Below are 71,818 nucleotides of genomic sequence, written 5' to 3'. Positions count from 1 at the left end.
TGAAAAGCCGGAGGCACGGAGGGTGAGCAGCCCTCGCCTTGGTGCGCTGAGGGGCTGCTCATACCATAGCGCCGGAGCCGTTGCAAATATCTCTTGATAGGGAACCAAATTCTGCCCATTTCATATGGTTGTTTAAAATAAGTAGGCCACTTATTAAAAAAAACTGTCAAAGTTACGTCAAAAGAAGTCGAAAATCTAACCTATAATACGAATTTTATTTATTCAATAACTAAAAAACTACTAATTTTCGCAACTTTTAACTTTGGCTAGTAAGCCCTTAGATATAACTCTTTTCGTCATAAATGTTCAAGCCGCCGACTTGCTTATTCCTGATCTAAAGTTTTACGTTTATTTTGTGATTAATAAAACTGATTTTCATTTTAAACATTGTTTCATTTTGTAAGTATGGTAACCCTAGAGATTAAGTATTAGTAAGATGCGGCTAAACGTGGGCCGCCTTATTGAAGAACGATCGGAATGTCAATCCGGCTACTCATTGAACGGCCGCATTACGAAACGCCCCTGTTTTTGATAACAGCTAGCCGTAATGTGAAACGGCGGATTATACAATGTGCCTGCGACATTTATACTGAACTCTAGTAGTCAAGCCTTTATTAAATACCCATGTTGAGGGTCTGATGCAAAATAACTCGTCCGTCATTTTCTGACCGCGGCCATCTCCTATTTACAATGACAATGAATGGAAAAAAATTATATTTTCGTCGGGCCTAAAAGTGTATACCAAATTTTATCGAAAATATATCTAAGGGAAGTCTTACTTTTCGTCTAAAGACCAGTATACCTGTTGGCCGAAGCTTGCCGAGTGAAGGCGAATACCAACGTATTGGCAGTACAAACGCATTGCTTGCTTATGCTCGGCATCGCACGCGCCAACATTTGCGCGCTCAAGCACATGCACAAGCGTCAACGTATATAGCTTATTTGGCGTAGCTTATCCCGACTCACAGGTGCTCGGGACCACTTGCCTCACTTCAGAGCGGTATCGGTTTTATTGCACAAATCAAAGGTGCTAGCTCTTGGCCAATGGTGTCTACACGTTTGTCCGTGCTCCAGTAGAAATTAATCACTTATCTAAATTGGTAACTTGCATTGGTGTTTGATAGACTTGCCAAATGTATATACAGTAGTATTTGACTTGTAGTAATTTGTCTACTCTCGCGTTGGCCCTCACTCGGCAAGCTCGACCAATATGTATAGTCGGCTTAATAGAGTAACTGAATAAGACAATACACATTTTGAAGGGTCGATTAAATAATAATAAAGTACGATAAAATAATAAATTAGTTAAATATTATTTAACTATAGTTTAAGTACAATTTGAAATATGTTATATTGGTCCTTTGCATTTCAAGAAATCATTTATATTCATAACTATGGATTGCCTCAAAATAAATGTAAGTAAACAAAGAAACATTCCCATAATATTCATAATACTATGGTATATCAGTTTTATTGTACATTTACAATCTCACATCTAAAGATTTCTTAAGATATTTGCTAAAATGAATCAATAAATTCTTTTATAGGAGATTTAAATAACACATTTAAAAGTAACACACAGGTACAGTTTAATCGATAATATTCATACTGGAAGAAAACATTAACTTGTTCATTACTCGTATACAGAAATCAAAATGTGTTTTGGATTGGAATCTAGTATGGCACCATACCAAAACCTTAACCATAGTTTTTCTGTGTAATGATTTACAGATTTTGTAAATGTTTGATTATTATAATGAAAAAGATAATATCGTGTGTAACAAGTAACGCCTATGAAGTACGGAATTAATTTGTATGATGATTAATATCGTACTTAATGGAAGGGTGTCATAGTGTCGCACCGTACGCGACTAACGAACAACTATGAACTATCGAGCATCTGTCTTGTAATAAAATTAATCGAAAAAATAAGTTATGTAATTTAAGTATATTTCTATATAACAGTTACTCATATTTTCCAAAATCACAACACTTTATCTCACATTTACCAAAATAACAAAAAAAAAAGACAGATATCGTAATGGCCGCTACGTACGGAAACGGGATGTGCCTCAGGCGTGGGCACTGATTCAACGAAGTTGTTGAATCAACCCTTAATCACTCTTCAACGATCCAACCGTGGACCTTTTTTTTATTTAAATAGTTCAACGCAAATTTACGAATAAATCAATGATCGTTTTTTTTTCTCCGCCAGTCTTCAAGTCTTTATTTATTGGATGTACGATTAACTAGTTGACGAAAACAACTAGTTTTTCGTCGAGTTGCAAAAAGCAATTTAATTTTTTCGTTTCGTTGGCATCAAAATTGTCAACGACCCGTCCCTAGTGCCTCCGTTTAAAGTTTGACCAAAAATATAACAACCCTATGATGAGGGCGCCACAATCTTCATTGATATTGTAACACTTCTATCTACGTCAATACGTTTAATGAAATAATATCATTTAAAAATTAAAACCAGTATAAAATACTGGATTGAACTTGTCTTCCGTTAATTGTCTATATATTTTGTCTCCGCGGCTATTAATACTTTGCAGCATACATATTAACAGGTCAAATTATCACGAATTCAAAAATTACACCACTATTATACTGTGTCTATTTAAGGTTGATTAGTTTGACAAATGACGCCTATGAAATATCGAATTAATTTTGTATGAGTATCTTGTTCATAATGAACGGTTGTCGTAGTATAGACCCGTACACCCTAACGAACAACTATGAACTGTCGAGTATAGGTCTTGTAAGAAAATTAATCGAACAAATAAGTACTATAACATAGGTATCTTTTACATTTAGTAGGTAATTATTTTCTTTTTTTTTTTATTCTATATTATACTGTTATTGCAAGTTAAAATTATTGTTAACCTTGTATTTACACTGCTTAAACTTTCATAAGTTGTACTATGATTTTCCTTTTTTTTTTTGGTTATTAATGTAAGTTACCCTACCACTACCACCTCAGTGCAGATGGTGTGAGAACAAAGGGACCTGCTAAAAACCAGCGCAGGGAGGGCCGTGGTCGTCCCTGTATCAGCTGAGCTGGCCACCTTTTGCCACATTCTTAATTTTTTTGTAATCATATTTGTTCATAAGTTAATTTATTATTTTCTTTTGTGTAGCAATAAACGATTATTCTATTCTTATTACAGTCATTATAGATTAAAATTATAAGTTAAAAAAAGCATTAAATAGTGAACACCTCAATTTTTGGTTTAATGTTTTATTTATTTATGTATTTTTGAAGAATAAAGTAAGAATAAAAAAAAACAATGTTGTATTTTAAAACCAGTAATCCCGAAATTTCGAATGCAAGTTCTATGAGAACAGCCATCTAAAATCAAAAGATTCATAACCAGTTTTACACAGCCCATCTCTAGTGAATTGTCAAACTAATCATCCTTAAATAGATTCACTATACAATTGTATACAAATACTTTGACAATTGCCCGTCAATCAACAATGTCAATGCCAGGGCAACAAATTTATATTTTAAATCAATTTTCTGTTGCCATTAAAAAAATAAGAGTTTTGTGGGTTTCTGCAACATAAAGAGTTTCTATTTCTCGGGTTAGGTTATACTTAATTTAGACTTTCAATTGAAACGAATGATATGATTTTAATATTTCAAAAACGTATCGTAAATTTTCCAATTAATAATAGTGTATTAAAGTTTTATTAAAGCTACAAAAAGTCCTTACCAAAGAAGTTAATTTAAATGGTGCCGTTTTATATTAGTCAAATATCAATATTGAATAAAATTTTATTTTATTCCGGCCATTTTTTAATTATTTATAAAGTAAATGCAACAATTAGATTTTAATTATTTAGTAAATCGATATCAAGATTTACGTTGCGGTTCAATACTCAATGTATTGTGACAGGTAACCTCAAAGTTGATAATTTTGTCCAATTTTCAGTATATTCCGCATAAAGACGTGAAAACAAATACATATATCTCTTTACTTATTAATCACTGTTTATTTGTGGGCCTAACTACCATACAAAAGAAATTCTCTCCTTTGAAGACACCTTTTATTATGTAAAATAAAAATCTAACCCCCAATTTTCTATTTTTTATTGAATTATACAAATTCCTTTAAAATCTTTTACATCAGATAGGCAAGTAAACTGTAGCAGCTATGGGGGCCGTCCATTAATCACGTGATGTTATTTTGACCCTACCCCTCTTTAATAAATGGTGAGGCTTAAACCAACCCTTTAGACCCTATACCTAAAATCACGTGTTTTTTTAATACAAAATTATTTTGGAAATTTTAGAATGATTAATTAAAGTAATCAGTTTTAATTAAATGAAAATAAATTTATTAATAATTAATCAGAAAAAGAGGACAGGTGCTTTATTAGAACCCCCGCGTGAAGTTTCGTGACCACACCCAGCGTAATTAATGGACGATTCCTATTAGAAACAAATGATTGTCGCTTAAATTAACAGTTATCTGAAATTCTGAAAGTTTAGGGTAGGTTTCCACTATCGAAACAAACATTTGTATATCATATATAACAAATAACATGTAGAATTTTTTGAAGATGAAGAATTTAGATGAAGAAATATTTCTACAGAACAAAATAAAAGAAAAAAAAGTTTTGCTTGTAATACATTTATTCTTGACTAGAAAAAAGGTAATAAAAATAAACAACAATATAAATAATAAAAACACTTTATAGGTAAATTCAACTACAACAACAACAAATTCATCTAAAACTAAATACAACATTCATTTACGACCTACATATTTTATATGCCTACCTGTAGCGACTAGCTCGTCGTTATCCTTGTTGCGGATCTGCACCTCGAGGAAAGCCACCTTGTTCCCCACCTTCTTGGTAACAGACTCTATCTCCAACTTGTCGCCTTCCGAAACCGTAGACAGGTAACTGAAATAACAATAATTTATCATAGATATTGGTTCCGATTAGAAAAAAAAATGTCTTTATTAGTAGAATACAGAAGACTTTAAATAAATCCAAGATGGACGACGCGAAAAAATGGCGGTGACATATTAGGATTTGATCGTTTCTTCCAGAATCCTAACGGAGATAAAGATTTTTTTTCTATCACTAAGTAATGTAGACTGTAATTGGTTGTAATTTTAAATTTTTTATAAATTCTACTTAGCATTTTACAAAGTAATTTATTGAAGCCTCTTTCAATGTCAAACAACTGCCTCTACTAGATGATAAAAGTATGTTATCACTAGAAGTCACTTTCTTTATTGCATCTTTTAGACTTATATGTATTGCTGCACATACTTGTATAAATTTTCATTATGGCACAGAAAGAAAGCAGAAGTACTGTCAATTCTTTTTGCAAAAATTAAAGAGTAGCTTTAAATTAAAAAAAAAATACCATACCTAACACTGAGATCAACGGACAGTCCACGCCCAACTGCTTGATCGCTGGCCAGCAGGGCAAAGGTTGACAGCGTGTCAACCATATGAGCAATGAACCCTCCATGCAGGGTTCCGCTCTCGTTCAGATGTTCAGAACCCACTTGGAGCTCCGATATCACAACTCCATCGCCGCATGACACCAACTTAATCTGAGAAACAATGAAAATATTTTTAATGAAAATGAAATACTAAAATAAAGGCAATCTTCATTTGTTTTCATCATTGCATATTTGCACTGTTGAATTCAAATTGTTAATAATGATCCTAAATATGTTCCTCGGTTACTTTAATTTAGATTACTTTTTTTAATGTTTGATATAGTAGACTAGAGAAGAACAAGGGCCTAGGCTTTACTAACTTAAGAGTAACTCAGAGGAAACACTGATTCGGAAACTTAAGCCCAGGACTCGGGGAGACTCGCCTCATGCTCTTATCGTACTAAGACATGTAATTTTACTAAATAGGCACCGAGTCTTCCAAATAAAGAATACTAAAGAAGTCTGAGCTTTAGCTTTATCTGTGGCTCTTATCGGATTAAATTGAAAGAATCATAGCCATCCCTAAGTCTATGTTTTCAAACTCAAAACATTTTTCAATATTTTACAACTAAATACTACTTTTTGACATCCTGCTAGATCCCTTTGCATAATCTTTGATCAATTGCTAAACTACCTTTTAACTTTACTTATATTAATACATATTGCCTAATATCATTATCTCCCTATAGTTACCAGCCACGCCCTATTTTTTCTATTGATTTTATAATTTAACTATTCTTTATTTTTGTTAAAACTTGGGAAAAAGGTTGGATAAGCATTGCTTTACTGTATGATTCCAGTGTAAAAACACCCATACAAAAATATACTGTCATCACAAATTCTTCAAATAGAATAAATGGTGCGGCAATATGCTTTTAAGGTGATTTATCACTGGAAGCGCAATGTGGGTTTTGGACTTTAAAAGCAAAGCTTTTAAAACAAAGCAAAGCAGTTTACATTATTCTTATGTCCATTACCTTCAACTGGACAATAGGATTTCTCTAATTTGCCGAAGATAAATCGGCACAAAGTTAAGGTTTCCTGTATTGATTTTTTATCCGTTCTTTGTGAAAATTAAGACTATCTGGCAAATAATTTCCATTATCACAAGCGATGACTGCACCCGATCAACATTCACAATTTGCCGATGACTTACAATTCTCTGTATGTAAATTGCGAAGTAATTCCCCTTTATTGACAAAAACTGTTCCTTTATAAAATAATCAAGCTAACTGATGTTTTAGTTGTTTGGATCAAAACTCTCAACAGTTTGGTTCTGGTCCGAACAGTTGAACCAAAGTAAATGAGTCGACTGAATCTTGTATGCCCTCGTATCTTATCTTATTAGAAAACATATACTATCTCACACTAAACCTACAATATAGTATAACAAACAAAGCCACACCCTTATAGCTTTGAAAAAAAATTAGAGCAAATGATGATTTTCCACTTCAAAGAATTTCAGTTGTATTTAAAATCATAAATCTCAGATGTCTAAGCAAGAATCATTTAATTCTGAACAAAAATGTTCTTCAAAATGGAGATCCATGTTACAGCCACGCCCTATAATGGTACACCACATCTTCCATTTGGATACATATAAATTTAATGTATAGATTAGGGTATAAGTAATTATTTAATATTCTTATTAAAGGGATGTTGAAAGATGAAACTTAAATGAAATTAGGAAATCTTTAACACAAAGACATTCATAGTGGACATTGCGCTTGTCCAAAATATGAAAAATCAATAACGGTAGAGTGCAAAAGCTATGTATATTTTAGATACACCTAGGTATATAATTGATTTTTTTGTTCATAGAATTCTACACCAGAGATTCTAGTAATGTTATAACATACAATTTTAGACAGTTTTAACATATTTTAATGAAGTAATTACATAGAATAGAAATAGAAAATATATTAATACGTACATTGCGAAGGTTTCGATCGAAGCGCTTCGAATTGACGACAGTTCTTATGAAGAGCTCGGTAATTCTTGCAAGTTTGCTACACATTTTGGCAGCAATTCAATGCAATTAAAACAGAGAATTAAATACTTTGTAGTACCCCAGGAGACAACAGGAACGAAAGAATCCCAGCCGCCAGTCGAAGCCTGGAGCAAAGTGGGAAAGTATTGATTGAATTTATAAACGGGGGATGGGGTACTTGCTACAGATATTGACAACACGCAACAAGTGTAGAATATAGATTATATAAAACGATGAAATGATTTAATATAATTCCCTGAACAGACTGGTTAAGATATATATTTAATCTCTTAAGATTTTTCTACTGTCTATATTAAAAAAAATTGTGACAAACTTCTCTGGCCCGGTGTGAGGGCGCTGCTATCGCGCTAGTTCTGTCACACGAGAAGCGCCTACTCTTTTAAAGTCAGTTATAAATGTAATAAAAAATTAGCTATAATATATGATACACAAGCTAAAACTGCTTTATTATTTTCGCACTTTAGTCCGCTAGACCAGATAAGCAGTTTGTAGTACTATTTTTCATTTTGAATTTCAATTTGCTTATAAACTATAATGTTTCGTCTTAAGGCAAAAAAAACCTAGAGCGCCTGTTGGAAATTAAAGAGCGTTTATCATAACCTGATTTTGTTCATTACTTAATACATACTAGCTTTTACCCGCGACTCCGTCCGCGCGGAATAAAAAAAATGCACACAAGATAAAAAAGTTCCTATGTCCGTCTCCTAGTTCTAAGCTAGCTCCCCATCAATTTTCAACTAAATCAGTTCGACCGATCTTGAGTTATAAATAGTGTAACTAACACGACTTTCTTTTATATATATAAGATTGATAGATAATCACTTAGATTATTGTGTTCTATTTTGCAGGTATATCTTCATTTTCAGGTTTATTAAATGGTTATTGCTTGCCATATTTAGCATTTAATAATGATCGACAACAATTTCTGATTGTAGGTAAAAAAAGTTAAAGTGTATTCTTGAATCGACACTATGTATTTTATTACAAAAACAAAATACGTATTTTCTCTTATAATGTCATATTTTTAACTCTTGCACTTGATGCACTTGGTGATCTGTCTAAAGGTATTATTTAATATTCAATTCACATTGGGCACTGCGTATTATATTACTGCGGCATTGACCGGCTCCAAATTTGAAAGTGGGTTTTTGTTTTCGTTTTGGTCCGGTCTCACGTAACACTATCCTGAATGCATTGTGCGAATCGATCGTCCAAACATAACTCACGTAATACTAGACATATGACATTTGTACCGAAGATTTTTTTTTCACAGAATACTGATGCAGATGCTTACTAGCCGCAATAATATGCATCTCTTTTTGAAATCTATTTCTACATATCCTTTCATCAAACTAGGAATAATTAATTGTCTAACCCTGTATTTTTATTTTTTTAAAAGTTTGATTAAGTTGATTGTTACATGTTTTGCTTAAACAAAGCATTCTAAGGGAAAGTATCTCACAAATGATCGGGCTATTTTCAAGTTCTGACAACAAGTACTTATGGCAGGTGGGCGTTGTTAGCGAAAGCCAGACCCGTTTGTAGAAGAGTTCATTTCCGTAAAAAGTACGCTAACCATACTTTCTACATTGCCTGGACTAATTCCAACTTCAACTTTTTACCAGGAATAGGTAAGTGTAAAGAGTTCACACACAGAAAAGGATGGGATCTCTTTCTAATGCCTTCCGTGATTTATTTTTCGAAAGAAGATAAGGAATAGGAACCACCTAGGGAATAGGGAATAGGAATAGGAACCACCTGCTCCTATTCCTATTCCCTATTCCCTATTCCCTATTCCGCAGGAAGATAGGACCATATATCTATGAATCACAGGCAAATCCATCATAGGGTAATAACCAATATCCAAATAGGATTTAAGTATCTCTTCATAAACTGCTAGCTATGTTAAAATCAAGGGAAGGTAAAGAATAATATGTCGAATAAGGATACTTTCCTCCGCAAAAAATCTAACTTATCTTTGGTTTCCAAGACCAAAATCACTGTATAAAATATATCCCTCTAATTATTTTTTACGTAACAGATATAACAATATGTTTTATTTAGAGATTTCGCTCTCAGAAACCACGGAGTAGTTGTTTATAACCTTCCCTTGTTCAACCTACCTTATGAATTGACCAATTTGGAAAATAAGAAGAAACAGAATATCAATTTCTCTTGGTTCTAAATCCACATTCTTCATTTCTAAGGAAAGTGTGTTATTCAAAGTTGCGTGTATTACGCAAACTATTATCTTAATGATAGTTATCCTGTGCTAGTAAAATAAAATGATGGCCGTAACCAAACTTGCCTGAGTCTTGGTGTACTACCTTTTATAGAGTCCAATGACGGACTTAGGGTATTGCGATTGTGTATTATTACCAAAATAGAACATATATTTGTTATTTCATTTGAAATTTGCAAGGGGAATTGATGGAGGAGGCATATTCTTTTTCTGCGCGTCTCCTCCGCAATGTCAAATGTCTATGGGCAGAGGTCGCGTCGTCATTTCGGTGAATTCAGTTGGCCGTATTTATTTTTTACCAAATCATATAAAAAAATATAATTTTTCCCATTTTAATGAATCCGAATTGAAATGTTTGTAATTTTCAGTCTAATTTACTTGAATAGTTTCTATATCTGAAATGACCTACAATTTCCATCGATGTAATCCAATGACATTAACTTACCGGTATTTAATTTCCGGCCAGACACTCATACCGTCCGACAACCCTGTCAGAAATCAGAGCGACCCGAGTCGATACCGGTTTAATTCCTGTGCAGAGACACTTCCTGACGCCACAACATCACATGGAAAATTACGCAATTTGAACTTAAGCGATCAATTCATATATATTGTCATAATCGACAAAGAAAAAAAACTTTTTCTTGACATTACATACAGACACTCCATGTTCCAATCGTCCACCACGAATTCAAAAAAGTAATTGTACGTTATGAAAGAGAAGTATTTTATAAATAAAAATTTTAAGAAAGATTATCATCAACCTGCCCTTATAAATATGGAGGGACGGCACAGTATGTACTACTCCTCCATACATCTCTATCAGCCGTCATATCTGAATTTAACCCCTTCTTCCTTCCTTCCTTCACGAATAAAAAAAAAAAAGGTATAACCAAAAGAGAAAAATCACGTTCATTTCATGATTCAAAATTACAAGTTGAAGCAATGTCGTTTATTAGAATAATTAAAGCTGTAATTAGATGTAGACTTTCATGAATGGAGTACCAAATTTATAAATAGTCAGAGGTCCTTTTTCATTATAAGGTCGTTAAATAGCAACCTAAAATAGTTTAGTATCGGGTGACGTTAATTATTATAAAAAAAAAACTAGTCTGCTTTGTAGTCTTGGAAGACAATTAGTGCACCCTTCGTCAGTAACGTGAAGTCAAAATGAATTGGGATTTTTCAGAAAAAACGATTTCTTTATTTAGATAAATAATTAGAAAATGCAAAAAAATAAGTATTTTCTGTAAATATTTTAGCACCTAAAGTGAGCAATCTTAGACGATTACTCTGGTAAAATAAGTTAAAACGCCATATTTTTGACCCATAAAATTTTGTATATATTTTAATTTTCTTTGTGTATAATTTAATTTAATTTTAAAATTACTTTTATTCAGTCAGCTAAGTACATGTTGATTATTTTTCAATTTGGTAAATTTCACCATATGAGGCCTTACTAAAGGTGTCAATTGGGTATTTCATCAAATATACAGTTTTGTGATATAAATTTCATTTTGTAACAAAACACAACTTGCATGATAAAATACATAAATAAAATGATTACATAAACTTCGGCTTTCTTACATTGTATGTTACGATAACAAGCTGATAATATTACTGGTACACGGTGTAGATCTCCAACTGCGAAAACGATGAGCCTGCAAATTTTAGTTACGCAAGTTACCTAGTTGTTTGCAGTAATTTACACCTGTGAGGGTCGCAGAGTTATATATGTGTATTGAATCTAATATTTTAGAGAAACTACGCTTTCCTTTTCATCATTTCATGATTTTTTGCTAATAAGAAAGTCTAGTTTATGTTCTTACAACAAAGGAATTTGTCGAAGGAACAATTATTCTTATCTTTTTACTATGAGAACCAAAGATATGTTTAAGTAATACGGTTGATTATTATAAATAAGAATTAATCCATCTAAATATTGCTTGAATTTTAATATAGTAGGGTAGTGGGGTATCTGTAGGGTTTAGACTAGCAGAACCAGTGAGCATCAAACTAAATTATGACAACTCACTAGCGAACCCCTGGCAACGTTAAAAATCTCACAAGATCCTCTTTTTACTATACCTTTTTTATTTTGTAATTTTTTCTAGGTCTAAGTATTCTGATAGAACCAACGGCGGTAACAACGCATGTCTCACCTGTTCAGATATTCTTATTTGCGTATATAAATGGATTACGTCAAACGGTGACATAAACAAGAGGCAAATGTCAAATGAAATAACGATTTTTTTGGTAAACCTGTCGTACCAATCTATATACTCGTATATAAAAGAAAGTCGTGTTAGTTACACTATTTATAACTCAAGATCGGTCGAACTGATTTAGCTGTAAATTGATGGGGAGGTAGCTTAGAGCTAGGAGACGGACATAGGAACTTTTTTATCTTGTGTGCATTTTTTTATTCCGCGCGGACGGAGTCGCGGGTAAAAGCTAGTCCTACATAAAGTGAGATACGGACAAAAGAAATTTATCTCTAAAAGTAAATAACCCGCGCAATGCTGTCAAAATTTCATGACATTCTAGATAAAATAATAAATATTTATCCACGTCATGTAGTATTTATATCGTCAAGAATTTCGCTACATTATACCTTATACCACTTAAAATAAATCTCATAAATATTGGCTCATTACACAACGTATGTTGGCCAACAAGCGACCGGATGTGGCCGGCATAAGACAATAAGCAGCGAATTAATTTCATTTGGAGCTCTAAATGACTCGTGAATCCAAAACGAGCACTTATTACATAACAACGATCATTTTCATTTGTAATGGACATCGTACGGATGTTATTGTATTTTTAATGTATGATTACAATAACAACTTGACAATAAAATTAAAATATTTTTTTCCTAAAAAAAATGAAGATATCATTACATAATATTTCTTTGTTTTTAATAATTGCTTTCTATTGACGAACGAATCATTTAAAAATCTCTTATATTTTGATACTAAGGCGCTTTGATTGCCTGGTTTACATTATTGCATTAGGACAGTAATCCCATACAAGCCATGCCAAAATCATGGCTTGTATGGGATTACTGGCGCCAGTTAGTGTTCACATTAGGCCAGTTGTATATGCGCGACATTACTGGCATAATGTAAACCAGGCATGATTTATAAAAGTAGCTTATCGTTATCATATAGGTATATGGACAATGGAATAAATTGATATAAAATGAAGTGTAAATAAAAATAGAAAAAATTAATTATTTTCAGTACATATAAATTTCTTTCCGCTATTGTATGTATTTAATTTGACATTTTTGATTTTGATAAGGGAACGAGTACGGAAGTTAGTACACGATTACCGCACTCATTACGTAAGGCGACCGCAATACTTCCATACAGACAAACGTGCCTACATGTAGTACCATTATCAAAGGGCGGTTAGTCAAAGCCGTCAAAAGAGAAATCATTGCGTATGTAATTAGACAATAATTTACACTCAATAGTCACTTATAAGGATACTTATTTTCCTAACGAAGGAAGTCGCAGGCGACATTTAGTAATATTAACACATTAATTACTCCACAAATTCAAAATCTCTCAGTTAATAGTCTGCTTGTTACTAGCAAAAATGAGCGTTGTTTTGTAATAATGCTATCAAAGGAGGACATCTTATAAAATTCGACAAAAATAAATATATTATAATAGATCGTTGTCCCGCTTAGCGTGCTGGTTGGATAGACGAAATGATTACGTGATAAAAGTAAAAAGCGTGAAAGCTAAATTCGTATCACCTTTTTAGTCGTCCTGTATGACTCAATGATGTAATCCGCCTTCGAAAGTCAAATCCATTTAAATCCAAGAGAGTTCGAAAGGATTACACATATTTAATACTTTGTTATTTTTTCCATATGATCTCTAGAACTATGTAAATTGTTATACAATGTAATAAACGAAATCGCCCATCTTCTCTTTAGGCTCAATGACTTATGATTCATACTTTACTTATGCGATCTCATTACAACACCACAAAATAAGAAGTCTTAACAACTGCTCATTCTGTGGCGTTGTCCACCCCTATAATGTTAAAATGGCCTTAAAGGTAACGGATATCCATGGTCGTTTAAAATCGCTTCGGTGTTTCCGCTGCTCGTTTGCCATATTATTTTATTAAAAAAAAAACTTTATTTGATCGATTTTTTTTTTGGTTTTAAACCATCTTTTAGACAATGTGAAAGATCATTCAATTTAGAATTACTTGCAACTTATAAAGCAAATATAAATTGCTGAAAACTAGTTTAGTATCGTATCATATATGCTTGAAACATAACAAAATATAAATCAAAATGCATAACAACGCAAACATGACATTTAACATCAGAGAGTAAAACTTTCACAGAACCTCATGAACTTGCTCGTAATATCGACTTTATTTATTTGAAATATCCAGTTGTTGCCGGCGGCGATGTATAGTACATAATAAGTTGACTATTGTACAAACAAAAACCTGACTATTACGAGATAAAAGCGAAGCCACCGTTAGAAGGTTCTAGATTAACCTTAATAATTCAATTGACTTACTTACTTATACTTATGTGGTGTTATCCGCGGCATTTTAATAAATTAATTTAACGTGATGGTATAATTTTTTACTCCATTTCATACAAAGAAAACACATTTACACACACATTCACATTACATACAAAAAAATCTTGCTAACAAATTATCGATTATTGATTTCGGTAGTCCCTAAATAAATCGTGCTTGCTTTTTTTTCAATAAAAATATAGTAATTAAAATCAAGAGCAACTAATTTAAACTCTTATATTTAATTTATACGGCATTTAAACAATATAATAACATTTAATAAATATGAGCAAATGGTGTTCGTGATTCAAGCGCCGATCACCTGTACAATCATGCTTACAGAGACAACAAGCAGAAGGAATCAGAGTTTAAATGGCAGCTAGATTTATAGTCAATATATTAGACTCTTAAACAAAACACAAGTTCTCATTAAAGCAAGTGGATAAACGTTAATTAAGTATATCAGATTCGTTCCTATTAAAGGCTGTTTTCACGGTATGTGATTCTACATACGGACCGACATGTAACTTAGAAACGATTTTATTTGTTATTGAGATTCGATTCTGTATGTCGGATTAACGAGGCAATTTCGGTATTAGAATTTTTCACTTCTTTTAAAAAGTGAAATATATATTAATTTTGTATTGATTTAAATACGATATATGAATTCTTATATATTGCGTATATTGTATGTATCTAAACGTTTTACATAAAAATGCAACATCCAAATCCTTTGTAACGTTCAAATAAATGTACCTCGATTCACAAATTCTACGCAGTATACCTACACGTACATATTGATTAAATCGCATTTATTATGTATAAAAATAATTTGTTTCCCGAAAATATTTTTGATGTTTGAAATGTAATTCATTATTAAGATCACAAGATGTATGGCACCCTTATTGAATTGTATTATTTATAGTTATAATTTTTATTTATAATTATAATAGTATTTTTACATTAATCGACTTAGTATTTTCTACGTATAAATATTTGAATTATGTAATAATCAAATTAACAACAAATTTACATTGATTTTTAGAACGAACCTCTTTAAACTTCATATTTTATTACCTTTTTATTATTAGAATTAGACACTTGTAAAATAACAAGAAGACCCTATATTTGTATACAGTATAAATCCGGTATTAAGTAATACCTATATATGTTACAATAATAAAACCCACGACAATGACCATAAATATAAGAGAGAGTTCCTATATCTACTTATAAAAGAAACAGATTCAATACTTTTTAATGAAAAAATAATTGATGACCCCAATCCAAATAAGCTCGAAGTAAAAACCTCTGACAACAAAAGACGAGATTCAATCCCACGTCCACAAGATCGATAGAAAACATCATATTGATGTTTCTTAAAGATAGATTTATAAATACACAAATATTTGTCATGACAATACCAGGGTTAAGGTCAAAGACTCAAACTACAAGCAAGATTTAATAGAAAGAATGAAAATTCCCTTAACTATGACATTATGAGGAAGGATAAATGATATCCTTAAAGTTAAAAAGAGCCGCAAATTAGAATCATTTATAATTTCTGAAAGAAGTTTACATTTAAACATATGCATATACAGATGTAATTAAAGTCAAGGTGGAAAAGAACGTATATGCAGATTTCTCATGCAGATTTTCACAGCATATTAAGCACTTCGAAAACAAAGGTTTTCATTCTGTTATTAAAATCCTAATCTTGATTATAAAGGACCTGTCACTTGACACTTAGTAATGTTTTTCTTGCTTTTTTGTATAAAATAATTTGTTGATATTAGTTTACTTAAAAATGTACAATACAAATTACATTTGCTATTGTTACGTTTTTTTTTTTGGATCTGTATCGTAATCTGTAATATGTATTCCTTTTTTATCAATAAACTAGCTGTAGCCCGTAACTCCGTCCGTGCGGAATTTAAAAAAAGGTGCCACATCTGTGCCAAATTTCATCGAGATCCGTTAAGCCGTTCTGAAGATACCTTCAAAAAAACATCCATTCATCCATCTAAACATTTGCATTTATAATATTAAGTACTACTCAACTATTTAGTATGTACTCTGAATATTTTTTTTTGTATATTATTCTAATATTAAATTTGATAATAAGTGTAGTGTTGACAAAGTAATTATTTCTGTTAACGGCTTGTCTTGTGATAATTAAATAATTAAAATTTAACATTTTACCGCTTTGTATCATTGATTAAGGATTTTTATTTTGTTAAAACGCCTGTAAATTGCGGAGCAGACTATGAATTGTACAGTAAATATTAGTACAGCTTAGGCATTATGTGTTCTACTAAGTCCACTGCATTCTATTAATATAAAAAATGCGTATTTATATCTATAGAGGGCAGTGAATACGTCGCTTTTCGACATAGAATTAAAATTGCAAATCATTGTAAATACAAATCTATATTTGGGTTTTTGAATAATGATTTTAATTCTTTTCTTGTAAGTAGGCAACATATGTATTTTGATACAGGGATCTGATAACTCATGGTTTCCTGTGAACAACAATCACCAGACATGTGTTTTTACGATGGGCTTCCACTGTTGAATAATTAAACTGATCTTTTGTTACCAAAATTGTTATCTCTGTCTTTTCAGAAAAAATAAGAGGAATGGTAATATTATTTTGTATAAATGCTTCAGTGATGGAAGCCTACGGTTAAGCTAGGCATTGTTCTAGGTTCTTAAGTTTAATTACTTCAGATGCGTATTGTAAAGTTATTTGATTGTTAGTAAACTTCATTTTTGAAGTTTCGTTGAAGAATAAGTCGTGATTTAATGAAAAGAATTCATGTAATTATCTTTTTACGTAACTTTAGATGTCATATACAGTATTAGTATTAACTAGTATTTTATTATTATTATTATTCTTTAGGTACCTATATTGAATAGCATATATATTCTTAATTTAATGATCATATTTGATGTTTGAATTTAAGTACATGAATGTAAAGTAAATCAATACCTAAATACTTAAAGCTATAAGGAAAGTAAGACAACCTTTAGGTATACTTCTTTTTGTTCAATTTTATTCAAGCCAATCGATCCGATTTCGTATCCCTAATTATTTCTATCAAAATTTCAGAAGTTCAATCGCTAGACTCAAGGTCGCCTGTAATTTATCTATCATATTGAATATGATATGATTGACGGACCTAAACACATCTATGGTTTTTGATGTTTATAATAATTATACGAGGTGTTCAATAACTCAAAGGTACATACGGGAGAGCATCATAGTTCCTGTTTTCCCAAGTACATATAGTATATACTAGAACTTCTTATCCAGCGAAAGTGAATGCCTCGCCGCGCCCCACCTGACCGCCTATGGGGTGGGCTTGAATATATATAAACACATACCCAAGGTAAACGGTATAGTGTAAAAACAGTTCCGGCGTAGAAACTACTGGAACGACCGTCCCCGCCCCAACATGCGAGGGATCTGGAGCCAAGTGGTCAGTGTTATTTAGGTTTTTTTTTTAACAATAGTGTTCCACCTTCGTCTTTTCTTGACCTTGTCAACTGAGAGTGATAGGATAAGTGTTTTTTTTTTCGTGGGAAAAATATTTTCGGTCGTCCATATTTTTTTGCTTTATTTAATTCCAATCCAGATCTGCCTTGACAATGAACTGACACCGAGGCTTTTTTTTATTTTTTTCTAAAGGCAAAAGTTTTGTTTCCAGCAATCTAATTAAAGTACTCATTGATAAAAAAAATAACTTTGTACTCCGTGCCTAAATTCTATAGAAACTTGTCATTATAATAGTAACGAGTAGTGGCTCCTTATTAGCACATATTTTATATTTACACTGTAACAGGTAAATTAAATTAAAGGTTACCAAGATATCTATCGTAATTAAACCTTTCAGACAGCGTCATTCTATTCTTACACTGCTGTTTACATAACAATAGGTAGTCAAATAAAATATTGACTGTTAGCAAATTTGTGTATTCAGTTTGTCCGCTACACACACACCTAATAGTCAAATATTGTTTTATCTCACGTAATTAACTCTGTCCAATGATTCGTTTTAAACCCCTTCTGCAGCATATTTTTCGTGATCTATGTGATGTTACGAATTTTTTCTTATAATACGAAGACAGTGTTAACATTTTAATTGAGCTTCCTGTCATTACTTACTTCTAGAAGATGTTCTCTTGAATTAATTAATTTAATTTGAAGTAATCTTGATTATTTTTTTATTTCTAATATCAGCTATTCACTTGTAACAGTTCTGAAACTCATCGTCAGAAATAATACATCCTTTAATCTGACAAGAATCTTTTAGACCTTGATTTTCTTTCACACATAAAAAAGTATTAGTTTGAGATTTGTTGAGAAAAAAGTTAAATGCTACAAATATCTTTAACTGGACTTATATCTAATTAAATTCAAATGTACAGAACGTTCTTAACTCGGTCATATGTAAAAAAGCTTAGTGTTAACAATTCAAAGTTGATTCGTGTTGTATACAAGTATTAATCGTTTTAAATCGCAGATTTTTTTTAGTTTTATTATTTTTGGAGTACAATGACCTTAATAAGATCATAACAATGAAATTGTCCGTTTCTAAAGATGTTTTTTGCTTAGAAATAGAGTCATTGTGAATTGTTTTTTACGTGACAATGTTTCTCATCATTGTTGTTGCCATTCATTGATAAAGTTGCATCAATAGATGACTTTGAAGCACTTTCATTTTCGTTGACTTTTTACAAAGAGTTATGATCTATGCAATTTAAAAGATAGGTCTGAATAAGGAAAACACAATAATCTTTATTGTTTATACAGTTTTTCCGACATATACTCTACAAAACATCAGAGACAACAAAGTGTCAAAACAAGTGTCATTGCTGTCGAAAGCTACTGTTAAATTTGGTCTAGAACAGGGGTGGCCAACCTTTCGATCGCGACTATTAGTCCAGTGAAGTATATAGCATAAGTATAGATATATACATACGTACAAAATAACGTTGCAGAAGATGCCCATACAAAGCTCTCACTAATACAGAGTCAGTTTTATGATTTCCCTTTTAATAAAATTAAAAGTAACGCATTATTGTGTTATGCGCGGAGCTGTCTCATTTAAGATTTCTCTAAGTAATTTGCAATTGATGTGTTCAGTGAACAGCAGTTATCTGGTTTAATCAAGTTGGTTACTCCTGATCTAGAAGGATATTAGCTTGCAAGATATAAATAAGATTACCGTAAAGTGATATTCAATTGGCGGTATCGTTAGTAGAATAGTCAAAGTGTGTCAAAATGAATAGAGACAAACAATGGACATGCTACCTATCATTAATTGTATAATTTCAGTTCTGGACAGTTACGATATATTCACTTTACGATTAAGAATATCGCTATTCTATTTATAACTAGCTTTTACCCGCGACTCCGTCTGCGCGGAATAAAAAATAGAAAACGGGGTAAAAATTATCCTATGTCCGTTTTATGGTTCTAAGCTACCTGCCCACCAATTTTCAGTCAAATCGATTCAGCCGTTCTTGAATTATAAATAGTGTAACTAACACTACTTTCTTTTATATATATATATAGATAATACTTTGTCCAAGGCTTAGAGTTGAAGATAATACTATTTTGGCGTTCCGAAAATGGTTGGACACCACATTTTGAGGGCGTTTGTTATGTAATGCGGATGCTCTCTAGCGCACTTAGATGCGTGAAGCACGATCGTCTTTCGGAAACAGTAAAAATTATAATACGTAATAAATGCGTAATAGGTGTGCGACGGGCGTTTGAGTTGACTTTATGTATGCATCCAAGAATGGTCGTGTTATATAACTCGACCGATATACGCTTTGAGAATTAATACAGTCATCGCTATTGTGTATGAAATCGACCTCGTTACGTCACTTTGGAAACCCTATAACAAAGAGTAGGTAGTAATAATAAAATTTAAGACAGAAGAAATGTTAAGCATAAATATTAATTAATTTGCTTTTAAAAGACAAAAGACTTTCTTGTTCATCTAACATTGACAATAATAATTCTAGTATTTTTTTAAAGTACGTTTAATGAAAAAACAACTTCCTCATACTTTTACACAAAATATCTGACGAAAATTATAATCATAAACATTTTTATTTTGAAAATTATGTAATCGATAAAAATATGCATAGTTCAAAGAGGAAGTAGACACTCGACCTAGGAACGTGTTTATTGCGAGACGAATTTAGCCTGAATCTATTTGTGTTATTAATATTAATAGAAATTTATGTAATTTTTATTACATGTTTTTTTCGTACCTCTACTTGATTGTTTATAGACTATACACAATTAATAGGTTAGAAGTATTTTTAAAATTATTTATTAATCAAGAAATAAACTATTAAATTAGGTGTTAGAAAAAAACTGTAGAGTTAACGTTTCTTTGGATCCGATATCGTAATTAATAATATGAATTCCTTTTTTATCAATAAATTGTCGTTGGATTTAAGTTGTCGCGAGTTATGCAATTGTTTTACAAGTGTGTCCTATCGTTTTCGAGTCGTGTTAATGAAACGGATAAACTTTCACGAAACGTTTTCACCGAGTTTACATAAGGTATTTGCGGATTTGTTGTTAAATGTGTTAAATAAGTTTTCATTTTTATATACAATCAATTTTGAAATACTCGCTGAAGACAAATATTTCTAAATATTTTTATGAGATGATATAGAAAGGAAACCGTAATGCGGCACATAAATAAATATAGTTTTTTATTTAAAAATGACGAATATATTATTTATGAATCGTAACTTACTTTCCTTTTGTTATTCTCTTGCTAACAATATTACGTAAGCTTCTAGACGCCCGCGCTATGACCCATGTTTTTCTCTAGCAATTACCTACTTACTGAGGTCAAAACGTGTCTTATACTGAAAGCGTCGGTAGTTATTTCCTTATTAACTATAAGTTTACATAATAGATTAACAGATATTAAATTAATTGTTGCTGCTATTTAACAATCAACTTCCCCACTCCCTATTTATTTATTTATAATCTAGCTGTCGCCCGCAACTCCGTCCGTGCGGTATTAAAAAAAACGTAATTAGTAGCCTATGTGTTCTTCCAGACTATGTTTTACATCTGTGCCAAATAACATCAAGATCCGTTGAGCCGTTCCGGAGATACCTTCAAACATCTATCCATCCATCTTAACATTCGCATTTATAATACTCGTATTAGTATGATTGTGCGCTGAACAATTGTCAACGAAAAAAGTCAACAAATATTTGAGTTTATATCCCATCTTGTTTGACAATTAAAACAAAAGATTTGTTGTTGTTTTTATATTTAATACTATCGTATTTTTATCTCGTACCTCGTAACCGTCTTGTAAGTGACATAATTATATTCAACTGTCTGTTGTCAAGACGCATGCATTTTGTTTGTGCTATTACTAAGCTATTAATTATACGAGTATGTATATTTTTTAACATTATGGTCTATTTTAAAGCATTATTATCCTTGTTACAGATTACCCTAGCGGTAATTCAAATCGCTCTAGTCACGGGCAAGGCGCTAATACCACAAGAACAACAAGCACAGCAACAGTTGGAACCAAAGTCAGCTTCGAGCAATGTAGCCCAGAAACGTGTGGGCTATGACTACCCTGCCCCGCCTGTGGATCTCGTGAATCCATATCAAGATCATGACGATCTTCACCTTCACGGAGACCATCATGAGGTGATAGAACATCACGACGACCATGAACATCACGGCGATGATTTCCACGATCATCATGATCATCACGATCTGCATGAAGAGCATCACGTAGAGGAACACCATGAGGAACATCACGATCACCATGACCATCATGACCCAGGGTACTGGAAAAAGAAACTGATCTGGAAGCCTGGCTGGAAGAAGATATGGAAACCATCCAAAAAGCAGATATGGAAACCTTCATGGAAGAAAATATGGAAGCCTATCTGGGTACCTACCAAAATTCCTGTTTGGAAAGATATCAAAGTTCCAGATTGGAAGAAAATTTATAAGCCCGTATGGAAACCTATTAAAGTACCGGCGTGGAAAGAAGTGAAAGTCCCTGATTGGAAGAAAATTCAAGTTCCAGTTTATAAAGATATAGTTGTACCCGGCTGGAAAGAAATTCAGGTACCTGCTTGGCGCAAAATATGGGTACCAGAATGGGTTAAAGTTGGCGTACCTGGTGAGAAGTACCTAGGAAAAGACCACGACGGTTGGGAATATACGTCACATGATCTATGGAAGAAAAAGCTAATTTGGAAACCTCTTTGGAAGAAATACTGGAAACCGGCAAAGAAGCAAATTTGGATACCGGACAAGAAATTGGTGTGGAAAGATGAGTGGAAGCAGATTTGGAAGACAGAAAAGAAGCAAATTTGGGTCGATGACAAAAAGTTAATCTGGAAGGAGGCTTGGCAACAAATTTGGAAACCCTCCAAGAAACTGGTCTGGATCCCAGACAAGAAATTAGAATGGAAGGAATCCTGGAAGCAAATTTGGATTCCGGATTGGAAGGATATTTGGGTACCAGGAGTAAAGAAGATATGGCGACCTGTTTGGATTTCAGAATGGTTCCCGTCTCCAGATCACCATGAGCACGTTCATGAATCACACGGTTGGGATAGAAGTGATAACAGCGCAGCAGCAAGCCAACAATCGGTAACAGTGAAAAAAGCTCCTAAACAATCAAGTCCTCAGCAACCTACACAGTCAACGTGGCAGTTCCCAAAATAATTAACTTAAGTTAACATATTTGGTTATAGATAATTATCAAAGATGTTCGCAGAGTCATAAGCAATAAGAGCGCTCGAGTTACCAGATCAACGAAAATCACGTCAGGATTGTAGGTAAATTCCGTATGCAAATTTAAATTCGTACAAAACGCTCTGCGAAACTAAATATTGCGATTGTTTCTATGAACTGCGAACATTTGTTAGTGTTGATAGCATTGCAAAAGAGGAATATTGAAGCTTTAACTAAATGATGTGGTGTATTTTAAAATAGGAAAATTACAATTGTTTTACAAAATGTCTGTGAAATAGTACCTACTTATTAAATAAAGCGTAAGGCAACTTATTAATAAAGTAGCAAGGCCTATTGAAATGGGACGTAATGATGAGTAACAGTGAATGTTAAAAATAGACACTTAAAAGCCTAAATTTTACGTACTTTTTAAGTTTTACTTTATAAAGTTGACATTGCTTTGTTCCATCTTGTCAATTAAAGTAATTCTAGTGCCAGAAACTGAGACAATAGTAATTTGACAATTTCCTCGCAATCACTCGAAATGATGTAATCGACTTGAAAAGTGATGAAGCCCACTGATTATTGTGTTATGTTGTTCTTTGTGTGTGTGTTCTAGTTGTTGTTATTGCTTTAATTTTAAGTGAATTTTAATAGATATAGCTGAACCAATGAAATAAATATAAGTTTTGTTATATTCTTAGTACTTGTTTTACTTCAAACTATTTGATTAAGTACTTATATGTTTACGGTAGATTTTTTTATTATTTCATCACTTTTACTTTAATATCGCGACATTTTTGATATGAACTTTATGCATTCCATTTTGACAGCATTGTGATTCATGGCTGAGCGTAATTTTTTGGCGAATTTTTTCTTTTTTTTCCCTTCCATTAAAAAAAATCTTAGAACTATATTTTCGTATACCAGACAACGTACATAAATCGTGGAAACCAATGTTGCGTCGCGAGAATGGCGTTACAAAACAACGATGAATTATCGACGCCATTCGTCTATTCGATCAGAACAGGCATAGCAACTACATGTCAACTGTATAGGTTAGCTTCGCCATCTTGAGTATCCCAGCTAACTTTCCTCACGACGAGCTTAAACAGGTTGAGAGCGACTGGCTTTGGAAATGACAGATAAAAATTTGACATTTTTATCTGGTTACGTTGCCATGTGTAATAAGGGTCTTAATCTTCGAAACCTGGCGATTTTAGTCGCTAAGCGACTTATTAGCTGTTATCGTAGAGATAGAGGCACGTGTCGTTGATATTTTGACTTTAATCGCTTATTGGATGAAATACAGATTGTTTATCTCACATTAATATTCTGTGAGGGCGGGGCACATGGCGGCGAGGTACCGGTATCCATTGTTGCCAGCTCTACTGTTATTAAGTACTTGAAATATTTATACAAGCTAGTTTTTTACTTCAGTGAAAAGAAGTAAAGCGACATTACAAGCCGGATATAATTATAAATTACTAACAAAGAAATATAGTTAAATTATGATTTAATTAATATGGAAATAATGTGACAGTATTTTTTAACATTTTCTCATTGCCGAAGTATTTACACAAAAATCATTTCGTTTTCCATCATCCTCTCTATGTTAAAATTACGTACCTAACATATCTTGTTAACGTTTCGGCAGTGCGAACTAACGTCAACATGCAGAATACTTAGGTGAAATAACTAGGGTAATAACGTTTTAACCCTATGACAATAGTCCAAAAAAAAATATTAAAAATTTGTTTGAAAACATTGCTACACGTAAACCATCAGGCGCTAAATAAAAGCATCGATCCTCAATATTGATCGCAAGACTTCATCTTAACAATACCGTTCTTAGGGTGAAGGAAAACATCGTAATGCAACCTGTTTATGTCTGAGAAGAAATTCAATATATGTGAAGTCAACCAAGCCGCACTTGGCCAGCGTGGTTGACTTTGGCCTTGTCCTAACCTAACCTAACTTGGGGTAGGCTCCGAGCTCCTCAATGGGGACGTATAGTGAGCTGATGATGATGAATAAGTTTTTCGCACTGGGTAATTTATACCCTAGACTTTTCATAGATAATTCAGTATTTAATACTAAATACTAAAAGGTCTTCAATAAGAAATAAACTCTTAAGAAAAAACAATCTTTTACTTTTCCAGTAAATTAGATTTTTATAACATCCAAATTTCCAACAGATCGAATGTGAAATTACAATACCTTTTGGTATTCCCTGCGTGCACATTTACATTGAATTAGCGTATCCCTAAAAAACTTTGATTTTTTAAAAGTAACCGAGCTATGAGTATGAATGTGTTCAAATGGTAGTACACCATGATTTATAATACCTACATACATAGTCACTGACCACCATAAATGGACAGGATATAAACTATGGTACTTTGTGCCAATATCATTCTCGCCATTTCGGCGCTCCTAAGTGGACAGCGGTGGTGAGGATTCGAACTAATAGAGATAGAATAAAAACTAATAAAAGAATAACTAAAAAAGGAACTTTAACAAGTACATTTAACCTATCCATTTATAGGTGCACGTAGTTTCAGATTTAAACTGTGTAGTTAGCTGCGAGTATATTTGCGTAGAAGGGTTACTCCTGAAGTTAGTACCGTTATAACAATAAAAATAAAAATGCACAATGTTACAAGTAACCTTTATTTCCATTAATACAATTGAATAATCACACATGAATAAATCTAAGTAGAGTAAGCATAAGTATAAGCATAAGCATTCGACATCTCAATTTGCTATAACAAAATATAAAAAGTAAATTCGCGCAGCAAGATTTACTGGCTAAAATAATTCGCTAAAATGAATATAACATCAAATAATGAACATAAGTGGAAGTTTCATTTTATATAATAATATGCGCTAGTTCCAGTGAAATAACAGCTCAAAAATATGTAAACAAGAATTTGTTTTCTTAGCTCTAATTAACTGAAGTTATAGATGGAAAGAATACAAAGACTAAAATTGTCTTAAGCAGACTGTAAAATCAAAACCTAAACTTATTTCTGTATTTAAAATTAAAATTATGTATTTCAATATGTGTTTAATTTATAAATAATTTAAGCGTTAAAAACAAATGTTTTAAATCATAAAACATGTCATAACTTTAATAAAAAGTTCAAAATAAAATTAATGCAGTTCTTACTTCATTCAAATAAAATTTAATTAAATATTAAAAGTGACTAGAAAATAGCAAACATTAAAATGTACTGATCTATAAAGGCCGAAATAAATATTCGATCCTTGAGATCGATCCGAAAATCGTTTTAATTACTCTACACTAAGTACGGAATCAATCTGTAAGTGGTTGATCATGTTTTCAATTGGAATTGCAAGATTGTTTGGGAACCATATGGATTAATAATTCATTTGACCTTATATAGACCAGCAACTATAAGAAAGCTTTAAATATTTAATGGGGTAGTTCTACAGCCAGTGGGCCGCGTAAGTTATTAAGCCAAGCCGGCGGGGGTGCGAGCTCTTTCTCCCATTCCTGGATGGTCTTAAGGGCCCAAATACGCTTCCAAGTCGGCACGTGTATCTTGCCCTCACGCCAAGTCTTTATCCATTGGGGGGCCCAGATTTGTTTGTTCTTCCAGTATCCTTGGTACAGGTAGTGTTCGAAGCTTTCACGCTCCCTGATAAAGAAATCGATAAGTTTTTTATATTATATGGTACCTATAGACATCCTTAATTGCAGACAGTCGGAGGAGGCGAAGCACAGAAAGAGAATATTTCCCTTTACTATGCGTCCCCTCCTCCGACAATCCCTATTTCATTCCCATACTTTTGTTTGTAAGAAAAGGGTGTGAAGAGGAGGACTAAATTAGGCCACCACACCACACTCATCAGACGAAACACGAAATTACATCCACTTCACGCCTGTCTTCTGTGTGGTCGTAGTATTGCACCGGTTGAGCAGACCCATTCGTGCAACAGATGTTGTTGTTTCTGGCATCTACTACTGTTAACGCAAAATAACCATGTGATTCCCCGAAAACACTATCAGTTTACTCACTTTTCATCTTTAACATCGCTGATCTTGATAGTGCGCTGTACGGGTTCGTACGAGTAAACAAAGCGGTACAACGCGAAGACGACAAGAACGAACTGTAAATAAATATAGTGAATTAAACAAGTTGAAATAAAAAGCTTTAACGTTATTGTAATACACATATAGCAAGTTTTTCCGTTACTATTTATAAATACAAGTGAAACTGTTTCTTCTAAGTACACACGAGCGCGAGATTAAAACGTAATTTGTCTCCTCCGACAATTTTTATTTATATTTCGTAGAAAATAACAAAGGACTACTAACTACTTTATAATTCAAAGAAGATTTAATCAAAATTTTATCGAAATAATAAATCATTTTATTACTCGGAATTTAATTCATTAGAATATATATTGCTGACGTCAGGATTCAAAACCGTATCGATATCGGTTGCTCGATCACTGGCTTAATTATACATTACCCTGACATTAAAATGATTCTAACAGCTTGTTATTAAAATAATTACACATACAATAAAAGTACAATTTAAAAGCTTTATTAATTAATTATGACAAACTAGCGGTCGCTCGCGACTTCGTCTGTAAAAATAAACAGTACGCAGAGCAATAAAAAAGTACCCTAAGTTACTCTCGCACACATCAGCTTCCTTCCATCCCGTCAGAATCGGTTCAGCTATTCCAAAAGATTACCCGCAACAAACGTGGATTTGCGGACAGACAGACAAAAATTAAAAAAAATTAAGTGGAGCAAATCAAATACATAATGTTCACAAAATATATATATATTTATATATATACATCGAAATGTGGCATTGAAAATGAATGCTATCTAAAAACAATTCATGCGAACCAATCGATATACTAAAATATTCAGTATTGCTATTATTTCCCACAGATACAGCGGTTTGTAAAGAAATGGTACACGAATGAAACTATTGTACAAAACTAGCGCGTACCATCTTTAGACCACATCATCACTTCATCGGGTGGGATCGTGGTCAAGCGCTAGATTTTTTCAATATAAAAAAAATGGTAATCGACCTAGCATAAGACACGATTAGCGGTCTTAAAACCATTCTTCCCAATACATTGAGAGAAGACATGTATAACGTAAACAAAAGTTGATTACGAGAACATATAGTGTCCAAATCGTAATTTTTTTTTATGTTTACATTCGCCAAAATATTTATTTGAACACTACTAAATAGAAATAAATCAAATTTACAAGTTCTATTTTAATATACAATTTGCTAATTTAACGAAACAAGTAAAGAATCATTGGAAATAACTTTAATTTCAAAAGAAGCTTTAGTTAATCAATTAAATAAAATGTAACAAGAACTCAATACGAATTTCATTTACTTAATTTAATAGAAATAAACTCTAATAAGTTAATTAATTTACGATACCATAAAAAATATATAAATATGAAAATTTCTTTGCAAAACCGAGATAGAAATTCTATCCCTTCTGGTTTTAATTTAAGAAATAAAATCATTGAAATAAAAATAAAATAATATTTTGACACTAAAAAATTAATAATTAAATTTACAAACCAACAAGATCCTGCATATCTTCAACATTTCGACTGCTTAAAGTTTTCCTTGGCTTTCAGCTGGTCCGCTCCTGCGACAAGAAACACTGTAACTGAAGAACGAATTCACATTGAATGCCCTTTTATAGCACTTTTCCGATCGCTGCCAGGGCTTCTTAACTTTATATATGTATAACTTTCCGTTTAAAATTTTCCCCTAACACATTTTACGTAAGGTTCAATTTAATTTTTTTCTATGAATAGTGTCGAAACAGAAGTTAAAGACGTAAAATTAATTACTTTAAATCTTTAAAATAGAACTATTTATATAAGTGAAATATTTATTAATGCTTAGGGCCACCGTACACGAACTTCTTTGACAAAAGTTAATTAAAGAAAAGTAGAAGTCATTATAAAGGTAGCATACATATCTGCCACATAAACAAAAAAGTAATGAGATTGAATGTGGATGGCTACAAAGGTAGAGGAAGACCAAAGAAAGTAGGGCAGGACTATCATATTATGTACGAAGAGACGCCCTGCCGCAGCGGTTGGGGGCTGTAGCTTCAGTTTATTGCACGTTGTCTTTAATCAGTCCATCAAATCAACTTAAAACTACGTGTTAAAACCTAACTCGCAGTTACGTTTGTATATTAATATGAACATACTAAAACATCTAAGTAGCCACGATCACAGAAGAAAAGCTGTAGAAAAAAAACTATTTTTTTTGCTGTCTATTCGTCCATGCCTACAACCTTAGATACAATGTGAGACGTCGTATTTTTATCGTCATCCACCAAAATAGTTCATGTCCTAGACCTCACAATATTAGTTTCGAGCCGAGAGGTCAAGTCGTCGTGTCGACTAACTATCATAAACCTATATTTAACTAGCCTTTAAAGTTTAAATTACTTTTTCAGAAACGACGGTAGTGTTTGCGGATATGGCCACGGTTTTGCCACATTTGCCTTTCCTGAAATGTCAATTTGATTTTCTCAAAATTTAAATATTGCAATGCTTTGGAATTATTTTGACCTGAATAAATAGTTAATTTTTGTTACCTGGCAAATAATAAACTTCCTGTGATTCCGTCCAATTCAAACAAATTCAATGATTGTATCTATAAAATTGGATTCATCGGAAAATGGATTGGCCAAAATTTTAATAAACTTTTGATTACTTTCTTCTCGTAAATATGTGTATTATCGGAATGAGTATATAATAGTTACTACTACATATTAATTCATACATCACTAACATATTAGAAATGCTGTATTTTAATTTCTTCGAGCTTCAATAAATAGACGCAAATTATACACTACCGTAACGTGACCATTCGAGGTCTTCTTTTTTACTTTTTAAAATGTGTTATTTGTATTTAATTTAACTGGCTACTTCTTAGTGAATACATAAAAAGTTAAATGAAACGTTAACTGAACCGTACAGACATTCAGTCTGTCTACAAAAAAGATCAGTGCTTCGGGAAAAATGTTTTTAAAATAGGCACATGTACCTATCATTAAAGAGTTCAGCTTTTTTAATTATTTTTGATTTTTTCTCAATATTTTTGTGAATATAATGGCTGGTTTACATTATTTCAGAACAAGAAGCCAGTAGTGGCTGAAATCAGCTGGCATATTGCATACTCACTGGCGCCAGTGATCTGTCAGTCTAATAACTGGCATTGCGTTCTACTTTTTCGACCATCCCACCGCAACTGGTATAATGTAGATGGATTTGTCCACCAACGACCACCATTTATTCTGTTAGTAGTATATAATATGTCAAAGATTTTCAATAGAACTCCAATGCCTCTACAGCTGACAAAAAGCTATATTGATAGAATGATAACTAAAATGTTATTTAAGTTTATATAAAGGTTTTTAGTTTATCTATCGTATTACTAGACTTTTAGAAATAAACATATAACTGGCGACGAGGATAAAAATTATGTCTTTCTTGGGAAGTATACCAAGTTTTGACTACAAAACGACCGAGTGGTCAATATTCAAGTCAAGATTGTCGCAATTTTTAAAGATAATAAACAAGATGTAAATAGTAAAAAGTGTCTCTTATTTACGCTTTTAGAAATAGACATTTACTGCGATTCAATGCTTACAGATTAAAAGCCTACAATCTCAATTTTAATGTTATCCAAGATTCTGAACCTAGCGTTGCATCGATCCTAAATATCAGTATTCACTAACTGCGTCATTATTTTTTTTTTAAATCTCGATCTTAACTTCGTCAATAACTTCTTGAAGTAATAAATTTAGTGCATGTTCATAAAGTAATTTCAACAATTTTTTATCATTGTCACAGTAGTTTAGACGATACCAGAGCTTATACTGGACTGGCATTTTTACTGTCCTATTGTACTGACATAATGAAAACCAGGCATTATGACTATATAAGCTTACTGGTGCCATTTAGTATTTACATCATGCCAGATTATTAGCTCTACCGTCTTATTGTACTAGCAGAATGTAAAGCAAGCTCCAAGGCACGTGGCCGAATTTCCACACCGAATATGCCTTCCTCCTCCTCTATATATAACTAAATTAAAATATCGACTTGCAGTGCTCACATTTTATTCAACGTGCCTGTAACATTTTTACTCTTTGTATGGCTTCTTTCAGTCGAAATAATTTCTAGAAAAATTGCAAAACAAAATTTAAAACTACTTAAAATCTTGTACGAATTCTCAACCAGATGACGCAAAGAAACCGTGTAAAGTCAAGTAAAAACCCTTTCACAACTCAACTATTAAGAGGCAGGTCGCAATCGGAAGGGTTTAGCAATTTTTTCAATTTCATATTTCGTTAGCAAAGAAAATTCTGGCTTCTTGGACAAGAGAATGTTTCATGGATTAGGGGAAGTTTTAATTAGTTTTAACTTCATTTCAATCTAGTTAGGTAAATGTTGGTTGCCCAATACTTTTACTTACTGTTGAAATATACAAGCACGTTTCTCCACTTTGTTCGCACAAAATGTTTATACATACCTAATTTTCAATTTTTATTCATGCTCATCAACATATACACCCACCGAGAGGATTGAAGCGATCCCCAATACAAGAGTGACTTCTTATTTTTAGTTCTTACATATTTCACATACATCTTACAAATATTATAAACTACCTTTTACCCGCGACTCCGTCCGCGCGGAATAAAAAAAAATAGAAAACGCGGTAAAAATTATCCTATGTCCGTTTCCTGGTTCTCAACTACATACCCATGAATTTTCAGTCAAATCGATTCAGCCGTTCTTGAGTTATAAATAGTGTAACTAACACGACTTTCTTTTATATATATATAGATGTGAATGTTTGGATGAATAGATGGATGGATGGATGGATGGATGTTTGTTTGTAGGTATCTCTAGAACGGCTCGATGGATCTCGATGAAATTTAGCATAGATGTAGATCACAGTCTGGAAGAACACATTCCACGGACGGAGTCGCGGGCGACAGCTAGTATTAAACATTAATGAAATTGAAGTGTCTGTATGTTATAGAGATCGAAAAATTCATATTTCGTACATTTTTTATTCTTGTCTTTCTATCAGTCCGCGTTTGTTCTGCTGGACCGATTAGTAGGGGACTTTGACGGAAAGAGGCTGATGCACACGAGCATATTACAAGCTACTTTTTTTTTAAATTATGCACTGATGAAGTCTCGGACGATCGCTAATTTTACATATAATTTTTTGGATTGCAATATATTATTTTTCATTTTCATTTTTTCAATGCGTTTTGTTATTATTATAAGTTAAAGTTTAGAAAAACAATTAGTCTAAATAAATGAAATGCTAGCCGAGGACAGTATTTCACTCGGATGAAGTCGCGGACACAGCTAATTTTACATATGACATGGTTAATATTTTTAAGGAATTATGAATTACCTAATAACTAATTTGCGATAAAATAATAAGTACCAATGTGAACTAATAGATTATTGAATAATAAACATAGAAATTATTTGTAGGTACTTTTTATTGCATATATTTTTAGCCGTTTTTATTTAATTTTTTAATCATATTTCTGAAGCATCATTTTTATCTATCAGTTAGTTTTTCAACCACATTTTTTTTCTTCAATTATTTTCATATTTAGTCTAGCATTTCTCAAACTTTTTTTGGCTACCGAATCCTTTTAGGAGAAGCGTATTTGACGGAATGTTAGGTTTGATTTTTAATGATTGTGATAAATAATAACTACACTAACAGTGGTAGATCCCGCAACAACAATATTTGTTGGGTGCACGAATTGGCCGGGTCGACCGGTGCAATACTACTACCACACAGAAGACAGGCGTGAAGTGGAAACAATTCCGTGTTTCGTCTGACGAGTGTGGTACCGGAGGCCTAATTTTAGTCGTCTTTCCCTTCCCACCCTTTTCTTATTAGGAAAGGATGGGAAGAGGAAGTGGATTTGGAGGAGGAGGGGACGCATAGGAAAGAGAAATATCATCGTTCTCTGAGTCCTCTTCTCCGATGATTAAAGTTAGGCAGCGCATTTGCATTTGCGGATGTCTATGGGCAGCGGTCGCCTCGCTATTGCGGCGAATCCTGGTGGCCGTTTGCTCTTTTGCCAACTTATGATATAAAAAAAAAATCAATCGCCGATTTATTTGAAATTCTTTGTCTCGTCTCTCGTTCAGTTTAAGTCCTTAATTTTTGTGGATACGTATTATTAATATTTTGACAGATTTTTCCTCTGAAACCTAATAGTACCGCTTTAGTACTTTAAAACTTAATAAGTAGACTATATGTTCACAGCTACGTTCTACATCTATGCCAAATTTCAGCGAGATCCATGCAGCCCTCCTGGAGATCCTTTAGAAACATCCATCCAAACATTCACATTTATAATATTAGTAAGATTTACTACACTTTCTTATCGTGTGTCAAATTATATTTGACAAATATTTTCTGCTCAAGTTTATGAGAACCAACTTAAATAGACTTCAAGTATAAAATAATCTAACCAGAATTTTTCTTTCACTACTTTTTATGTTTTTTTAGAAAATTTTATTTCTATTGTTTAATGTATTATATTGTTTTAAATTATAATTACAGTTAAGTGATATAAAAAGTAAAATGTGTTATTAGATTTGAGATTAATTTAAGTTTTAAAGTTTTAAATTATATTGATAAAAAAACTCGTCCCAGTTCACTGCCCCAAAGTATAGGTATACTAGCTGTGCCCGCAACTTCGTCCGCGTGAAATTCTGTCTTCGGATAGAATTTTTTAAGGCTAATTATTTTACTTAACCGACGTGCTATGATTTGATGTATGGATGTAGAAGAACATAGAGAGACGTGTGCCAGGACCGCGCCAAATGTCTAAAATATTCCCAAACAAAATTTCATCCCCTATTATTATTTAGCACCCTTGAGGGTAACATTTTTTCAAACGTTGAATTTCATATTTATTTATATCAAATTAGCAGCCACAAAAATAAGTTTTAAACTTGTAACTGTAAAAATGATGATACTTCCATACAAATTTCCACCCCCACTTTCGACCCCTTACAAACCCTTTTTTGCGTTAAAATGTGCCCTATGTCCTTCCTCGGGCTCTAGACTAAATATTGGTAAGGGTAACAGCAAAACATATTAAACAAAACATTCACCAAAACCTCACATAATGCCAAACAAAATTTCATCCCCTATTGTTATTTAGCACCCTTGGGGGTAACATTTTTACAAAAAATTAATTTCATACCTATTTATATTAAATTAGCTGCCGTAAAAATAAGTTTCAAGCTTCTAACTGTAAAAATTACGATAATTCCATACAAACTTTCACCCCCACTTTCAACCCTTACAAAACCTTTTTCGTGTTAAAATGTGGCCGATGTCCTTCCTCAGGCTCTAAACTAAAAATTGGTAAGGATTATAGCAAAACATATTAAACAAAACATTCACCAAAACCTCACATATTGCCAAACAAAATTTCATCCCCTATTGTTATTTAGCACCCTTGGGGGTAAAGATTTTACAAAAAATTAATTTCATACCTATTTATATCAAATTAGCTGCATTAAAAATAAGTTTCAAGGTTCTAACTGCAAAAATGACGATAATTCCATACAAACTTTCACCCCCACTTTCAACCCCTTTTTCGCGTTAAAATATAGCCTATGTCCTTTCTCAGGCTCTAGAATATCTGTGTACCAAATTTCATTTAAATCGGTCCAGTAGTTTTGGCTTGAAAGCAAGACAGACAGACATACAGACAGGGTTACTTTCGCATTTATAATATTAGTAAGGAAGTAAGGATTAGTAGGTATATTAAGGAGAACGAGCGGTATAGCGCCGTAGAAAGAAGCAGCCAATATCAGAAACTTGCAATCTAGCATACACCAACTCAGGTATAGTGAATGCATGCAACAGAAATGTCTAGGGTTGTAGATGTTGATCACCTCAGCGTTACTCCAGTTCATGACATCTCCTTTTATAAAAATCAATTATACACATCACACCTTAACAGGTGTGTGATACTCGTCCGGTAGATAACTAATATATATATATTTTTTTTTTATAGGATAAGGGGGCAAACGAGCAACTGACCGAAAGTTGACCGAAAATATGTATTGATGTCGATTGGATTGTGTTAGTCTAATTCAAGATGGTGTTGTCGTAGACAAAGTCAGATTTGTTTAGGAATATAACTTTAGAATAGTATTATTTAATCTTACTAATATTATTAATGCAAATGTTTAGATGGATGGATGGAAACTTGTCAACGGATCTCGATGAAATTTGGCATAGACGTAAAACATAGTCCCCGTGGGATACATTTGAAATTTGCGTAAAAAAAGAATTGAGGGGGCCAACTTCACGGAGGTACACAACTCACGCCAGTAATCTAGAGGGGTAGGCAGAGATTAAGGACTTGTATTTGGCATCGTCATGCAGATCTCTCTCGCCTCTTTCACATTCGAAAGGATATGTATTATTATTTACAGTCTTTGGTGGAATGAATTTAGACGATTGGCGGGTATCGTTAAAAAGAAGTAAATTATAATATTCATGCTGAAAGAAATATTAAAAGTATCCAATACTTTATTGTGATACAAAACTAATACTCAGGCAATACCTCCCTACCCAAATTAAACACAATTTACGCAGTTAAATAGTTTTAATGCTGAATTTAGAACATACAGTTTGAGTTTATAAGCAAAAATAAACACATCGCAGCAATTAAAAAGTCATATATAGCACAAATATGATAAACTTAACAGAAATTTAAATGGTGGTGGGTTTTTCTTTTGGTTCTAATGTAGTCCAAATAAAACCACTGGAATCATTGAGTTTTGATTCACTTACAGGGTATGGACTTTTACTATCTTTGTAGTAATCAGAAGGGGCGTGCATTACAAAATGCATGTAATCTAATTTACGTGGCAAATCCTCTTCAGGACCTGAAAAAAAAAACAATAATATTTTTCTTTGCTAAACTACTAATGAATTATATCTAGAAGGTTATTAAAAGCAAGATTTTTAAATCTTTGTTTGATAACACTTACAGATACTTGAGGCCCAAGCTTCCAGGTTGCTGTTTCAGAAGACCATGTTTTCATGTAAGCTAGGCCTTGGAAACTGCACATGTGTGTTTGTGTGTAGGTATTATAAATTTTTTTTTTTTTTTTTTTTTTTTTTTTTTTTTTTTTTTTTTTTTTTTTTTGTGTTGATCTGCCATCAGTTACTACTTTTATCAGATGTTTTGAAAGTGTGAATTCATTACTTTACGAGTGTGACCTCCACTAAGGCCAACTACCCTTGATGCACAGTGCTAAGACACTTAAGAATTGGTATACGGCAGAATATCTTTTCTCTTCAACCGGTTTTGATAATTTTTATTTATAAGTTGTGCCGCCAGTTCATTAGGATGCTGTTTCAGCCTGTCATGATATTTCTTGATTGAACTTATGTACTCGTCCTTGATACTTAGTATTTTAAGGTTAGAATGTATTTCGCTGTTTTTTATGTACCATGGCGTGTTGCTTATTGTACGTAGGATAATATTCTGCATTCTCTGCAGCATATTTATATTGGAGTTACTGGCATTTCCCCATAGTTGTAGACCGTATGACCATATAGGCTTTAGGACCGTCGTATATATTAGTAGCTTGTTATCAGTGGACAATTTGCTGTTTCTGCCCAGTATCCAGTAAAGGTTTTTATACCTAAATTTTAGTTCATCTCTTTTAGATTTTATGTGTTGGTTCCATGTTAGTCGTCTGTCAAGGTGTAAGCCCAGGTATTTGACGCAGTCGGAATGTGGAAGAGTTGTGTCATCCAGCTTGACAGGGGTACAGTTTCCTTTGCGTAGGGTAAAGGTGACGTGTACAGACTTGGTTGCGCTCACTTTTATCCTCCATTCTTTCAACCACTTCGATATCGAGTCAAGACCATTTTGCAGTTCCTTCGACGCAGTTTCTGGATTTTTGTTACTGGCGAGTATGGCGGTATCGTCGGCAAACGTAGCTGTGGTAACATTCGGTACATGTGGCAAGTCCGCAGTATAGAGCGTGTAGAGAACTGGACCCAGTACTGAACCCTGAGGGATTCCTGCTCGGATCGGGTAGAACTGTGACGTGATCTCCTTTTCTTTAACCTGGAACAGTCTTTCGGACAGGTAGCTATCGAGCAATACATAGTAGCTGTGGGGAAGGTGGTTTTTTATTTTACAAAGAAGACCTTGATGCCAAACTTTATCAAAAGCCTGTTGTATATCCAGGAACGCTGCAGAGCAGTACTCTTTTTCTTCCAGCGTCTTTCGTATCCTATCAGCAACTCGGTGGACTTGCTCAACGGTGGAATGATGCTGTTTGAATCCAAATTGGTGGTCCGGTATTGTTTTATTATTTTGTAAGATAGGTAGAAGTCTTCTTAGTAGCATTTTTTCGAACAACTTCGATAGAATTGGCAGCAAGCTTATAGGCCTATAGGAACTCACAGCATTAGCTGGCTTACCAACCTTATGTAACGTCAGTATCTGAGATATTTTCCATAGTCGTGGGAACTATTGAATTCTTAAGATTCCATTGTATAGTGTGGTGAGGAATATTACTGCTTTCCTGGGAAGTTGTATTAACACTTCCTTCGTAATAAGGTCAAAGCCTGGTGCTTTTTTGTTTTTTAGCTCTTTTATGTTCTTCCAGACCTCACGCACATTAATTGGTTTAGGCGGGAGTGACATTTGTAGATCCTGATCTAAGACATTTGTAACCGCCTCTTCTGTTTCAGCCATACAGCTATCGTTTGGAGTGAATACATTTGCAAGATGCTGGGCAAATGTTTCCACCTTTTCCTCTATTGTACGAATCCACCGATTATTGTGCTTGATGGGAGGTTTAGCTAGTTGCGGTCTATTGTAGTTCTTTGTAATTTTCCACAAGGAATAATTAGTCGATGAGGTTGCTGTGAGAGATTCTAGATGGTTAGAAAGAGTCTCATTTCGCCAAATTCGTAATTTGTCTTTCAGAAGTTGGGCCGATTTTTCGAAAGCTTTTCTATCTGTCTTTAGCCTGCTACGTTGCCATTGTCTTCTTAGTCTTCTTTTATTGGCAATTTCTATTTTAATTTCTAGAGGATAGTTATCATTTGTTACATTGTAATCTAGTTCAGGCGTATTCAGCCAGCATGCTTTTTGGATTAGCATGGTGATGTATGCCGTGGCATCTTCTAAGTCGTCGGGTGTTTTAAGCGGCTTTCGTAGATCAATGTTAGTCTCTATAAATTCACGGAAGCAGTTCCAGTCAGTACGTTTGTTGTAAAGTGTTGCAGGTATTCCATGTTCCACTATCAGTTTACTTAGGGTCAATAAAACCGGTGTGTGATCCGAAGAGCTATCATGACAGGATTCTGGTTTGAAGTAATGTCGAGTCAATCCTTTCGCGACAAAGAAGTCTAGAAGATCCGGTGTTTTGTTGGGATCTGTAGGCCAGTAAGTTGGTTCGCCAGTTGAGATTGCGATGAGGTTATTTTGGTCAATACTTAATTTAAGTTGTCTTCCTCTCGTTGATATGAGTCTTGAGGCCCAGTAAGTATGTTTTGCATTCCAGTCTCCACCTGCCACAAAGCGGCCACCAAGTGTTTGAAAGAACGTCGAATATGATGTCTCTTGAATTTTATGTTTAGGAGGACAATACACAGCCGATAGATTGATGTATCCCGAACAGTCTTCCAGAGCTATTGTCGTAGCCTGAATCTGATCTGTTTTAAATTGTGGCATTTCGTGATGTTTGATTGATTTTTTAATGATTATTGCAGTTCCACCATGTCCAGTACCATCAGGATGACAGGTCACATAACAAGCATAATTTTTTAGTGTGATAGAGGTAGCTGCTGTGCAGTGCGCTTCGGAAATTAATAGCACATCCAGCTTATGCTCTGTCATTAACAGTACAGCTTCCTCTATATTTGGAGCTAGACCATTTATGTTCCAAGCTGCTAGCCTTATGGAGGTCATTTTGAGATACGATCGACGAGTTTTGTAATGAGGCACATTAATGTGTTCATTTGTTGTAGGATTACATCAAATTTTTCTGTTTGTCTGCGTAATAGTTCTTCAATGTAGTTTGGGTTGGGTTTTAAGTAGGTTTCGCTTGTTTCCGGTTTTTCGTAGGTTCTGCTAGTTTCAGGAGATTGTTTTGTAGCGTCTGCGTAGGTTTTCATATGTGTGTGTTGTGGTTTTGTATTTATTTCACACCTTGGCCATGGGTGGTGGGTTACTGTTTTAATTTGTGTGTGTTGTTTGCTTCTTCTCGCCAGGATTTCTTTGTACACTTCGCAGCCTTTGTAATTTGCTGGATGCGGACCGTTACACAAGGCGCATGTTGCAGGCGTGTTACGGTCGCGTTTTTTACAGTCTGAAGTTTTGTGTGACTCTCCACATTTAACGCAGCGGAATGGTCTCATACAGTAATTTTTTGAATGTCCGTATTGTTGGCATCTCTGGCATTGTACTATAGATTTTCTCTTTCTAGGATCTTCGATTATGATTGATTGGTGATGGATGTATTTAAGACTTTTTACACATTTGTTGTTAGGGCCAGGAGCTAAATTTACGAAAAATGTAGAAGTGGGCTTTTTGTCTGGTCCATATTTGGCGTTAATAATTTCGCCAGTGACACTATTACCCGTTGCTTCTATTTCTTCCTTAATTATTCCAATTGGTGTAGTTGGATGGAGATTTCTTATCACTATTCTATAACATCTCTCATCTTTTTTATTGAAGGTATGGCCAATTAGTCCTTTCTCCCTTACTACCGTGATGACTTTTTTGTAGGTTTCAGCATCACCACAATTTATTCTCAGCTGGTTCTTATTGATGATTTTGAATATAAATTGGTCTTTCTCAGCAACAGATTGGAGTAATTCTGTTAATTTGTTAACATCTTCTATCCCATACAATATTATTGGAGGTGGTTTGCTCGGTTTTTTAGATTTAGGTTCTGTTTCTTGGTCAGATATGTTGGTCGGTAATGTGGAAAATCTGTTCGACGTTTTTATTATTTCTGGAGATCGACTGTCAGATATTTTTCTCTTCTTAGTGTTTCTGTTTGTGGGTATTCTTTGCCATGAGGGAGGACAGATGGCGTCTGGTTCAGAAGCAGATACATCCATAGGCTGTGCTTCAGGGTTGGAGTCAGATGTTGGTTTACTTCCCAAGGATGATGATCTTGGCCTTAGAAACATACTTGGGTGAAATGCTTGTTGGATCAATTTTTTCTTGGAGCTTCCAGCGGCATTAACTGACCCAGGAGCCTGGTCACCCACTCCTGCGCAGTCTTCGGTAACATATTTCTCACTCTCAAGCCCGGATACCTGAGAGCGCCGGGGGTTAGCCGGATCGCATGACATCACATACTCATTTTTCGACATTTCCATAAATAAAAGAGATAGGAGATATTCGTGACACTTTCCCAAGGTGTCGCGATCACTCTTTTAGAAGGGATTTAGTCCTTCTTGGCTTGTGATAGCCATTTGACAGGTTAATTGACTGCCGCCTGTTACTCGGCATTGCTGTTCGTTTAGCACCACCCGGGGGGCACGTACAGGGTGGTTAGCAAAAGATAGTGGTCATGCCTGTGGACGCGAACAGCTCCACCCCCCAGGTAGGTATTATAAATAGATACAATTTTAGAACTGACTAAGGTTTGCTGCATGACTTTACCATGTATGGTTTCCCTCTCGGGCATCAGCTTGAAATCTTACTTCTCACCTTTCTTTCCTAATGGGAATGGTTAACCCCCACTATATCAAAATCCCTTCCTTTCAGCATTAGAAAAGTGGAATTTTAAAGTATAACCTTACCAATGATATATGTGGCAGGATCGAAACCCTCTTCAGGTGGTGGACTGGCCCTGGTTCGTATCAACCAGGTTACAACAGCACTCTTCTCACAATACTGGTCGGTCAGAAAACCACGGATTTGAGCATAGTACACGCCACCATCTATATGTACCATAGCAACTATATCACCTACTTGCATATAACTACCCTGCAAAAGATATAAAATATTAATATTATAAATGCAAATGTTTGGATGTATGGATGGATGGATGTTTGTTAGAAGGCACCTGCAGAAGGGCTCGACAGATCTCGATGAAATTTGACACAAACATAGAATAAATACTGGAAGATCACATAAGCTTTCCATTAAGTTTTTTTTATTCCGCATGGATGGAGCCATGGGCGTCAGATATTTTTTCTTATATGTAATGCATTATGTTATGTTACAATTTACAATACAAGCTTGTTTTATTGTTTTCAAGTATCTCGGCAGTTTGGAACTTCACAAGTCACTGTATTAAGAATACAATGCTAGGTGTATAAGCATGCAGGGGAATAGCGCTTGAAATAGTTTATTTATTTTAATCTACAAATAATTTTATACCTACTTTAGTTGTATTTTGCAATAAAAAGTTTCTACATGTTACCTTATAAAATATAGAATCACTGGTGACCACAGTAGCTGTAGCTGTCGGAGCTTTTACTGGCTGTCGTTTAAAAATACTTCTTCGACCTCTTCCCCGCGGCGCCGAAGTTTTGGAATACGGTGCTTGAGTTTTAGACTTATATCTTGTCGCTCTAGTACTTTTTCTGGTTCCTTTCCCCGTAGCTTTAGCGGGCGTAGATTCATCACTCTTCCCGTTCTTTCCTTCGGTATTTTTACCTTCTGTTTTCTCATCACTTTCAGATTTCGCCACTGCAGTGTCTAATTTTGATTCCTTTTTTACGGTATTTGATAAATGACATTCATTACATATTTGTCCGTTCTCTGCGTTTCGCCAAAGTAAGGAATCATTCGTCTTACACTGTACGCACACAGGTTTAGGCATTTCAGTGAGATTTCATACAATATTTAATTTACAAAACTTATATTTTCTTAGCTAGACTCGCTTTTTGACACTTTTAATTCTAACTTTGAAAAATTGTTGAAGTTTTCGTATTCGTTTTAAAATCGATTTTATTGTAAGAAACTGACGGTTGCGGATAAATCGAATTTTCGTTGTTGATTTTCTTTATGATTGACTTTTAAAAGATTTCTTTTTTTAATACTAGTGATCTCACCCTAACGAATTGAACCTGTTTTTATTTAATTAAATTTATAGAACATTTTTGGTTAGTAAAATTGAGTGTTAACACTAACTCCAGCGTTAAAAAACTATATTTATCCAACTGCTTTCTTGACAGTTTGAGGACGTTTGAGGTAATTGGTCGGGTCGTTTGACCAATCATATATAGTGTATTATCTATGTGACCAACTTCACAGAGGTCCGTTCCTGTCTTCATCGATCCAATTTTTCAAAGTTAGAATTAAAAGTGTCAAAAAGCGAGTCTAGCTAAGAAAATTTAAGTTTTGTAAATTAAATATTGTATGAAATCTCACTGAAATGCCTAAACCTGTGTGCGTACAGTGTAAGACGAAAGATTCCTTACTTTGGCGAAACGTAGAGAACGGACAAATATGTAATGATTGTCATTTATCAAATACCGTAAAAAAGGAATCAAAATTAGACACTGCAGTGGCGAAATCTGAAAGTGATGAGAAAACAGAAGGTAAAGATAACGAAGGAAAGAACGGGAAGAGTGATGAATCTAAGCCCGCTAAAGCTACGGGGAAAGGAACCAGGAAAAGTACTAGAGCGACAAGATATAAGTCTAAAACTCAAGCACCGTATTCCAAAACTTCGGTGCCGCGGGGAAGAGGTCGAAGAAGTATTTTTAAACGACAGCCAGTAAAGGCTCCGACAGCTACAGCTACTGTGGTCACCAGTGATTCTATATTTTATAAGGTAACATGTAGAGACTTTTTATTGCAAAATTCAACTAAAATTATTTGTAGATTAAAATAAATAAGCTATTTCAATCTTTTTGGCGGCTTAATATCAGATGCGCTTTGTACAGTGCTATTCCCCTGCATGCTTATACACCTAGCATTGTGTTCTTAATACAGTGACTTGTGAAGTTCCAAACTGCCGAGATACTTGAAAACAATAAAAAAAGCTTGTATTGTAAATTGTAACATAATATAATGCATTACATATAAGAAAAAATATCTGACGCCCATGGCTCCATCCATGCGGAATAAAAAAAACTTAATGGAAAGCCTATGTGATCTTCCAGTATTTATTCTATGTTTATGTCAAATTTCATCGAGATCTGTCGAGCCCTTCTGCAGGTGCCTTCTAACAAACATCCATCCATCCATACATCCAAACATTTGCATTTATAATATTAATATTTTATATCTTTTGCAGGGTAGTTATATGCAAGTAGGTGATATAGTTGCTATGGTACATATAGATGGTGGCGTGTACTATGCTCAAATCCGTGGTTTTCTGACCGACCAGTATTGTGAGAAGAGTGCTGTTGTAACCTGGTTGATACGAACCAGGGCCAGTCCACCACCTGAAGAGGGTTTCGATCCTGCCACATATATCATTGGTAAGGTTATACTTTAAAATTCCACTTTTCTAATGCTGAAAGGAAGGGATTTTGATATAGTGGGGGTTAACCATTCCCATTAGGAAAGAAAGGTGAGAAGTAAGATTTCAAGCTGATGCCCGAGAGGGAAACCATACATGGTAAAGTCATGCAGCAAACCTTAGTCAGTTCTAAAATTGTATCTATTTATAATACCTACACACAAACACACATGTGCAGTTTCCAAGGCCTAGCTTACATGAAAACATGGTCTTCTGAAACAGCAACCTGGAAGCTTGGGCCTCAAGTATCTGTAAGTGTTATCAAACAAAGATTTAAAAATCTTGCTTTTAATAACCTTCTAGATATAATTCATTAGTAGTTTAGCAAAGAAAAATATTATTGTTTTTTTTTTCAGGTCCTGAAGAGGATTTGCCACGTAAATTAGATTACATGCATTTTGTAATGCACGCCCCTTCTGATTACTACAAAGATAGTAAAAGTCCATACCCTGTAAGTGAATCAAAACTCAATGATTCCAGTGGTTTTATTTGGACTACATTAGAACCAAAAGAAAAACCCACCACCATTTAAATTTCTGTTAAGTTTATCATATTTGTGCTATATATGACTTTTTAATTGCTGCGATGTGTTTATTTTTGCTTATAAACTCAAACTGTATGTTCTAAATTCAGCATTAAAACTATTTAACTGCGTAAATTGTGTTTAATTTGGGTAGGGAGGTATTGCCTGAGTATTAGTTTTGTATCACAATAAAGTATTGGATACTTTTAATATTTCTTTCATCATGAATATTATAATTTACTTCTTTTTAACGATACCCGCCAATTGTCTAAATTCATTCCACCAAAGACTGTAAATAATAATACATATCCTTTCGAATGTGAAAGAGGCGAGAGAGATCTGCATGACGATGCCAAATACAAGTCCTTAATCTCTGCCTACCCCTCTGGATTACTGGCGTGAGTTGTTTACCTCCGTGAAGTTGGCCCCCTCACTCCTTTTTTTTACGCAAATCGGTTGAACGGGTTTGAGAGAAACGAAATATCGTTTGAGAGTTCCTACTTTCTCCGTAAAAACAACTTAAAATCTTAGTGTGAAGTTGGCCTCCACACTTTTTTTTTCGTTTGAGAGACATTGAGAGAAAAGAAATATCGTTTGAGAGTTTTTACTGGTTCTGTAATAAATATTTCAATTTCGGAGTCGAAAGTTACAAATTGATTTTCCTTTTTTTCGAATTAAATATGGCAATCATGTACTTAGACGATTCAAATTTATTTTGTAGGTAGAAAATGGTTAGAGAGTGATTGAGAGAAAAAAGAAATCGTTTGAAAGTTATACTTTTTCTGAATCAATATTTCATTCCCTACCTACACAATAAATTTGAAACGTCTAAGTTCATGATTGCCATACTAAATTTGGGGAAAAAGAAAATCGATTTGTAACTTTCGATTCCAAAATTGAAATTATTATTTCAGAAAAAGTATTTACTCTCAAACGATTTCTCTTTTCTCTCAATTACTCTCTAACCATTCTCTACCTACACAGTAAATTTGAAACGTCTAAGTGCATGATTGCCATATTTATTTCGGAAAAAAAGGGAAATCGATTTCTAACTTTCGATTCCGAAGTTGAAATATTTATTTCAGGAAAAGTATTAACTCTCAAACGATTTCTCTTTTCTCTCAATTTTCTACATACACAATGAATTTGAAACGTCTTAGTGCCAGAACTAAATCGACTCTCTAACGATTCGCATAAAAAAAAAAAGTGAGGGACAACTTCACACAAAAATTTAAATTGTTTTTACGGAGAAAGTAGGAACTCTCAAACGATATTTCTTTTCTCTCAAACCCTATCAAACGATTCTCAAACGATTCGCGTAAAGAAAATTGAGGGGGCCAACTTCACGGAGGTAGTAAAATGACATGAAACAAAGAGACGTCCTATTTTATAATCTGTGGTTTATCCCACCCTGTATTGATTTTCGGATTGTTATATACTTTTGTGTTATATACTTTCCCATTTACCCCATACCTATAGTGCTCTGATACAGATATTGATTGATAAAATCTTTCTTTTCTCCATGGCTTTCATCGAGACTACACACACTGTCCCCGCCCATGAGTAAATATCTTTTGTGTGAATAGTAATGCTATCAGGAGTGGTCTGTACTGTATGGTGCCCTGATTAAGAATGCAACCACTCATATCTCCAGTCGGTAAGAATTTTTTCTTATTTTATTGTGTAACATACGTTGTGAATATTGATTACTTTGTTTTGAAATTTGATTAAATAGATTTAATTCATTTCGTATGAGTAAAATTTTTCATCAATTCTGCATTGTACCTATTTAGAATTATGGTCACAAGATCCATATTATCCATATTAAGTGGCATTTTTTTAAATTAAAATTTATAGACTTGTTGACTATCATAGAAATGAGATTGCAGTTTTTTCTTATCGACTAATTATTAACTATTACATTGTTTTTTTTTTTCATCTTTAAAAGAAGTAGCTACTTGACAATATGCACTTGCATGCCATGTGTCATTCCTATGGATGCTACATGCTCCATTTAGTCAAGATCCTCGAAAAATCTGTAACCCTTAATGTTGCGGGTAATGTCCAATCACCACTTTGGAACTGTACAGAACTATCACACATCTTATTCCAATTAGGCTGAAAATGCTTTGAGAAGACCTCATCCATCCTATAAAGGAGAGCAATGCATCTCAAGTTTCTCTGGCATTGTCGATGTTCATGACCGTTAGTTTTAATAATTTTAGGTCGCATAAATCGGCTGCACATTTGCCCCCTTGCCTTAGTTCGGATTTTAAATGGATCCCCATATTAAATAGAAAATTTGTTTAAGTCCACTTGTTTATATCTTTATTTTACTCACTCACTTATCATTGTATTAATAATATATATATTAATATTCACAACATATATTTGTTATTGATGATCATCTGTACCTATTTTTACCAAACACCACATATAAAATTACCAAAATAAGTTGGTAGTTAAATATAAATAGTGATGTCTTGGGAAGGTGTGGCTGAAAACCAGCTCGACACTGTATCCTGACCAGTGTTGGTGAAGCTGAACCACCCCCTTTTAGCATCACTGAACATTAAAAATATCTGTGTTTTATATTTTTGTTAATTTTAATGGCAATAAAAAGTTATTATTATTATTATTATGTAGCTTATAACATTAGCTTTTGCATATAGATTCTCTTGTTATTGTACCTCAATTATTCAATGTTTTAATCTGAAGTTGAAATTTACTAAACAGTAGAATCTAAAATTCCATACATTGCTACCATAACAATGACTTTTTCAGCTAATTTGTGAAAATATTTGAACTAAAGTGTTGTAATAACATATTGGAATTTCTGAAGAATGATTTCCTACATTATTTCGCTCGCAACCAGTTTTTCTGATGTATTCCACATGATTTCCTGTTATACTCCTAACAGGGTATAAATGTATAACATTAGCAACATTACAGTTTAAATAAATATTGTCAGACCAAACTATCTATGAGTATATTAACCAAATATTTAAAATAAACATTTTTATCTCTGAAAAACAGATGTAAATTTAAACGGAGTACTCATGTTACAATCATATTACAATGGATAATTGTTGTTAGTATACATATTATAATAAAAAAACCCAGAACACTTGATAATGACTTTAGTTCAGTTTAAACATTAATTCTGACACAATGTGTTGATAGTGATGTTGTTCAAACATTTTCTAGTATTAGTATTACTATGGTGGAAATCTTACTTCAAGAATTATGTAATTATCTTATTATTTAAATATCCTTGTTTAATGTTTACTTGTTTTGTTCACATTGTTATTTTCTTAGTGTTTCAAGAGTATTCAATTCCAATTCCAACAATTTTGAATTATGTTATAATAAATTAAAGACTTGATTTATATACAAGCTATATTTTACATAGCGATTTTATATATTTAGCTAGGTACTCATTAGGTGATGCTAAGAATGTAAGAAAAGACAAGACAAATAAATACCAAGACCAATTTTTCTACAGATCATGAATCACGCACTAATTCTTACCGTGCTGAAGAAGAGAATAGGGGCACTGAGGCAACACCACTTCTCCAACGCTTCCCGAGGTATCAAGGCAATGATAATCACTATCGCACCAGGGCTGTTGTCAGCTTGCTTCTCTTAATCCTACTATCTGGTATTGTCATTGGCACATATCTCCTGATCATCCAAAGCAGATCAGGTGAATGTTTTATTAATTTTCATTTTCACATGTGTTTGATCAAAATAATGAGTGTGGCGAATTTGCAAAACATGCTTGCTTCTTATCTTTAAAATGAATACCGCAGTATGTTTCCTGTGTATGTTAACTTTTAACTGCTGTGTACTTACACTACTAATGGTAGGTTACTGAGACCTAAATCGCCGTATAACGTTAACAGGACAGCTGATATGTTTTTAAGAGATTTTAATCTCAGAAACCAATGGTGTTATTGACAGACATTTTTAAATATAGATCAGCATTGTGGCTATCTGCAATTAGTCTTAAATTCTGAAGGCTCTTGCTAATAATTCTGTTTCCTCTGTTTGCGCTTTTAACATTTGTTTGTGCTGTACCTGCGTCATGGAGCTTTTCGTATTATTAAAAACTCTTTTTATTCCAAAATACTATAATTTATTTACACAATATTTACATTATTTAAAAATTTCAGAGAATGTATTACCACCAATCGAAGTACCGGAGCTTTATGTTAGCCGTCTTCAATGGGATAAGAATAAGGAAGTTGATCAAGTGAATCTTGTGCCACAGTTGAAGAAGAACACAGTCATTGTTGTTCAGACGGATACAGATGGATGCAACTGTACAATAACTTGTTCTACACTACTGAACTCAATGCAGGTAAATGCAAAGCAGTATTATCTTGACAACATTTAAATTGTGTGAAATAAATACCTCTTATACAGTTACAAGGAAAAATTTTATAAGTTTAATGTTAATTAAGAGACATTAAGAGGAGCAAATTCTTAATTAAATAGTAATTATTTCCTACTAGGAAAATGGAACCCGCCTACAATATAACTTCTTGGTGTCACCCGACGGAGAGACCTTCGAAGCTCTAGGATGGCGAAGAAATTCAGTCATTTTTCCTGATTACTCTGCAAACGCCATAGTCCTGGCATTTATAGGTAAATTATTTTTTTTAATTTGTCTTGTGCCATTGCTCTCTTGTCATTGTAAAATATAAATAGTTTTGACTTTATCTTATGTAAAACAAATTGCAATATAATTTTTCTATGTACAGGTAATTATACACAAGAAGCACCGTCAACCGCTCAAGTTATGCAAGCCAAGATATTTCTAGAAAACTCTATAAGTCAGCAACATTTAGATTTGAATTTCGATATGATCGGTAAAAAAACTAAAGATTTACCAAAATATTTGTTCTTAGAGTTAAGTAAATTTCCACAGTGGAATAAACAACTCTCCGATATGGAATAAGCTGAATATATTAATATTATTGTCATTATGTATTTGATAGGTTGTTTAATACTTGTCAATGAATCTCTGTATATAGGAAGTTATTTGTTTTTATTTTAAGTTATATAACATTACATAAGAATAACTTTAGTGAGATTAAAAATATTATTTTTCGTTATATTTTTTTTGTTTTATTTTATTTTATTTTATTTGCGAATAAATAATTACGGTTGCGTTGTTAGGAAAGGTGGATATGAACGTGGGTAAAAATACCAGCGCTTTTCAATACCGTACCATTAATACCAAAATATATGGTCAATGTCTTCAGCCTTTAAGTTGAAAAAACAGGGGAAAAAAAAAGTTATTTAGGCAGTTGGAAATGCGGTTTGTTAGACTCGTGTTTTCGCAATCGCTTCTAAGACAATCAACTAAAATGATACCAGAATTTTTTATTTAGATACCAGAATACAATTGAAATATCTATCTATCTATATATATAAAAGAAAGTTGTGTTAGTTACACCATTTATAACTCAAGAACGGCTGAATCGATTTGACTGAAAATTGGTGGGCAAGTAGCTTAGAACCAGGAATAGGACATAGGATAATTTTTACCCCGTTTTCTTTTTTTTCTTATTTTATTCCGCGCGGACGGAGTCGCGGGTAAAAGCTAGTTATATATATAAAAGAAAGTCGTGTTAGTTACACCATTTATAACTCAAGAACGGCTGAATCGATTTGACTGAAAATTGGTGGGCAGGTAGCTTAGAACCAGGAAACGGACATAGGATAATTTTTACCCCGTTTTCTATTTTTTTTTATTCTGCGCGGACGGAGTCCCGGGCAAAAGCTAGTTTCTACTAAAAATCAATTAGTAACTTGATGCTCGAACTCTGTTAAAGTGTTATTCTTCCTAAAGGTGACTTTTCTTATCTTAATCTTTTCGTGCATGTGCATGTATTTGAGCAATGCAGTGAGATAGTAGATATTGTGTACGAATTGTCATGTGCAGTTCGTAGTCATGACAAGTGCTTTGGTGAATGGGTTGGATTCTTCAGTGTATCCACCCGTGGACATCGCACAACTTTGCTGGTCGCGGATACCTGGGCGATACAGTAGGCTGGTGGATATGTCTCAGTTTTGTTGTTGTGTCGGAGTCGGCAAGTCTTTTGTATTGTGTTGGAGTTGGCAAGTCTCTGTGTTTTTGTGTCGGATTCGGCAAGTCTCAGTTTTTTTGTGCCGGAGTGTACAAGAAGCGTGTGGTAGGAACGTAGTCATATCCAAGTGCTTTGGTGAATGGGTTGGATTCTTCAGTGTGACCACCCGTGGACATCGCACAAGTTTTCTGGTCGCGGATACCTGGGCGATACAGTAGGCTGGTAGATATGTCTCAGTTTTGTTGTTGTGTCGGAGTCGGCATGTCTTTTGTGTTGAGTTGGAGTTGGCAAGTCTCAGTGTTTTTGTGCCGGAGTGTACAAGAAGCGTGTGGTAGGAACTTAGTCATATCCAAGTGCTTTGGTGAATGGGTTGGATTCTTCAGTGTGACCACCCGTGGACATCGCACAACTTTGCTGGTGGATATGTCTCAGTTTTGTTGTTGTGTCGGAGTCGGCAAGTCTTTTGTGTTGAGTTGGAGTTGGCAAGTCTCAGTGTTTTTGTGCCGGAGTGTACAAGAAGCGTGTGGTAGGAACGTAGTCATATCCAAGTGCTTTGGTGAATGGGTTGGATTCTTCAGTGTGACCACCCGTGGACATCGCACAACTTTGCTGGTGGATATGTCTCAGTTTTGTTGTTGTGTCGGAGTCGGCAAGTTTTTGTATTGTGTTGGAGTTGGCAAGTCTCAGTGTTCTTGTGTCGGATTCGGCAAGTCTCAGTGTTTTTGTGCCGGAGTATACAAGAAGCGTGTGGTAGGAACGTAGTCATATCCAAGTGCTTTGGTGAATGGGTTGGATTCTTCAGTGTGACCAACCGTGGACATCGCACAAGTTTTCTGGTCGCGGATACCTGGGCGATACAGTAGGCTGGTGGATATGTCTCAGTTTTGTTGTTGTGTCGGAATCGGCAAGACTTTTGTGTTGAGTTGGAGTTGGCAAGTCTCAGTGTTTTTGTGTCGGAGTGTACAAGACGCGTGTGGTAGGAACGTAGTCATATCCAAGTGCTTTGGTGAATGGGTTGGATTCTTCAGTGTAACCACCCGTGGACATCGCACAACTTTGCTGGTCGCGGATACCTGGGCGATACAGTAGGCTGGTGGATATGTCTCAGTTTTGTTGTTGTGTCGGAGTCGGCAAGTCTTTTGTATTGTGTTGGAGTTGGCAAGTCTCTGTGTTTTTGTGTCGGATTCGGCAAGTCTCAGTTTTTTTGTGCCGGAGTGTACAAGAAGCGTGTGGTAGGAACGTAGTCATATCCAAGTGCTTTGGTGAATGGGTTGGATTCTTCAGTGTGACCACCCGTGGACATCGCACAAGTTTGCTGATCGCGGATAACTGGGCGATACAGTAGGCTGGTAGATATGTCTCAGTTTTGTTGTTGTGTCGGAATCGGCAAGTCTTTTGTGTTGAGTTGGAGTTGGCAAGTCTCAGTGTTTTTGTGCCGGAGTGTACAAGACGCGTGTAGTAGGAACGTAGTCATATCCAAGTGCTTTGGTGAATGGGTTGGAATCTTCAGTGTGACCATCCGTGGACATCGCACAAGTTTGCTGGTCGCAGATACCTGGGCGATACAGTATGATGGTAGATATGTCTCAGTTTTGTTGTTGTGTCGGAATCGGCAAGTCTTTTGTGTTGAGTTGGAGTTGGCAAGTCTCAGTGTTTTTGTGCCGGAGTGTACAAGACGCGTGTGGTAGGAACGTAGTCATATCCAAGTGCTTTGGTGAATGGGTTGGACTCTTCAGTGTGACCACCCGTGGACATCGCACAAGTTTGCTGGTCGCAGATACCTGGGCGATACAGTAGGCTGGTGGATATGTCTCAGTTTTGTTGTTGTGTCGGAGTCGGTAAGTCTTTTGTATTGTGTTGGAGTTGGCAAGTCTCAGTGTTCTTGTGTCGGATTCGGCAAGTCTCAGTGTTTTTGTGCCGGAGTGTACAAGAAGCGTGTGGTAGGAACGTAGTCATATCCAAGTGCTTTGGTGAATGGGTTAGATTCTTCAGTGTATCCACCCGTGGACATCGCACAACTTTGCTGGTCGCGGATACCTGGGCGATACAGTAGGCTGGTGGATATGTCTCAGTTTTGTTGTTGTGTCGGAGTCGGCAAGTCTTTTGTATTGTGTTGGAGTTGGCAAGTCTCAGTGTTTTTGTGTCGGAATCGGCAAGTCTCAGTGTTTTTGTGCCGGAGTGTACAAGAAGCGTGTGGTAGAAACGTAGTCATATCCAAGTGCTTTGGTGAATGGGTTGGATTCTTCAGTGTAAACACCCGTGGACATCGCACAAGTTTTCTGGTCGCGGATACCTGGGCGATACAGTAGGCTGGTAGATATGTCTCAGTTTTGTTGTTGTGTCGGAATCGGCAAGTCTTTTGTATTGTGTTGGAGTTGGCAAGTCTCAGTGTTTTTGTGTCGGAATCGGCAAGTCTCAGTGTTTTTGTGCCGGAGTGTACAAGAAGCGTGTGGTAGAAACGTAGTCATATCCAAGTGCTTTGGTGAATGGGTTGGATTCTTCAGTGTAACCACCCGTGGACATCGCACAAGTTTTCTGGTCGCGGATACCTGGGCGATACAGTAGGCTGGTAGATATGTCTCAGTTTTGTTGTTGTGTCGGAATCGGCAAGTCTTTTGTGTTGAGTTGGAGTTGGCAAGTCTCAGTGTTTTTGTGTCGGATTCGGCAAGTCTTAGTGTTTTTGTGCCGGAGTGTACAAGACGCGTGTGGTAGGAACGTAGTCATATCCAAGTGCTTTGGTGAATGGGTTGGATTCTTCAGTGTGACCACCCGTGGACATCGCACAAGTTTTCTGGTCGCGGATACCTGGGCGATACAGTAGGCTGGTAGATATGTCTCAGTTTTGTTGTTGTGTCGGAATCGGCAAGTCTTTTGTGTTGAGTTGGAGTTGGCAAGTCTCAGTGTTTTTGTGTCGGATTCGGCAAGTCTTAGTGTTTTTGTGCCGGAGTGTACAAGACGCGTGTGGTAGGAACGTAGTCATATCCAAGTGCTTTGGTGAATGGGTTGGATTCTTCAGTGTGACCACCCGTGGACATCGCACAAGTTTTCTGGTCGCGGATACCTGGGCGATACAGTAGGCTGGTGGATATGTCTCAGTTTTGTTGTTGTGTCGGAATCGGCAAGACTTTTGTGTTGAGTTGGAGTTGGCAAGTCTCAGTGTTTTTGTGTCGGAGTGTACAAGACGCGTGTGGTAGGAACGTAGTCATATCCAAGTGCTTTGGTGAATGGGTTGGATTCTTCAGTGTAACCACCCGTGGACATCGCACAACTTTGCTGGTCGCGGATACCTGGGCGATACAGTAGGCTGGTGGATATGTCTCAGTTTTGTTGTTGTGTCGGAGTCGGCAAGTCTTTTGTATTGTGTTGGAGTTGGCAAGTCTTTTGTACTGTGTTGGATTCGGCAAGTCTCAGTGTTTTTGTGCCGGAGTGTACAAGAAGCGTGTGGTAGGAACGTAGTCATATCCAAGTGCTTTGGTGAATGGGTTGGATTCTTCAGTGTAACCACCCGTGGACATCGCACAACTTTGCTGGTCGCGGATACCTGGGCGATACAGTATGCTGGTGGATATGTCTCAGTTTTGTTGTTGTGTCGGAGTCAGCAAGTCTCAGTGTTTTTGTCTAGGATTCGGCAAGTCTCAGTGTTTTTGTGCCGGAGTGTACAAGAAGCGTATGGTAGGAACGTAGTCATATCCAAGTGCTTTGGTGAATGGGTTGGATTCTTCAGTGTAACCACCCGTGGACATCGCACAAGTTTTCTGGTCGCGGATACCTGGGCGATACAGTATGCTGGTAGATATGTCTCAGTTTTGTTGTTGTGTCGGAATCGGCAAGTCTTTTGTGTTGAGTTGGAGTTGGCAAGTCTCAGTGATTTTGTGCCGGAGTGTATAAGAAGAGTGTGGTAGGAACGCAGATATATCCAAGTGCTTTGGTGAATGGGTTGGATTCTTCAGTGTAACCACCCGTGGACATCGCACAAGTTTTCTGGTCGCAGATACCTGGGCGATACAGTAGGCTGGTAGATATGTCTCAGTTTTGTTGTTGTGTCGGAATCGGCAAGTCTTTTGTGTTGAGTTGGAGTTGGCAAGTCTTTTGTGTTGTGTTGGAGTTGGCAAGTCTTAGTGTTTTTGTGTCGGATTTGGCAAGTCTCAGTGTTTTTGTGCCGCAGTGTAAAAGAAGCGTGCGGTAGGAACGTAGTCATATCCAAATGCTTTCGAGAATGGGTTGGATTCTTCAGTGAAATCAACCATGGTTATCGCACATATTATTTGTTTTGCATACGTCTGAGATAAAATAAGATTATGAGTGTTTTACTGCGAAGTGTACGCAGGACATAGGATTTAGTTTTTAAACGGTAAATAGGTTTGATCTGTTACAAAAATTGGATTCATGGATAGATGGATGGATGCGTTTTAAAGTGTTTCTCAAAATAACTAAATATTATGTTCAAGTGCATTGTGCAATCGAACCTGAATAAGAGAGAGTCCAAGGGACTGCGACATTTTTTCGCTTATAAAAATTTATCTCTAGTCCGAGAATCTCGCTTATGCAGGTCGTCTGTCGGGACTGGACAACTTACTTTCAGAGGTTTCTCGCTTATCCACGTTCGACTGTGTTAATATATTTTTCCTGCCTTTCTCTGTCCACCATTTACTTCCTAGTTACTGGTTATAGGAACTTGGCAATGAAACAACTCATCGAGTTTACTCTCGTTTAAATCGTCTTGACTTGTAATTTTTCTTTTTCAAATTATTTGTTCTTTTTAATTACAATATCATTATAAAAGTATTTTTTTAATCTCTTTCTTTTAATTTGTTTCCTAATAACTTTCAAACTTACTGTAGTTAAAGAATATTAATTAGGAGTAATTATTTAATTTGTACAACTGAATGTCGTCACAGTATGTTATGAAATCGATCTGAATTAAAAAGTTTTAATATTAATAAACTTAACTGCATATGGTACTTCACACCGGCTTGTTAGAATTAGAAGCTAGTTTAAGATTCTAATAAACTAATATAATACAGGATTGAGGAGTTTCCTTTACATTCCAATTTAAACGGCGTCACACGCGTACACTTACTTAACGTCTGTTGAGAGTATAAGTAATGGTATATAAAAAAAGTAATAAATAAGTCATACCTGTAGTTGTTAAGTCTAATTTCATTTATTTCCAATAGTTTATTTCATTATTTAAAACTAAGATCAGAAAAAGTTGCCACGATATACAAACTTTTTAGATTTAAATCAAGTCGTCTTATAAATTGAGAAAAGTAACTGTTTTCTTAAAAATTATTCTTAATCTATTATTATACATTAAAATTAATACTCTAAAGTTTTTAACTTAATTAATCTATATCTAATTTTCTAAAGCTTCCTTCTATTGAAACAGTACCATCCTTGATAATGGGCCTGTTTCTGGAAGAAGTAATCCCTCTGGTGCTTAATATCTCCATGTCGTCCAAAGCTAGAAGTTTCTTCTTCTGATATGAGAGCAGTTGTCTTGTGTAAGAGATCATGTCTTGAAGTTGCAAAGGACCACCGTAAGACGTAGGTAAACAAGCGACATTCAAATTTTTATGCAGCTGTTTAAGGTTCGTATGAATCTAAAAAACAAAATTTTTTATGAACTAAATATTATTTATATTAGCACTAACCGTGGATTTTCTTTCGAAAACATTGTCGTCTTTCTCACATCTTCGGAAAAAAACCGAAATAGCAATGGTTTTGAGTGAATATTTTGTCATTAAGCCACGGTAGGGTCGCCTAGAATAACCAGCAAGTATTAAAAGCTGCTTCTTTCTTTCACCTTCTAGTTATCTAAATTTAGTAATACTATTTCAGAAAACTATTTTTATATCTTACATTAAGTCTTTGTGCCATTTTAGTTGATACTTTGCTTACTGCAAAATCGATAATATATTTAAGTGCGGGCGGGATATTGACGAGGTGGAAATCCTTCTGTCGCATCGGAAGTGATTGCTAAAAAAAGAAAAAAACTATCATTACACAAAAGACAGAACATGGCTTAGACTTTGATCTAGTCAATGAGTTGAAAGACCACAATTTGATTATTACTTGCGTCTCTTTCATGGAACGAAAACTGTTTCAACGTGCCGCGGTCTTGAAATATTATCATTTATTATTAAAAAAAGGAATGTTCAGATGTTAGTAACAAACAGAATTACTTCAATATATACGTGTACAATATAATATATATTACGTGTATTAAATGTTGGTATTTTCCTACTTCTGGTATTTATATCTTGCAATTATATCTTTATTTTCTTGTTCATGCTATGATTATAAAGGAAATAGTTCATTTATGTTGTATGTTAAGGACGCATGTATTAAAACTTTACGCTTGGATAACTGCAATATTGATACTAGTTTGGAATAGTAGGTATTTCAGCATTTCATGTCTGTCTACGCACGCAAGGAGACTTGCCCTTTAAAACGATTTACGACATGATAGCAGCGCTACCTACATTGCTCGACCGTGTATGGTGTAACCATTCAAGGAAGCACGTACATCTTACTAATCATACTAATGTTATAAATGCCAAGGTTTAGAGCAGGGATTCCCAAAGTGGTCGATATCGGTTTCCTAGGTGTCGACATAAACGAAAACTGATTTTGGGGGTCGATGAGGTCTAGAAACTGACCCCTATTAATAATAGTCTGCTAACTTAAAGCATTGCTAATTCTCACTCTGTCTTCTTCTATTGACCTAAGTCAGAATGAAAAATAACACTCTGTAGCAGCTGTTTTAAGTTAGCGGACCATTATGAGTAAGTGGGTTTATCTTAAAAGTAGGTAATTTGGCCATGGGGGTCTGAGGCAATAGTTCATTTTGGAAAAGGGGTCACTTGTCCAAAATAGTTTGGGAATCCCTGGTTTAGATGGATCGATGTATGGATATTTGTTTGAAAGTATCTCAACAGCTCAATGGATCTCTATGAAATTTGGCATAGGTGTAGAACATAGTCTGGAAGAACACATAGGCCACTTGTTAAGTTTTTGTTACGATTTCTTTTAATTCCACGCGGACGGAGTCGCGGGCAACATCTAGTGTAAAATATCCATACAATGAATAACATTGGTGTATCTATACATAATATCGAGGAAAATTAAGTATGAGACGCTGTGATAAAAAAAACGGATAATGTTTTACATCTACAATCGTAAGTGAATTTTCAAGAAAATCATATTTTTACGAATGATTCACTTTAAACTGTGGCGTTTTTTAAATTTAGTGGAAACTACCTTTTTGTCAAAGAGTATATAAGGCGTGATTAAATTGTTTGTTTGCATTGAATAGACTCCGAACCTATTTAAAAAAATATTTCATAGTTGGGAAGTTATTCTATGCGCGGACCAAGTAGTAGACAACAGCTAGTATGTAATATACAAGTGTAAATAAAGTTCTGGGATAAAAGAATAGACCAATATACCTCTCCCCACTTCAACATTCTACCGAAGTCAGATGGGTTCCAGGCGGTGACGTGAGCAGCGGTTACTCCTGTACCTTCTCCAACGTGTGTGAAACCCATTATTTGATCTACCGGGTCGTCCAACAGGCTCTCATATACGACTATATGCACGCGGCACATATCCCAGCATGTGAATTTGTTAGCGTTGAACTTACCTATTGAAACAAAATTGATTATTTAAAACCGTAGAATTCCACTGCCGTGACACTTGTGCATATTTTTGTTATTAATACATATTGTGGTTTCTGTTTTGTCACACATAATGAAAGGGATGACAATTGTGTTAATTATTGTGTTACGAGCAGCAGTGGAATTTTTCGGTTAGAAAGACGCAGCTTGCTGCAAGGACGCATTTTACGTTACAAAAATCAATTAGTAATTTCATGTATATCAGTGGAATTCCACTGTACGAAACAGATGTATTTTCTAATAAAAATATACTGTTATATCTTTTTTTTTCAAACAGAAAACAAGGTATATTAGTATATCTTTGTACAGGTTTGTTGACAATGAAATTCCACAATCAGTAATTGTCTCGCATATGGTGATGATGCTCAAGCGCTGGCTTGTTCAACATAAAAAATTAAAAATATTTCACGATAGAAGATGTTAGTATTCAAAGATATCGAAACATTGCATACAAAATAGCAAGTAAAGTAAAGCTTCAACAAGATCTTGGAGTTTGTGGCAACGCGTAAAAAATTGCTGTGCAGAAAACAAAACAAGAGTAACAGTCGCATTCATAAATTTTGCTGTAAAAAACTTGCATAGCGTCGCTTCAAACATAATAAAAAACAATTCATACTTATGTTATAAACGATGACACGTCGCCCCTTGTTATCACGAACTGGTGATACCACAATGTATCTGAAAAATTAAATACTAATTTAGAAACGTCGTCGTCAGGTTTCCACGTTTCCCAGATCCTACTCAAGTTACCCAAGTTATCATATTGCATAACGATTTTCTCCTCCCCCTAAGAACTTCGGATAAATGTACATATGAAATTCGAAAATCGAACTGGCGGTGATGGAATCTGGATGTTTTTGATTACGGTCCAGACCGATCTGCGCTACTGATGCACTAACTTATCTTTATATCGTCTAATTTAATGTAAACTGGAACTTTTTTTGTAGAAGGTATAATAACGGATTTGTATGAAATTTGTATCGTAGTCTGGCGTATAGGGTAACTCCGTTTTTTTTTTTTTAATTTAATCCGGACAAAGTCGCTAAAGACAACTAATACGAAGATAAACATTCTATAAAACGTTACAAATTTCAATTTGGGAACTCACCCACTGTTCAATATTTCAGCAACATTAGGCTCTTCATAGTCGAGGTTGGTGAAACACTCTGGATAGTATTTCCTTAAACTTAGATATTTTAACAATGTCTGTTGAGCCATTGGAATACTGTATTTCTTATAACGAAGAAAACGTAATAAAAAGTTGTCGTCTGTAAAGAAACGAATAAAAAATATTTAATATTTTGTGTCACACAGTTAAATATACATAAAGTTATACAATTTCAAAATAATATCTAAGTTACAAAGACAATTATGGTGAAAATAAAAATAATAACCATATGCATATGTATTATGTACACACAAACAAATAAGTATATAAATTTCCGGTGGCATGTTTAGTTGTTTCAAGATTGCAGTCACGCGGAACCAATCTGGTTTCGTTTGACCTTTGCGGTATTTGATTCAATGTTATGCAATTAAACACGCAAGTCGGAAACAGTGTAATAGCAAGCAGGGGGTACTTGTTCGCTATTACACTGGTCTATTATATCCGGTTATGTACAAACTTGAAATCTAGGCAATGTGCATGTTAGCAGTCGTTTAAAATCCCGTTGCATTCGTATGATCTAGTCGGAGCCTAATGCCACCAGTAGCTGACATCAATTAAGAACTTTTATTTGAGAGGCATTATGGTGCCCTACATTCAATATGGTGCGTCGAGAACAAAAGAACTCTTCTGCCTCAATTGCGCGTGGCCCACATTAAATTTTACTGATAGGCACTCTTGAAGAAGTCCCAACTACAACGCCGTGTACCAAAGTAACTACTAAGGTTAGTATACCTTGTCTAACGTTTCTTATGTCATGATTCTTCTGTATCCATTCCCTCATGATATTGAGGGCCTGTTCTTTAGTTGATGATGTTTCCCGTAGCTCCCGAGCCGCGACCGCCATGTAGTCCCCGGGTGTGGGGCTCATAAGATCGTCTTCACATTTTTCATTGCCGGTCCCCAATGTTGTACTCACAGTAAGCAGAATATTTGCTGACTGCATTATACTGTAACTAAAGTACAATTATGATAAATAAATCGTTCAATGCCGCCCAGTGACTTCACTTATATACGAGAAAATCATGATGGCATTGAATGTATTCATCGTGTAGCAGACAGGATTATTTTAGAGAGAATTTCAAAACAAGTATAATAAAATGAATATGAGTGAGACGAGAAGAATTATTTATAAAGAATTAGATTTTTAATTTGAACATCAGTAAATGGTAGGTAATTTTGATAAATAATGGTACGTTTTTTTTAATACTGGCCTTCCTTTCGAATTAAGTTGCTTAATTAACAGCTAAATTTGCATAAATATACAATATAAATATGTAAAAACTACTAAAAGCAAACTACCAATAACGTCATACCGAGGTGCATTTTTATTGCAATATTAATTGAATCCAAAATCATGCAATGGAAGGTTTTTCGTGCAGCAATTCATTAAAATACCTTTTAACTCATTATGTTAAACTAATGTGATCAGGATGGCAGTATTTATAATCAATACTTTAATACCGAAAAGAATGGACACGTTTAGTGAAACTAAACATTTAATAAAGAGAAATCGCATTGAAATCCAAATCAAAAATACATTTAATACATGTTCAGATAATTGACACAATATTTGCAGTAACCACGTTTACAAAATATTGCTTTTCATTTGTTAGAGCCAGTATTAAAGCAGGACCGAGATTAAAAAACTTTTAGCATCACCGTCATCATCAGCTGGCCTTTTTTCCTACGGAGGGTCGCCACAGTATTTACAGCTCTTCCATACATGTCTATTCGACATCATATCTAAATTAACTGCCTACTTACATATCCTCTTTCATTTAATCCATCACACTTTCTTAAGGCTGTATTTCATAGCACAATAAACTTCAGTGATCATAAGATACGATAGCAATAATCAAATTATGAAATACTACATACTTTATAAATATGGTTTCAAACGTTGTACATAAGTATGTAACTTAACCAGTTATATTGATGAGTTTAATGGTATACGGATATGGTTGGAAATAATAGAACAGGTTACACTTTATTGCTGAATCATTTATTAAGAGCTATCAATTAATGAACAATGATTTACAATTAGCTATCTGTGTTTATAATTTGTTCATATAAATTTTTACCAGTAATTATATTTTTGGGCAAATATTTCTTCACTTCTCCGATTATTTTTATCGTAGAGTCGGTCCAGTTTTCTGCGGGACCATATGCTTTCTTATGGATAGCAAGCGAAGCGAACGCTTTCATTACATCAGACTTGCATTTAAGTTGACCTATCTCATACGATGCTTCTTTGTACGCTGAAGGGTGGATTTTTCGTATGTCACTTGCGTTGAATCCGCATAGTATATTTCTAAGGGCTTTAAGATCATAAACTGTATAATCTTCGGGTTCCTTAGAAGCAAAATCCTTTCGTACACGATCCGCAATTGCTGATAATTGCTCATCACTAAGGTTGTAATCCAGACCGAAGTGTTGAATCATGTCGATTTCGGTAAAAGTTAAATTTTCATAATCAGCTTTTTTTATACCTGGTATCACCCAGCGAAGTACCGAAAGTGTCTCATCTGGTATATTTGATACGCCATTAAATATTTTTATTAAGAGTCGCCAAATGTGAACGGCGTCTGATTCTGTTAAGTTCTTGTTGTTTAATTGCTCTATACAAATTCTAACTCGAGATGTGTTTATGGAGTGCGATTTGATGTTAGAAAAATTGCCTTCTGCCTTAAAAATGTCATCACAGTTTATTTCATTGGACAATAATATTGCTCTTATAAATAGAATAACAACAAAAATGATTATATACAAACGTTGTAATGTGAACATTGTCTCGTTATTTTTTATTACGAATGAACTCGCGCTTGACTACGATAGGAATGAATATAATATTGGAGTAGCTTAGTTATATAGGTTCAGTGATTATTTAAGAGTTCGATTACTCCGTTAGGGTTGAAACAAAATAGTTGTTTTAAAAATAAATTTTAATATGTACTTCACAATTTTATTTTTAGCCGACTTCAAAAAGAAGGAGGTTGTCAATTCGACTGTATTTTTCATTTTAATTTTTGTAAACATTATAAAAACGTAATCTAGGAGTGTAGCCAATAAAATAACACATTACTTTTAATTAGGAAAAAAAAATGCAAACATGAGTTTATAAAGCATGACTGAGGTTATGGTTACGTAATCATACTATAACTATTAAATTAATTATTAGAAAAAACTGTAGTAACATTATAAAAATCAACTTACAATAAAAAAAATGTTCTTTGTTCGTTACCCGTTAACATCCCAGAGCAAACCTGTTACGGATGGAAATTTTGAAGGCTATCAACTAATCACAAACTATATTTTTACAAACATCCATCGATAAAAAATAATATTAATAATATTTTTATCGAAGCAATGGTAAAAATTAGAAGTCACTAATACGTTATTGTAGAATTTAGGAATAATTTTTCAAGATAGCTAAATAAAATTTCTAATAATCTGATTTTCCGTATATCAATTGTAAAACAATTCAATTACAGGTGTATTATAAAATTTTCTTTAGTATAAATAGGATACAAGTGGTAAATATAGATCTTTTTGTATTTTTACCAAGTTGAGGTTCTCTATCTCCAAGTATAATTTTTAAAATGGCAGTTTAAACTCGTAGCATGTGTGATAAGTTTTTTTAGTTTTATTCATTTCTCATAAATTTTATCTCTACATATTGTATATATACATATTCATAATATGAAATGCTTTAAATATTACGTATGTTGGAAATATGTACGTTGTCATCGAAACTTTATGGCGGCTCGAAACATCGAACGAAACGAGTCCGTAGTGGGCCCAGCTAGCTCCCCACCTGTGAAGGTAATATGTTAGCAACTACGAGCCGTCATAATGTTTGAATTTTATAATACATTACTGTATAATGAAGGTCTACCAGTTTGAAATAACTATTCAAGGTCTTTATCAAAACATAATAAGCATGTGGTAAAATAGTTTTATATGCTAGTTGTGGATTATAATATGCTACATGTAGAACTATTATAATTTTATCACCTATGAAAATAGGATGATAAAGAAGAATTATAAAAAAGGTCATGGGATAAATAATGTTATTCTTGAAACAGAGACGTAAATCTTATCGTAATTATTAAATAATTCTGTTTTAATTTTATAAATTTAGCAAATATTATGTCATTACATCGTCGGTGGCTCAGCTCTTGACTTGCAATCTGCAGGGTTCGAATCCCGCCATGTATCAATTTGTTTTTCGGATAAATGTATGTACATGTCGATTTAAATCGAAAATCGATATGTACAATAACTTAGTACATATGACAAATATTGATATTTTCATGCTTAAATATGACATAGAAATAAGTTACAAATGTATCTAAAAATAATACTTGATATATGACATTTATATCGTATTACGATATAAAATCATTTTGTAGGCCCATTTTTCAATTGTAATTAATAAAGCAATTATCGTAGTAAAAAAAATCGCAGACAACACCATCCCTAATTTTCTAGATATAAGAATAGTTACATAAGTGATACATAACTTTAAGCATACGGCATCGTATCGCGTGATGTGTCAAGTAAATATTTAAAATGTGTTATTTTGAAAGTCCAGTGAGGCCTTCATATTTCATGTCAAACTAGCTGTCGACAACTTTGTCCGCTCGGAATTTAAAAAAAAATACTTTAAAGTAGCCTGCGTATTCTTCCAGACTGTGTTCTTCATCTATACCAAATTACATCGAGATCTATGAAACTATTCTGTGGATACCTTTTAACAAACATCCATCATCCATCTAAACATTCACATTTATAATATTAGTAAGGTTGAAAAAATTGAAAATGTTTTTTAATATAATTAATCTATCCTTAAGTTTGTCGAACGAAATGACTGTAGTGTTTTCCATTTTGTATTTTGTACCCGAAACTACAATGACGTGTTCATCTAATATATATTAGATAACAATATTTACTTTTAAAAGTAAATATTGTTATCGTTTATTTTTTTACAGTGTTCGGAATCTTTATGAATACGTATACGAAGGAATAAGTTTTCGTTACAACGAATTATATAATTTTACTAATATATGTAAAATAGAAAACAAGTTTCAATACTCTCGATTGTTCTCGAGTTTTCTTTATATTTAACTAGCTATTAAAATTTATTTATTAGCAGATTATGCATTCTTCCAGACTGTGATTTGCCCAATTTCAGCGATATACATTGAGTCATTTTGGAATGAACATCTTCTAATAAATATCGTAGTGAGCAATAAAATCTTTTGGTAATTTATCATAATCTCTTTTGGCATCGTAACGTATGAAAGCAGGTCATTTTCTGTAAGAGACTGCCATGCTTGTCATTACTTTGAATGGAAACAATTTATTTACGGATGCACCCGTAAATAAATTACCGTAACATTGACAAGTAACATTACTCAAAGGGTAATGGATTTTGTAATACTAAGAACTGACGGATTTCATCAACATAACGTATCTATTCCAATGTAAAAGCCGTAAAACATATCTACACTTATTAATCTTTAGTTTACAATTATTCTAATAAAGTTATTCTTCCTTCGCCACCTTAATTGGTTCAAATTTCACAATTGTTTGTTCAAAGATTGCAAAGTTTTCGCTTCACGTATTTTTATAGAGTTCTATTTTTCACCATTCATCATTGTTATTCTAAACACAATTATAATTAATGTGAAACTTTTAGTTTTTTTATTAACATACGTTTTGAAAACACATCGTTTCGAAAACAAGTCTGACAAAAAAGTATCAAAAAAACGATACAATAAACATAACAATATTATGTATATTATGTTGCAAAACTCTTTAATTATAAATATATTACGAAGGTTCCATAACAGTGAACAATCGTTGGGAGGTCATTATCTACACCAAGGCATAATTTGGCGTTATGCATCATAGCTACGAGTATAACAAGGTATTCATTGCGACATTGGTAAAGTGAAAATGAAAAGTAGGACGACAATGCCTTCTTGTAAGCACACGTGAATCTATGACTATGTACGGTAGATCATAACTAGAATATAGTTCCGACAACAACAAGACAGGTTATACGATTATCTTATAATTAATCTTACTAATATTATAAATGCGAATGTTTAGATGGATGGATGGATGTTTGTTTGAAGGTATCTCCGGAACGGCTGGACGGATCTTGATGAAATTTGGCACAGATGTAGAATATAGTCTGGAAAAACACATAGGCTACTTTTTAAGTTTTTTCTAATTGAGCGAGGGAGGAGTCGCGGGCGACAGCTAGTAATGTTATAAATACTGAATAGATGGATGGAGAGATGTATGGAGGTTTGTTACTTGGTGTAACTTCAGAACAGCCGAACGGATCTGGATGAAATTTGGAATAGAAAGCAGTCAGCAATAGCGCATAGGCTACCAAGTCGTTTTTTTAATTTTAATTTGCGTTTAATTTGGTAAATTTAAAAACAAAACAGTTGAAACAAGTAAGACCAAGAAAAAATAAGCATTAAACATTTTGAATTCATTTTGAGATAAGCACTAAGAAAAACGATTACGATTTTGGATTAAACGCCCTTCGACTGTGAAATCTTGGTATAGTTTCTGTAGTAAAGGTGATTTACAATGCATTATTCCGCTTATTTTTATTGTCTTATTTCTATGGTAAGTTTGGCATAATCAACTAAAATAAAGTTACTCATTCATTTAAGTTTATTATTAAATTATCAATTACATTAGCTTATGTAAGTGAGAACCTCTTACAAAGCTAATATTTAGATACGTAAGTTTGTCAATGTTAGATGTATGTCAACCGCAATGACATATCATGAGGGGCATCGCTCTGACCCTTGTCGTGTTCATATATTTCATACAAGGACCCAGTTTTTTATGACGTAACGGAAATACGGAGTTTGTTTTGCTTTAAATTTTGTAACGTGTAAACGGTCCGGAATTACGACAGGGCCATGTGAGTTATAGAGTGCGTAAAAGTTATGTCACTTCAGTTAGATGCTGTAATTTTAAATGAGGAGAAAAACAGCCTTTTGCTTACAATAGATGTCAGCATGATCAAGAGTGACAGTAGCAATGCATACATATAGCGCAGACAAAAAACACTTTACAAAGTACTCTGTTACCAATTCCGTTAAACACTAAAAATTCAAATATAAGTAATTTTTTAAAGAATGTTCTTGTTCTTTAATTATTTACAAATATATCTATATATATAAAAGAGAGTCGTGTTAGTTACACTATTTATAACTCAAGAACGGCTAAATCGATTTGACTGAAAATTGGTAGGCAGGTAGCTTAGAACCAGAAAACGGACATAGGATAATTTTTACCCCGTTTTCTATTTTTTATTCCGCGCGGAAGGAGTCGCGGGTAAAAGCTAGTTTACAAATAAAAGACTTTATACCAACTGTGGATTCATTCCGACTTCGGAGCTCTGTTTTTGAATTTGGAAACATTCGATAAGGAATACATTTCAACATTTAACATTTTTTTTAAATCGCCAGAATGACGTATTAAAACTTTTACAGATGACAGCGGAGTCTTGGTGCTGGCACCACTAACTAAGAGCTTTAGTTTTTCTCCCCATTATTTAACTGTTTCAATGCGTGGTCAGCGTGTTGTTCAGTAAATAAGGGTAATTTCCAATACTGCTTATTGCAATCGTGCAGGAGACCTAATTTTGGTCTACCCTTCCCACCATTTTCTTATAAGGAATGGATGAGAAGGGAAAGTAGAATTGACGGAGGTGACCTCTGACGATTAAAGGTAGGCAACGCAACTGCAACTGAGGATGTCTATGGGCAGCGGTCGCTTCCCTATTTAGGCATTTTCAGGTGACCTCTTGCTCGTTTGCCACCTTGTGATATAAAAAATAAAATTACTAACGTTATAAATGTGATGAATGGATCTTTATCACTTACCTCCTCAGCCGCTGAATAAATCTAGATGTAATTGGGAACAGCAAAAGCAACCTGCTAATTAAACTTATTTTCCACGCAGACAAGATCGCGGGCGGTAGTTAGTAGTCTAATAAACCAATGTAGACTCGGATAACGTTCTAAACTAAAATATTCTGTGACACCTACTATTTTTAGGGTTCCGTACCTCGTATCGTAATGAATAAATGGAAACCTTATAGGATCACTTTGTTTTGTCCGTCTGTCTGTCTGTCTCTCATGATGTCCCTTTTTCTCAGAAACGCGTGGAGGTATCAAAATGGAATTTATATCTCATACTTAGGTCTATGAAAAAAACAAACTTCTAAGCCAACGTAATCAAGAGTTACAGCCGTTTTTGTCGCAAATTTTCGGCACTCGCGAGGGAATCAATACCCACATGGTACTACCCATAAACTCAGAATCTTGAAATTTATACGAAGCAACGTCTAATAGCACATATAAAGGAAAAATTGCAAGGCAAAAACCGTAAGTAAATCTAATTTCCTTGCCTTCAGATTTGTACGGAACACTCGGTACTCAAGTCAGACTCGCACTTGGTCGGTTTTTTTTAATGTATAATATTTATTTTTTATTGTATAACAAGCTAACTAATTATGATAATTTATTAAATTAATATAAATTAAATGTAATAATTTTTAGCGTATAACAAGCTAATTACAATCATATACATACATCGTAAGTATTGTTTAATAAAAGAATTGCAGAAATGAATTGAAGTTGTTTTTTGTTTGAAAAATTGTATGAAAATTACAAACTTTAACCAGTATTATCCCATAACATTTTTATTAATTACATCTGTATATTATTTTATTAATGTTCTGATATATATTTGTATATAAGAATGTAAAATATTTTATTTAATGTATACCAAAAATTGGTAATGTAAATAAAAAGTGATAATCAAACTAAGTGTAGGTAAATCGTAATCGGTTTGTTACTAAAAATTTAATTTATGTTTAGTAAATAACAAAATAACATACCTTGTATTTTCGGCTAAATATTTCTTTACTTTTCTGATCACCAAGTATTTGTCGCGTACGCTCGTTCGTTATGCCGCGCGAACTTAAAATGAGCAAGTGCGGAGCTGCGTAGGCGACGCTTTGCTCCTTTGCAATATATCAACTATTATAATAAGGCAACAACAATATATACCTATAGCGGTATTCACACGATGTTGATATTACTTAACGTACCAATTGTCTAATTTGCAATAAAAATGAAAACAAACAGCAATTTTATATTATGGTCTCACTACAAATGCGTATAAATATAAATAACCATTCCAGCCTGTACATGTTTACGAATTTCCATTAATAATAATAAAAAACTTGAGAGGTGTCAAGGGACACCCGGATGGAACGAAGTTCCTTTCAATTAATTAGTGAAGGAACCAACGTTTATTCTATGAATAAAAAACTTAAGTCTTCACAAGAAGTACATTTTATTTCTATGAATTTTCGTTATATATTCTCACGTCGTTGCCATGGTGATGTAGCGCTCTTCCGTCTAGTCCCCTTTCACAACGCGCGATAAGGAACTTCGTTCCAATAATAATTCATTTATTGCAAACTGTGTTACATTGTTATAATGTTACCAACATTTATAAACAGCTACAACAGTTAGATATCCCTTCGGGTGTGCATTATGATGATGAACAAATACAACAAGAGCAAGAACCTGGGATCGTCTATCAACAATAATAATAAAATCTATATATATAAAAGAAAGTCGTGTTAGTAACACTATTTATAACTCAAGAACGGCTGAATCGATTTGTCTGAAAATTGGTGGGCAGGTAGTTTAGAACCAGGAAACGGACATAGGATAATTTTTACCCCGTTTTCTATTTTTTAGTCGCGGGTAAAAGCTAGTAGTTAATAAGTGTAAAACAAAGTCTCCTTTTGTGATAAGTGCACTGTTAACAAGAATAAGCTTGCGATCGTATCTTTTGTCACTATTTAGTTTGTTTATAGTTAAAGAATTCATGCATTAAGTAGAAGGCTCGATCTAACAACTAGTTCTTTAGATTTATTTTAAAAACTTTACCGTTCATTGATTTTATCTTAATTGGCAAATGGTTAAAAACTCTTATAGCAGTGACATATGCACTTTTGTAAGACTTTTTATGTTAGGTAATTTAAGGTAATGAATTTAATTATTTAATAAATTTAAGGTAATTTCTAGTTATATAATAATCTAGTTGAAGTGACAATGTTTTTTATGAAGTACATGTTTATTAATTCTAACAGTGGTAGACGTCAGCACAACATCTGCTGCACGAATTGGTCCACTCGCCAAGTGCAATACCACGAGCACACAGAAAACGAGCGTGAAGGACAAGCAATGCCGCGTTTCATCCGATGAGTATGGTACCGAAGGCCTAATTTTAGTTATGTTTCCTTTTCTAATAAGAAAAGGATGAGATGTGGATTTGACGGAGAAGACGTATAAGAAGGGAAAATATTGTCTTTCTGTATTGCCCTTCTCCGTCGGTTAAAATCCAGGTGACCGCTTGCTCGTTGACCATCTTGTAAATATATTTAAAGAAATAAAGTATGTGGAACTTTAACTGGTTTTTCGTTTTTATTTCGCTAAAATCGACCCTCCGAATGCGTCAAGCAATCAAATTTTTGTTAAGATCCTTTTCAAATAAAAATTCTGGAAGCACGTACATATGTCTGTGATGGACGATTAATTTAAGCCGAGTGTCGATACCATATTTAAGATATTACTGTAAAATTCAACTGTTCTAATACTAGTATTAATACAATCGTTATCTCTGTTTTACAAAGGAATTTGTTAAGTATTTCAGTTTTCAACATTTTGATACTTTATTTGCGTTCAAAAGTAGTCCAGATCCATTGACACTTCTGACTTCTGGTTAAAGTAACAGCGCGACGTGACAAATGTACATAATGTATGTGTTAATGTGTACTAACAAAGTGAAACATATTAAGCGTGTTCATATGTGTATATTGTCTATTATAGAATTGCCAAAGCCAAAATGAGAATAACGTAACATTTCAAAAAAGATTTGTTAATGTCAGTTACTTAAATGAAGATTTTTAATTGAGATTAACAGGATAAATAAGTTAATTAATGAAAATAAAAGCTTTTAGTAAGTTCTTGAACGTATTGAATATGCCATGTTGTTGGTAATTGATAGCTATAAATAGACAAAACCATTATTGATCTGGGCACGTTTGCGCGCGCATTTAAGCCGATGTACTCGAAGCTATACGCATGAAAATCTATCTCTACTGTTATATAGGTATATCTACCTGAGGATAGATGAACGCAATCGGTTTCTTTGTATTTATCGTTAATGGATGTCCTCTATTAAAACACAAACAAAAACATTACCCTCTCAAGGGTTTAAAAAAAAAGATAATATAATAATAAATATAAAAGATGAAAAAGGTTTTATTATAAGTTTTTCGAATGACGGAATTTGTTTCCAGATATTGCTAGGTAAAATATAACACTGGTATTAAATTAATTAAGTATTATTGTCTTTTTTTGCATAGAGAAGAAAAAGAAGAAATAACAATAAAATGTTCGAATCTTATAAAAAATGCAAAATGAAGGTCATAGCTTCTACAGCAGTGGTGTCGAGGTATATTAGAACCTTGCTTGGATTGTCTACCATTGACTTGTGAGTGTGCTTGTTTGCTTGAATTGTGCGCTTCGGGAGAGATTGATATCCCTAAGCGTGATATCCCAGCTGCGGTATGCACGCAGTGGGTGGGGGTAAGAATTTAAAGCTCTATACCCATCACTTTTTACCTGTGTAGAAACGGACCCTCGACAATCAAACAACTTCCGACTGTATATATACGAACAGACTAGAAAAAAATTAAAAGCGTGTTTTAGGACTTCGACTGGACGTGGCCATGAATTAAAAGTGTCATGTAGGATACTATTGTTGTCTCTGTTTTATACAAAGAGAATGAAAGGGACGACAATATATGTTATAACAATTGGCACGACGAGAGGAATTTTACGGTTAGCCATTCTTGAACGATTTCATCTTTATATTGTAAAATACATGTTTCTTGTAGTTGAATCTGTGCAGTTTTTTTATGAATAAACCACAATTATCATCGATTTTTATAAATTGGTAGTACTGAATAAAAATAAAAATATATAAATAGGTATACGTATATTATCGCTGACTTTTATTTATCACATTTAACGAGCTACTTTCATACATCATTTTTATATAGTTCCTATAGTTTAAGCCTCAAGAAAGTAAAATTGTTCTATTTTTAACCGAATGGTTCGTACGCTTTATTGTGAATAACTTAAAAACTACTTGATAATTTTAATTTTTAAAAATCAAACCAAATGACGTATACAAAGTTTGAAATAAAAAAATAATCATGAAAATCGGACAACCACGACGAAGCTACGACGAAAAATAAAATATACATGCAGACGAATATAGAAACTCCTTTTTATTAATTAAACCGCAAAATGTTTCTTTAACTACTCAAACTACTAAGTACTATAAACAAAGAACAAGAATAAAACTTTAAAAATAATTTAGTTTTAATTTACTATTATTATTATAAAAACAGGGCGAAATAATTAGAATAGGTACTTTAATTAAAAATTTACCTAATATAATATCAAGATTTTTATACATTGTATTGTTTGGTTTTTATAATATATGTAACGATAACGATGAGAATCTTAATTTGAACTTTGTATTTAATTAATTAGTAAGGTCACAATCTAGTGAATTCTCTAGTGAAGTTT

At 34.0% G+C, this 71,818-nt stretch overlaps 7 protein-coding genes across 7 annotated transcripts in view; 3 read left to right on the top strand and 4 right to left on the bottom strand.

The window, feature by feature from the left end:
- Positions 1-7,691, bottom strand: part of LOC106717152 (acyl-coenzyme A thioesterase 13) — a 19,230-nt gene extending 11,539 nt beyond the window's left edge. The window contains exons 1-3 of the mRNA XM_014510880.2: positions 7,405-7,691; positions 5,395-5,582; positions 4,790-4,917 (exon numbers count right to left, since the gene is read on the bottom strand). Coding sequence (XP_014366366.1) covers positions 4,790-4,917; positions 5,395-5,582; positions 7,405-7,488 — 400 coding nt within the window. The 5' untranslated portion in view covers positions 7,489-7,691. The remainder of the gene's footprint in view (positions 1-4,789; positions 4,918-5,394; positions 5,583-7,404) is intronic.
- A 10,005-nt stretch (positions 7,692-17,696) lies between these two features.
- LOC106717336 lies at positions 17,697-23,733 on the top strand. Its single transcript, XM_014511191.2, has 2 exons — positions 17,697-17,768; positions 21,791-23,733. The coding sequence occupies exons 1-2, from the start codon at positions 17,745-17,747 to the stop codon at positions 23,033-23,035; spliced, it is 1,269 nt and encodes a 422-aa protein (XP_014366677.1). The 5' UTR covers positions 17,697-17,744; the 3' UTR covers positions 23,036-23,733.
- A 2,750-nt stretch (positions 23,734-26,483) lies between these two features.
- LOC106717019 lies at positions 26,484-28,718 on the bottom strand. The gene is made up of 3 exons (XM_014510705.2): positions 28,642-28,718; positions 27,090-27,181; positions 26,484-26,709 (listed from the first exon to the last, which is right to left on the bottom strand). The coding sequence occupies exons 1-3, from the start codon at positions 28,666-28,668 to the stop codon at positions 26,484-26,486; spliced, it is 345 nt and encodes a 114-aa protein (XP_014366191.2). The 5' UTR covers positions 28,669-28,718.
- A 7,039-nt stretch (positions 28,719-35,757) lies between these two features.
- LOC106717179 (GATA zinc finger domain-containing protein 1) lies at positions 35,758-42,086 on the bottom strand. Its single transcript, XM_014510912.2, has 3 exons — positions 41,577-42,086; positions 40,951-41,137; positions 35,758-36,050 (listed from the first exon to the last, which is right to left on the bottom strand). The coding sequence occupies exons 1-3, from the start codon at positions 41,976-41,978 to the stop codon at positions 35,875-35,877; spliced, it is 765 nt and encodes a 254-aa protein (XP_014366398.2). The 5' UTR covers positions 41,979-42,086; the 3' UTR covers positions 35,758-35,874.
- A 332-nt stretch (positions 42,087-42,418) lies between these two features.
- On the top strand, positions 42,419-44,277 carry LOC106717130 (GATA zinc finger domain-containing protein 1). The gene is made up of 3 exons (XM_014510849.2): positions 42,419-42,935; positions 43,401-43,587; positions 43,985-44,277. The coding sequence occupies exons 1-3, from the start codon at positions 42,534-42,536 to the stop codon at positions 44,158-44,160; spliced, it is 765 nt and encodes a 254-aa protein (XP_014366335.2). The 5' UTR covers positions 42,419-42,533; the 3' UTR covers positions 44,161-44,277.
- Positions 44,278-45,501: 1,224 nt separating this feature from the next.
- Positions 45,502-49,114, top strand: LOC106717160 (peptidoglycan-recognition protein SB2). The gene is made up of 5 exons (XM_014510888.2): positions 45,502-45,808; positions 47,657-47,857; positions 48,327-48,514; positions 48,669-48,801; positions 48,918-49,114. The coding sequence occupies exons 1-5, from the start codon at positions 45,784-45,786 to the stop codon at positions 49,112-49,114; spliced, it is 744 nt and encodes a 247-aa protein (XP_014366374.2). The 5' UTR covers positions 45,502-45,783.
- Positions 49,115-55,473: 6,359 nt separating this feature from the next.
- On the bottom strand, positions 55,474-68,194 carry LOC106717099 (retinaldehyde-binding protein 1). The gene is made up of 7 exons (XM_014510814.2): positions 68,038-68,194; positions 59,829-60,049; positions 59,037-59,196; positions 58,545-58,606; positions 57,701-57,894; positions 56,112-56,228; positions 55,474-55,852 (listed from the first exon to the last, which is right to left on the bottom strand). Exons 2-7 carry the CDS (start codon positions 60,037-60,039, stop codon positions 55,595-55,597), a joined length of 1,002 nt encoding a protein of 333 aa, XP_014366300.2. The 5' UTR covers positions 60,040-60,049; positions 68,038-68,194; the 3' UTR covers positions 55,474-55,594.
- Between the last annotated feature and the right edge of the window lie 3,624 nt (positions 68,195-71,818).

Source organism: Papilio machaon, chromosome Z (genome assembly GCF_912999745.1).
Source record: "Papilio machaon chromosome Z, ilPapMach1.1, whole genome shotgun sequence".
In the NCBI taxonomy this organism is placed as follows: Eukaryota; Metazoa; Arthropoda; class Insecta; order Lepidoptera; family Papilionidae; genus Papilio; species Papilio machaon.
This window is presented reverse-complemented; position numbering and strand designations above follow the sequence as displayed.

Excerpts from the sequence above, each read along its gene's own strand:
- LOC106717336 (XM_014511191.2), top strand. The coding sequence starts at position 17,745 with ATGCGAGGGATCTGGAGCCAAGTG. Across the intron at positions 17,769-21,790 it reads GAGGGATCTGGAGCCAAGTG|ATTACCCTAGCGGTAATTCA; the intron begins GTCAGTGTTATT and ends TCCTTGTTACAG.
- LOC106717019 (XM_014510705.2), bottom strand. The coding sequence starts at position 28,668 with ATGTTGAAGATATGCAGGATCTTGTTG. Across the intron at positions 27,182-28,641 it reads AGATATGCAGGATCTTGTTG|TTCGTTCTTGTCGTCTTCGC; the intron begins GTTTGTAAATTT and ends ATTTATTTACAG. Across the intron at positions 26,710-27,089 it reads AGCGATGTTAAAGATGAAAA|GGAGCGTGAAAGCTTCGAAC; the intron begins GTGAGTAAACTG and ends TTTCTTTATCAG.
- LOC106717179 (XM_014510912.2), bottom strand. The coding sequence starts at position 41,978 with ATGCCTAAACCTGTGTGCGTACAGTGTAAGACGAATGATTCCTTACTT. Across the intron at positions 41,138-41,576 it reads GTGATTCTATATTTTATAAG|GGTAGTTATATGCAAGTAGG; the intron begins GTAACATGTAGA and ends TATCTTTTGCAG. Across the intron at positions 36,051-40,950 it reads TCCTGCCACATATATCATTG|GTCCTGAAGAGGATTTGCCA; the intron begins GTAAGGTTATAC and ends TTTTTTTTTCAG.
- LOC106717130 (XM_014510849.2), top strand. The coding sequence starts at position 42,534 with ATGCCTAAACCTGTGTGCGTACAGTGTAAGACGAAAGATTCCTTACTT. Across the intron at positions 42,936-43,400 it reads GTGATTCTATATTTTATAAG|GGTAGTTATATGCAAGTAGG; the intron begins GTAACATGTAGA and ends TATCTTTTGCAG. Across the intron at positions 43,588-43,984 it reads TCCTGCCACATATATCATTG|GTCCTGAAGAGGATTTGCCA; the intron begins GTAAGGTTATAC and ends TTTTTTTTTCAG.
- LOC106717160 (XM_014510888.2), top strand. The coding sequence starts at position 45,784 with ATGCAACCACTCATATCTCCAGTCG. Across the intron at positions 47,858-48,326 it reads GATCATCCAAAGCAGATCAG|AGAATGTATTACCACCAATC; the intron begins GTGAATGTTTTA and ends TAAAAATTTCAG. Across the intron at positions 48,802-48,917 it reads CATAGTCCTGGCATTTATAG|GTAATTATACACAAGAAGCA; the intron begins GTAAATTATTTT and ends TTCTATGTACAG.
- LOC106717099 (XM_014510814.2), bottom strand. The coding sequence starts at position 60,039 with ATGCAGTCAGCAAATATTCTGCTTACTGTGAGTACAACATTGGGGACC. Across the intron at positions 57,895-58,544 it reads TGTCATCGTTTATAACATAA|GTAAGTTCAACGCTAACAAA; the intron begins GTATGAATTGTT and ends TTGTTTCAATAG. Across the intron at positions 56,229-57,700 it reads GAATGTTGAAGTGGGGAGAG|CAATCACTTCCGATGCGACA; the intron begins GTATATTGGTCT and ends TTCTTTTTTTAG.